The following is a 72,089-nucleotide window of genomic DNA, read 5'->3' as shown; positions in this document are numbered from 1 at the left end:
AATAATCAAAATGATCTATAGTACATGGATAAGTTTGGGTACCTTATTCTGGTAACACTATTGGATACGACTTGCTCTGTAGTTGTTACAAGGAGTTGTAAAATGCTACAAACAAAGTGATCCTAATTCGTTCATGTTGGACATCAGGAGTGGGGGTATTCTTGCGCAAAAGAGTTTGTACAAGAACGGACCACGAAATGAGTCACTATTACGTTATAACGTTGTTTAATGTTTAAGACTCTCTATTTCAAAGCGATGACCTAGGTAACTTTACCTTAATCCTGAGCTAACTATGAACTCCTGTTTATCTGGGATTGCCCTTAGATTTTCATAGATGGGGGTTGGCTCAACAGCGCCGGCTCAATATGACTGTCATTTTAGGGGTAAGACTGGATAGATAGCTGGGGACATAGGGTGTAAGAGGGAATTCACTCCTACCCGCTTTAGGGATAGTAGAGAGGCTGTTTTCTTAAGTGCTGATTCTAGGGCTTGAAAAAGGCATCCCACCCTCTCATTTGGCATGAGAGGGACTCGGCTTTGTGATTGGATCACAAAAAAATTGTTCATTAGGGGATCAGAGAGACTTAAGGAACAAGAGGTAATTTCGGGGGTAAAATAGAGATTTGACCCAGTCGTTATTGCGAACAACCTGTGAAGGGTTAACTTATTAATCATGGTCATGGTTATATTGAGTCGACATAATATATCTACAGTGAGGGGAGTTCAACTATGGGCTTTAGTGGAGTGACCCATTAGTTAACGAATAAGGGCTAGATCGGTCTAATGAGTCTAGCCGATTAATCTCGGATCGTTGGAGCCCATGATCTGTAGGTTCATGAGGTCCCCTTACTAGCTCGAAAATGGATTAGCTCTAGAGTAGTGTGATAAGTTAATTTGAAACGTTCAAATTAGAATCAAACGGAATTGGAGAAAATATATTTAAATATGATTTAAATATATGAAGATGAATTTGTTTAAAAATTAATTTAATATTAGATATTAAATTAATTAGAATTATTTAAATTGTTTAATTATTTATTAAGTTTATGAGAAAATTAATTTTTGAAATTAATTTGTAAAATTAATAAATTTGGATTTTAGAAATAAAATATTATTTTAAAATCAATTTTGGATTTTTGAAAAATGGAAAAATTACACAAAACTTGAAAAATGGGTTTTTCAAGTCATCTTCAACTTGCTCACAAGGAACCCACCACCTAATTCTTTGGTTTACTCCAAGCATGAGCTGCATCCCATGCAACACATCTCTTTGCATGATAGTCTACAATATATTGAAGAGATTGGAGTGAAGAAAGGGATGAGAACAGAATGAATTTTTGTTGAAAAATTCAGATGAAGAAGGTGTTCTTCAATGGGTTTTGTTTAGTGAGCTTTCTCCATATTTCCTTTTATTCCAGCTTATTTTGAGTTCCACAACTCAATCTAGAGCACCAAGAGGATAGTAGAGAAGATCTTGTGGTGGTCTACACAAGAATTTGGAGGTTTTTGTAGCTGAAAATGGAGATTTCGTTGGTCCGGCCAAGGTATGTTCATGAAACCCATTATACTCTGTTTTTTAGTATATTTCTTTTCAACCAAAATTAATGAATTAGAATTCTTATGGATCTTGATTTCTTCCGTTGCGTCATGGTGTCCATCCAACAGATTTTGCGTCTATGTGTACCAATGACTGCTCACCAACGCATATTATCCCAATGCCATGACTCATCATATGGTGGACATTTTGGAGGCCAACGCACAGCAACAAAGGTGTTACAAAGTGGATATTTTTGGCCAACTTTATTCAAGGACGCGAGAGACTATTCAATGAAATGTGACAGGTGTCAACGCACAGGAAACATTTCATGGAAGAATGCGATGCCAGTGAATATTATCTTAGAGTTTGAACTATTCGGCATATGGGGCATAGACTTTATGGGACCATTCCCACCATCAAATGGTCACAACTACATTCTGTTGGTCGTCGATTATGTTTCCAAATGGGTTGAAGTGATATCGTGCGCCACAAGCGATGCGACGATAGTCTCTAAATTCTTGCGAAGAAATATTTTCACTCGTTTTGGCACCCTACGTGTCATAATAAGTGACGAAGGCTCCCACTTTGTCAATGGCGTCATCAACAAACTACTGCTCAGGTATAATATCCTTCATAAGGTCACCACTGCATACCATACATAGAAAAACGGCCAAGCCGATGTGTCCAATACGAAAATCAAATTGATCCTAGAGAAAGTGGTGAATCCTTCATGCAAAGATTGGGCCATGAAAATGGACGATGCCTTGTGGGCATACAGGACCGCCTATAAATCACCTATAGGCATGTCCCCATATGCACTGGTGTTTGGAAAGGCATGCCACTTACCGCTTGAATTGGAGCACAAAGCAATGTGGGCAGTGAAGAAGCTCAATTTTGATTTGAAGACCGCAGGGGAGGCAAGGAAATTTCAGTTGATCGAGCTAGACGAATGGAGAACTCAAGCATATGAAAATGCCAAGATCTACAAAGAGCGCACAAAACGTTGGCATGACAAACGACTATGCGAGAAGAATCTCCAAGTTGGACAAAAGGTCTTGTCATACAATTTTTGGTTACGACTTTTTCCCAGAAAATTAAAGTCACGATGGTCTGGTCCATTTATAATCAAAGAGGTATTCCCACATAGGGCGGTCGAGTTATCCAATGAGGACGGGACCAACGCATTCAAAGTCAACGGGCAAAGAGTTAAGATCTATCACGGAGGAGACTTGCATCGCGAGAAAACCTCCGTGGACCTGAGGAATTCCTGACTAAAGAAGAAATGGGCAATCCCTACGATAGCATGCGATACAAACTCATCAGGGATGCAATTCTTTTCTTTTGAAGCATCCTTTTTATATCTTTATTTCATGAACTCAATCTACCCTGTCATATCCTTTTAACACCACCTATTCAAAAATAAATAAATAAATTCAACTTTGTCTTTTATATTTTTTACCCTCTTGATATTTTTAGCAACGATCGTGGTAAACGATTGCGGTGGAGCTACGCAATAAACAACAAAACACAACCAGTTCGTTCAACCCATCGTAATCGAAGAAATCAGCCTGCCGCAAAGAAGGATGCGATCACAGATGATGCAGGCAACAGAACAAATTTGGGGGTTGTATCTTTCTTTGACTTTGTTTATTCCAAATTTTTCATTCTCGCATCTCATTTTTAACTTTGATAATTTTATCATCGCATCCTCTTTAATTGGCGCAATCATTAAATGTAGATTACTTTAGTTACTCACCGCATTTTTTTCCCTACCAATTATGATTTCAATGAAGAAACACATGCCTCTATTTCTCATCGCATGTACTATAATCAACTTAATTTTAGGACAGTCAATTCATGAAATATTTCTAGAAGTTAATGGTCCACCAACTTTCTTTCAAACTGATTTTTACGAAACTTCCTAAGAACATCGCATGAATCATTTCAGTCTATCAGCAATGAGGACATTGCTGCGTTTAAATTTGGGGGTGCCGATATTTATTTTCAACCTTGCTACCTTTAGACATTTAAAAAAAAAAAAGAAAATCATAACGTTGAAATCGGATCCTACTCGTAGTTGGATGTCCGCATGACACTCGTGGGGGCAATCCAAAACAAAGGTAGTAATCGTGATCAACGCATAAATAAAGTGATCGCAACTCCGCTGCCAAATGGGCATGAGTTTAGACTGAGAAAGAGTGCCTTGCTCATAGTTGGATGCTCGCATGACAGCCGTGAGGCAAGCCAAAATGAAGGTTAGGCACTTGGATCAGCACAAGGTCAAGAAAAAGAATATCTAAACTATGCAAGGATAAAAATCATTTGGAAACACCTCGGGTGGAAAATTTTTTTGAAATAAATCATGTGATGTCCTGGAAACAAGTAAAGTCTTTTTGAAGGTTAAACTTGCAGTCCCTAAATTTTAGAAATATCTTAAAAAGAGACCAGGATATAAATTAAGAAGATTTTGGTTCATAAAATTTGATTAAGGCACCTCGACAAAATCTAGGTAAGGAAAAGGCGGCTAACTCTCTAAAGAAAATCTATAGTTTATGCTTGAGGAAAAGCATTGTTTTAAATTTGGGGGAGTGATAACGGGCAGAAATGCACGTTATTACAACGCAAATAAGTAAAACAATGAGAGAATGTGACGGTAAAAATATACAAAATCATGTCCAAAAGCGTTAAACTAAGAATATTGCAATCGCAAGCGCCCATCGCATAAAAGTAGCTAATTTACTTGTTTTATGCAGGAAAAATGCATTGGCACAAAGCAAATTGTGATCCAAGGAATTCGGCGCCCGAGGGCATTAGAAGATTACGACCGCAAAGTCATGTGATCATATGCGCTCGCAAAAATTTGCTCAAGAAGGTGGCTGCATAAAGACGGTGCATCAAGGTGAAAGCATAATAAATCAAGATGGGACGGAAATTTGACGATGGTCGAATCTATATTTAGTTGACAAGCCATTAACGATACACTGTAGCCGTTAACGCACCAGTCCCCTTGGTAGCTCAATGGATTCAGTTGAGGATCAATTCTTGGTGTTGATTTGAAATGTTCAAATTGATAAGAGGTAATTCGATTATATATGATATGATCAGTATGATGTATGAGATACATCTAGTGGAGGATTAACGTAAATGAGATTTACATTAAGTACCATGGAATATAAATAGAGCTATAGTTTATATGTTTAATGAGATGAAATATTAAAACTATAGGTTATAAATATACATGGATATTACAACTTAGTGAGCCCCATCAAGAATACTAGTCACTAGACAGACACATGCATACTAACTAATATAGGTCTTCAAATAAGCTTCCTTCAACCTGTTCCTTTGAGTGGCAGAGCAGCAGTAGAAAAGTCTTTTGGGAACTGATCGCTACCTAAAAAGAAAAAATTTGAAAACATGAGCTAGAAGCTCAGTGAGTGACTTAATAAAAAATAAATCTCATGCTTAACCTAAAAGCTCGAAAACATAATACTGGAACTAAAATATACCAAACAAACGTGTACATAAAACCTTTAAAACCATTGTATCTGAAACCTAAATCTTAGCTAAGAATGAACATTTATTGCTCTATTTCCCAGTGCCAAACCATGGCCAAATGAGACCTCTACCTTGATCTCTTCATACTAAACTATGGCTAGGAGAGATCCCTACGTCGATTTCTTTAACATACCGATGGGCATCTCAAGCAACTTCCTCTAAACATTAACATTGGTAACTACTCTTAAACACCATTAAACATCATTATTCCTTAGTTGAGAACGAGCATACATCGCTCTAGCTCCCCACGTCTGTTATCAGCCACGAGACCCATGCTTCGGCCTCTCTTTGTTGGTTTATGGCCTAGGAGACCTATACTTCAGCCTCTCTTTCAGAACTACCTACGTGTACATGGAGGTTTCTATGTACCGTCAACACCTTAGGTACATTTATTCAGATACCTTTCTTACCTTCAGTACTCCTCTTCATTGTGTTTATAAATATCAACGCATGTACTTTGGCAATCTTAGGTATATAAACATAGTACATCAAACTTCACTCAACCTTAGTTTTAACCCTAACGCATGCTTCATACTTTATAAAATAAGTTGGCTTAAATCATGTTGAACTAGGTTGTAAAAACTATTAGCATGCGTTGGATGTGGAAAACATACTTGGAAAACTCATACATTAGTAACATCATGCGTTGATAAACATTCATAAGCATTAGCAATTCCAAACTATCCTTCTAGCCTAGGAGAAGATATGACTGCCTTTATCCTTAGTAGAGAGTGAACTATTAGATCTAACCCTCAACGTCAACCTTAGTCGAGGAGAACCCTTTTGCTCAATCCTTCGACGTCGTATTACCTTCGTGCACGTGGTTATAACTGAGTACCGTCGTACCTTAGGTAATTAACTAGGATACTTTCTCATTGTCCTTCAGTATCCTTAGGTACTTATCTAGGATACTTTCTCATTATCCTTCAGTATCCTTAGGATACCTTTCCATTGTCTTTCAGTGTCTGTCACATAACTAGTCACAAACATTTAGTTGAACACTAAGGCTTAGCGCTCAAATCATCATACTAGTTCATCCATCATACTAGTTCTTCATAAAAATGGAGTTACTAAAACATGATGAAGGTATTTGGAAAAGATAACATATTTAAATCATGTCAATTTCCATGGAAAACATGCTTTAATTAGCATGAGAAATAGCTTCAACATATGTTGCTTGGAACTTCATTTAAACACTTAGCATGAGGAATAACATTAAAGAAATCATAGTTTCTAGATCATTAAAACATTAAATCATCACATAGTCACTCACAACTCGTCGGGGCTCTTAATGGGTTATACGCCTCTCCTAGCTCTTCTTGGCCTGAAAGGACATAATTCCCAGTTAAATTCCTTAGAATGCTTGACAGAATACCTCAAATAGTTCATTTACTAATGGAACTTTCATCAACAAAGACAGCATTATTAGCGAGATAACCATTATGAGTGAACTCATCCTCATGAGCGAGATCCTCATGAACGAGATCCTCATGAGCGAGATCAAGCATTTCTTTAACAAACTTCAACCTAGTGATACTCACCATACCAATGAGATTCAACCTAATTTCTAGCGAGATTCCATTCTTGAGCGAGATCCTCAACATAAAATCAGCGAAATTATCATCCTGAGCGTGATCCTCATGCCCTTTATCTCGCTCTCACTCTTCACGGTGAGCTGTTTGCTTGTTCTTCCCAAGCAGCTGTTTGCTTCTGCACAGATTCTCTGTTTCAATTTCAAAAAATCATAACTCAAAATCCAGAATTCTTTTCAAGAAACTTCCTTCTACAAACTTATTTAGAATTGTGTTAGATTTCTTACCTTAAAATTTCAGCCAAAACTCCTTATGGTTTGGCTTGGAGCTTCCAATCTTCACCTCGAGCCCTGATTAATCCGAGATTCTGCCTCTTCTACAAATTCCTTACTTTTTGTTCTTCTTCTCCTGCAATCTTTCTCCGGAAAGACAATCTTAAAAACCAGATTCTCCCAGCTTTTAAATGGCACCGATTTCACTAAATTTGCTTATTTATATTGCCGAAACCAAACTTTCAAAGTTCCTTTGCCTTTTAATCTTCCTACCACCTCCTGAATTCAAGGATTAACCGCCACGTCACCCCATATTTAGTGCCTCCAGCCAAACCAATAAGTGAGCTTTCCTATTTAATATGTTTTTCTTTTCCTTACTCCATAATTCCTATAAATAACATGGATTTTCACTTATTAGATATTTAATATATCATTCCTTTGGCTAAACATACTTGTCTAGTAAATTTAGAATTCGGGGCTTATATTCACCTCCCCTTTAAAAGAAATTTTGTCCCCGAAATTTGCTCAAACTTATTTATAACTAGAGTTTCATAATATTCTTTGGTCGTAAACTTTACAACCTTCTTCTTTTCTTTCTTCTTTTCTCTTTTTTTTTTTTTTTTTACTACACTTTCGCTGCACTACTCTGATATTAACTTTGTTCATGGTAGATAATACTAGTACGTATGAACAACTTGGTCCTCATAATTCACTGTATTTATCACATCCTCTGGTGACTCTTCCATTCTCACTGAGTCATAGTACTTATTTATTACTAGGGTGGTCCTTATCCATTTCTCGGAAATACCACTGGAACATTCTTTTCCAGCTGTCACACCTTTGAATTAATTGCTAGCTGTAAAATCAATATTTAGGTCAACTAGACTTCTCGACCTAGCCGAAGGCACTCTTCTTAGAATGTTCCTTCTATCAATACTTGGGAGAAAACATTCTATCTACTATAACATTTCCCAATTTTGGCTTACCATACTGTATTCATAAGGTTTTCTTAACTGTACTAGTTCCTAGCTTAGTGACAATTCGAACTTCGAGCTATTACCTGGAACATCAGCAGATCTAGACCTTTTCTTTTTTGTCTTTTGCTGACCATTTTGTTCCTTATTTTATACTCAACGTACCTCTGGTACATTTCGAGCTCACTATTGCTCATCTTTTCCCTCCTCTTAGGATTAATCTGACTAGGACTTTTTCTATATTACACCCTTTCCTCTGAATTCAGTAGAATAGACTTCACGTTTGCCACTAACCTCTGAGCAAACCTGCTATACATTCTATTTCTAGTGAAAAAGTCTATGTTTACTTGTGTGGCTCCCGACTTCCCTTCAGGTACAAGTAATGGATTGAGTAATCCTGTCGGCCTCTGCCCTTCAGGTTTCACTTGTTGACAAATCAAACATCACATAGTACTTTTCTTATCTTGCTAGACTATGCCTTAGTCTATTAGTATAGAGTGGCCGTTTTGCTCACTCCTTAACATTCTTTACTGCATTACTACTTAACCGGGAAGGAACCCTTTTGTTCACTTCCTAAAACATAATTTGCATCCTTAGTTGAGAGAGAAATTTTACTCAATTCCTCAACGTCAATCCATAGTTAGTGCGCAGTGATCTTGGCACTACCAATAACAACTTTTCTTTCATCATATGATTCTAGTTTAAGTACCGTCATGCCTTAGATACTACTACTCAGATACCTTCTCTATGTTCTTTAGTATCGAGCTATTCAATTTCTAAAACTGAGCTTCAGTACCTTCTCTGTGTACTTCAGTACTGAGCCACTCATACTCAACTTGCATATTCTTATCTTTCAATGACTTAGTTGCCCAAAAGCATTATATACTAACGCATCCTCATGGTCATTGAAAAGCATGGCATAAATATAACATTAATGTGAGATGCATTGCTTGATAACTATTTGAGAATAGTTGTCATAAATAGCTTTTAGTAAACATGCATTACTAAACATTCATAAGCTTTAGAAATTTACTTAAAACATTTAAAGCATCTAGAGTCACTCACTTCTGCTGCTGGAACCATATGACTAGGAAATACAACCTGGTTTAACCAGAAATCACATTTGTTGAACGTGGCATACAACTGCTTCTCTCGCAACGTCTGCAAAACTATCCTCAAATGGTTCCCGTGATCTTTCCTACTGCTTGAATACACCAATATGCCATCAATGAAGATTATCATGAACTGATCCGAGTAGGGATTAAATATCCTATTCATCAAGTCCATAAATACTGCAGGGCATTCGTTAGTCCAAATGGCATTACTAGAAACTCGTAATGTCCATACCTCATCTTGAATGCAGTTTTTGGAACATTCGCCTCTACCTTCATTTGGTGGTAACATGATCTCAAATCTATTTTAGAGAAAATTGTGGCTCCCTTTAACTGATCAAAGAGATCACCTATACCAGGCAATGGGTACTTGTTCCTGATCGTCACCTTGTCCAACTACCTATAATCTATACATAACTGAGAGTACCGTCTTTCTTCTTGATAGAAGATCGGCGTTTCCCAAGGTGACACACTGAATCTAATGTAGCGCTTATTTATTAATTCCTATAACTGAACTTCCAACTTATTAAGTTCTTCTGGCACCATCCTTAATGGTAACTAAAAAATAGATGTTGTACCTAGAATTAAATCGATAGTAAACTCAACTTCCCTGTCAGGTTTTAAATCTGATAACTTTTTAGGGAAAACATCCAGGAACTCTTGTACAACTGGTACACCCTCAGGTTTCAGTTTCTCATCCTACGATATCGTCGCATGGGCTAAATAGGCTTCACATCTTTACTTAGCAGCTTCCTAGCCTTCACTAATGTATTTAAGCTTTCTGAAACATTCCTTTGCTTCGTACAAATACTGTCTCTTGCCTACCAAATCTCTCGAACATTATCTATTCTTAAAACAATTCATACGGTTGTAATATTTATTCGAGAAATCCATGCTCTAGAGTGACATCAATTCCAGGAAACCTAATGGAATCACTTCATAACTATAATTATCAACAACTACCCCAGAGCCTGTAAAACTCTTATACTATTATAACCTCTCCACAACATAATAATAACTACTTAGGGACATGCTCTTTACAATCTTCTTTACAAGCAGTGCAACATGTTAAATAACAATGAAGGTGCAATACCATGAGCAACTAGTTCATAAATATACTGATACATAAAGTTACTTTACCATTCACAACATTAGGTGACTCCTCTACCTCCTGGTAGGACACTGCGTAAAACCTGCCCTGATGCTGAGGTCGTCCTGCTTCCTTTCTTGTTTTTCTTCTCTTGAATCCTTTCCTCGGCTTCTGAGTCACTAGGATTATCTATCATCTGTAAAGTCATTCCGTGTTCTAACTGAACTTCTCGACCTAGCTGGGCATTCCTTCTTGAAATGTCCTGCCTGTCTGCACTGGAGACATACGTTTTTCCTTCTATAACATGTCCCTTAAAAATGCTTACCACAATTCGTACATAAGGGTTTCTTACCCATACCATCTACCAGCTTGGTAGGATGCCAAAACCTTGATCTATCACCCATACTAACCACAAGTCTTGGCTTATTCCTTCCTACACTATGCTGACTTGTAGCTCTCTGTCCTTTATCAATACCTATTAGGTCATTCTCAATACCGTACTTCCTTTCCTAATCCGCCAGAATTGATTTGGCACTTTCTGTCAACCCCTTGGCGAACTTGTTAAATATTTTATCCTCTGACTGAGGATCTGTTCCTGTCTGCGGAATCCTCGACTCCCCATCTAAAGTTGTTTCTAGATTTACCGGGTCTTTACCTTTATGTTCACTAAAATCTGGATTCCCTCGAATATAGGAACTTTTAAAGTAGGGTCAGGGTTCCCGTTGTCTATCTGCCTACTCTGCTTGCCACTTTTACTTAACATGTTCCTTTTACTTAGGTAATACACATGCTAAGGACTCAGAACTCAAACTTATATATATAAACTTTTCCTCTCTCTTCCAAAAATCTTTTGCTCTGATACCAACTTGTCACTCCCCGCACCAGATTACCCTCCTAACTTGGATGGAATGGTGACTGCAGCAGTTATCAACCCTTTTGTTGGCACTTACTGCCTATCTTACCCGTTAAATTTTGCTCAAACCCTGAATACATACATATTAACTCAGAACTTAACACATTTACATTACAGGGTTTCACATCATTGTTTATACATGGATATTACAACTTAGTGAGCCCCATCAAGAATACTAGTCACTAGACAGACACATGCGTACTAACTAATACAAGTCTTCAAATACGCTTCCTTCAACCTGTTCCTTTGAGTGGCAGAGTAGCAGCAAAAAAGTCTTTTGGGAACTGACCGCTAACTGAAAGGAAAACATTTGAAAACATGAGCTAGAAGCCCAGTGAGTGACTTAATAAAATATAAATCTCATGCTTAAACTGAAAGCTCGAAAATATAATACTGGAACTAAAATATACCAAGGAAACGTGTACATAAAACCTTTAAAACCATTGTATCTAAAACCTGAATCTTAGCTGAGAATGAACATCTATCGCTCTAATTCCCAGGAGACCTCTACCTCGATCTCTTCATATTGAACTATGGCTATGAGAGTTCCCTAAGTCGATTTCTTTAAATATACCGATGGGCATCTCAAGCAACTTCCTCTAAACATTAACATTGGTAACTACTCTTAAACACCATTAAACATCATTATTTCATAGTTGAGAACGAGCATACATCACTCTAGCTCCCCACGTCTGTTATCAGCCATGAGACCCATGCTTCAGCCTCTCTTTGCTGGTCTATGGCCTAGAAGACCCATACTTCGGCCTCTCCTTCAGAACTACCTACGTGTACATGGAGGTTTCTATGTACCGTCAACACCTTAGGTACATTTATTCAGATACCTTTCTTACCTTCAGTACTCCTCTTCATTGTGTTTAAAAATATCAACGCATGTACTTTGACAATCTTAGGTATATAAACATAGTACATCAAGCTTCACTCAACCTTAGTTTTAACCCTAACGCATGCTTCATACTTTATAAAATAAGTTGGCTTAAATCATGTTGAACTAGGTTGTAAAAACTATTAGCATGCGTTAGATGTGGAAAACATACTTGGAAAACTCATACATTAATAACATCATGCGTTGATAAACATTCATAAGCATTAGCAATTCCAAACTATCCTTCTAGCCTAGGAGAAGATATGACTATCTTTATCCTTAGTTGAAAGTGAACTACTAGATCTAACCCTCAACGTCAACCTTAGTCGGAGAGAACCCTTTTGCTCAATCCTTCGACGTCGTATTACCTACGTGCACGTGGTTATAACTGAGTACCGTCATACCTTAGGTACTTAACTAGGATACTTTCTCATTGTCCTTCAGTATCCTTAGGTACTTATCTAGGATACTTTAGCATTGTCCTTCAGTATCCTTAGGATACCTTCCCATTGTCTTTCAGTTTCCGTCACATAACTAGCCACAAACATTTAGTTGAATACTAAGGCTTAGTGCTCAAATCATCATACTAGTTCATCCATCATACTAGTTCTTCATAAAAATGGAGTTACTAAAACATGCTGAAGGTATTTGGACAAGATAACATATTTAAATCATGTCAATTTCCATGGAAAACATGCTTTAATTAGCATGAGAAATAGCTTCAACATATGTTGCTTGGCACTTCATTTAAACACTTAGCATGAGGAATAACTTTAAAGAAATCATTGTTTCTAGATCATTAAAACATTAAATCATCACATAGTCACTCACAGCTCGTCGGGGCTCTTAACGGGTTATACGCCTCTCCTAGCTCTTCTTGGCCTGAAAGGACATAATTCCCAGTTAAATTCCTTAGAATTCTTGACAGAATACCTCAAATAGTTCATTTACTAATGGAACTTTCATGAACAAAGACAGCATTACTAGCGAGATAACCATTATGAGTGAACTCATCCTCATGAGCGAGATCTTCATGAGCGAGATCCTCATGAACGACATCCTCATGAGCGAGATCAAGCATTGCTTTAACAAACTTTAACCTAGCGATACTCACCATACCAACAAGATTCAGCTTAATTTCTAGCGAGATTCCCTTCTTGAGCGAGATCCTCATCACAAAATCAGCGAGATTATCATCCTGAGCGAGATCCTCATGCCCTTTATCTTGCTCTCGCTCTTCACGGTGAGCTGTTTTCTTGTTCTTCCCAAACAGCCGTGTGAACCCTGAATTCCAATTTTACACTTAAGTGTGTTTTCTTATTTAAATTATCTTAATTTTCCACTTAATTATGTGTCCCTATTTAAATTTGTATAAATAAGTTGAGTAGGTTGATGAGAAAGTTAGTGTGAAATGGTGAAAAAGGAATGGGGATTTGAAAAGAAAAATATGGACATTGAGTTTGGGAAATTTGGAAAAAGTTGGCTAAGTATGGAAAATTTATGTGAAATGCGTGTTGTACACAAAGCACTGGAAGGCAAGTGACTAATGGCACAGTCGTGTAGAAATTGCACAGAGACAAACAATGTTCGCAGTAGCTAAGAGCGAGATCGTTGAGAGTGAGATCAGCGAGATCGTTGAGAGCGAGATCATTGAGATCAAGACCAGCGAGAAAGAGCGAGAGAGCGAGATTTTGAGCTAGAAAGTTGGAAAGAGCGAGATTTTGAGCGAGAAAGTGGGAGAGAGTGAGAGTGGAGAGAAAAGTTGGAGAGAAAGCTGGAGAGAGCGAGATTGAAGAGAGCAAGACCAGCGAGAAAGATGGAGAGAGCGAGAGTGGAGAGAAAAGTAGGAGAGAGACTGGGAGAGAGCGAGATTGGAGAGAAAATGGGAGAGAAAGTTGGAGAGAGCGACACTACCGATAGCGGAAAGAGCGAGAGTGCCTATGTGTTAGTCTTGCTTTGTCCAATTCAAACGTCACGCCCACGCCTCGCCTATGCATTGAACGGCCGAGCAAGCTTCTAGGCGATGTTTTTGGACGCGTTGGGGTGGATTATGCATTTAAAAACCCTAATTTGAATACAAACAAAGCTTGAAGACGTAAGGGCAAACGTCAATTAAAATTTAGGTGTCTGATTAAGAGAAATTCTTAAACCCTAAAAAATTGTGTTGGATGCGTTTGGGAAGAACATATTGAACCAAGGTGAAGTCAGCTTACGTTGATAAAGGGAGGATTAAACATTTGGCCATGCAGCCAAGTAGGTGCTGTCAATCTCACGAGCAATTTGAACGCCTATAAATAGGGAGTTGAGATTTCATTTTCAAATCCTTTGAAGACAGCTCAGTATCTGCTCTGCCACTAAAGGATGAAAAGACTTGTAACCGTTTGCTAGGTGGTTACTATTAATATTGTACACATGTTACTATTGTTTACATAGGGACTAGGGTTTGTGGGTTTTAGGACTTATAAATCTAGTGTTGTAATGACTCTAATCATAATATGTTTCTAAGTTAATAAATTATGGGCCTAAAGACATCCCGTTGCATATGAATTGTATTTGGTATCAGAGTTATTCCGCAAGAGTTTTTAGGCAGTAAGTGTCAGCCTAAGGATTGATAACTACTGCAGTCATGCCCTTCTCTAGGCTAAGAGGGTGGTCTGGGCCGGGGTGTGACAGCTTGGTATCAGAGCATAAGTTTTTGGGACAATTTAGGAATTAGTTTATACCAGCTTGGTATCCAATATAAGTTTCTGGGAAGGTTAAAGAGTTAGTTGGCACCAGTTTGGTATCAGAACAAAGCTTTACGTAAAACCTGGGAAAAGGTTGAATGTAAAGTCTAAATTGATACCAGCTTGGTATTGAAGGATGGGTTATACGTAAGCTTGGGAAAAGTTTGAGCTAGTTTAGTATTAAAGCATAGGACTTTGGGTGAAAGAGAGAGTTCATGCATTAGATTAAAGTCCCATAGATAAGTCCCTAACATGTGTACTTAATAACTAGGCAAAGATGCTGAGGAAAAGAGGCAGACCAAGAAAGCAGACTGAGAAGAGGAATATTGACCTTACCAATGGAGGTCCTGAGGTCTCGTCAGACCCAGATCCAAAGGGGAAAAGAGTTAGAGACTCAGTAGAACAAGAGGCAACTTCTGAAAATGAGTTTAGTACACCAAAAGTAGATGTAGAACCCCAGATGGAGGATCGAGTATTCGATAGAATCACTTAAAGATTAGCGGCGAGTGTAGGATCGATTCAAAATGATCCAGAAAAGAAGTTCGGCGTCGAGAGGCTGAAAGCTTTAGAAGCCATGACGTTCGATGGAACCACAGATCCATTAGATGCTGAAATCTGGTTGGATTTGATTGAGAAGTGTTTTAAAGTTATGAGATGCCCTGAGGACCGTAAGGTCGAGTTAGCGGCATTCTTGCTGCAAAAAGGGGCTGAGAAGTGGTGGAAAGTAATAGAGGCTAGATGAGGTAGTTTAGAAACTATGACTTGGTCTGAGTTTAGACGAGTATTTGAGGATAAATACTACCCTAGTTCTTTTAAAGAAGCGAAGAGGGAGGAATTCCTTAGGCTAACTCAGAGAGTAATGACGGCTACTGAGTATGAACAAAAATTTACTGAGTTATCTCAGTATGCCCTTTTGATCATCGTGGAAGAGAATGAGAGGTGTTGGAGATTTGAGAATGGCCTAAGAAGAAAAATACATACACCCGTTACCTCTACATCCAATTGGGTGAATTTCACTCAGTTAATTGAGATCGCTATTCAAGTAGAGCAGAGTGTAGCGAGGGAAGATATACTCTAGTCAGGTGAAGGACAGTTTAGAATGCCTGAAGAAACGAGAAGTAAGAGATTTAGACCCCCGTTCTCTGGACAGTTGAGTATAAGGAGCTTTGGAGGCATGAGCCAACAAAGTTTGAGTCAAAAGAAGTTCAGACCTGTAGCTAAACAAAGTTGTAGATCAGTATCAGGTCGTGCTAGTGAGTCGGTGGCTAGTACGGGGAGGAAACCACTTTGTGTAAACTGTGGTAGGCCTCATACAGGAGTATGTTATGGTAATAGGAATGTTTGTTTCCAGTGCGGACAAGCTGGGCATTTCAAAAGAGATTGTCCTCAGCTAGGTCATGGAGCACAGAATGAGCAAAGAGGAGTTACCCAGACAGTAAACCAACCTAGAACGACCGAAACTAGAGGTGAGGGATCCGGTGTAGCTAAGAAGAAAGGGGTAGCTGGACGACCCCAACAGCAACCGCAGCAGCAGCAGGGTAGAATGTACGCTATGACACAACAGGAAGCGGAAGAAGCTCCAGATGTCGTAACTGGTACGATAACTTTATGTAATCAATCTGCTTATGCATTATTTGATCCTGGTGCTACACACTCATTCATATCTAGTATGTGTGCATTACATATAGATAAAATATCTGAACGTATGGATGAGGAATTATTTATCTCTACTCCTGCAAGAGATACTCTAGTGGTACATGAGTATTATAGGAATTGTGAAGTAATTCTTGGAGACCAAAGTTTCTGGGTCGACTTGATTCGATTAGAATTACTAGAATTTGATGTTATCTTATGTATGGATTTCCTAAGTAAACACTATTCCACTATGGATTTCTTTAGAAAAGAAATAGTGTTTAGGAAACCCGGTGAAAAAGAAATAACTCTGGTAGGAAGTAAAAGAATATTCCCAAGAAGTTTAATATCAGCGGTAAAAGCTAGAAAACTGTTGAGTAAAGGATATGAAGCCTATTTAGCATCTGTAGTAGTTTCCCAAGATAAGAAACTAAAACCTGAGGATGTACTTGTAGTACAAGAATTCTTAGATGTGTTCCCTGAAGAATTACTAGGCTTACCGCCTGATAGGGAAGTGGAATTTACTATTGAGTTAATTCCTGGTACTGCACCTATATCCCAAGCACCATATAGGATGGCCCCAACGGAGTTGAAAGAGTTAAAAGTTCAATTACAGGAACTTGTGGATAAGGGGTACATTCGACCCAGTGTATCACTGTGGGGAGCACTAGTCTTGTTTGTTAAGAAGAAAGACGGTACTCTTAAATTATGCATAGACTATAGATAGCTGAATAAGGTGACCATTAAGAATAAGTACCCATTGCCTCGTATAGATGACCTCTTTGATCAGTTAAAGGGAGCAACGGTGTTCTTTAAGATAGATTTGAGGTCAGGCTATCATCAGTTGAAGGTGAAAGACACAGATGTTCCTAAAACTGCATTCAGAACTAGGTATGGACATTTTGAGTACCTAGTAATGCCGTTTAGATTAACAAATGCTCCTGCGGTATTTATGGAGTTGATGAATAGGATATTCCATTCTTATCTGGATCAGTTTGTGAGAGTATTCATAGATGACATACTAGTGTTTTTCAGTAGTGCGGAAAAACACAAAGAACATCTAAGGATGGTATTACAAACTTTAACAGAAAAGAAGTTATATGCCAAATTTAGTAAGTGTGATTTTTGGTTAAATCAAGTCATATTTCTTAGGCATATAGTTTTAGCTAACGAAGTTAGTGTTGATTCCCAAAAGATAGAAGCAGTAGTTAATTAGGAACGACCCCTGAATGTAACCGAAGTACGCAGTTTTCGGGGTTTAGCAGGTTATTCTAGGAGATTCGTGGAGGGTTTCTCTAAGATAGCCCATTCATTGACAAACCTAACCATAAAAGATGTGATGTTTGAATGGTCGCCAGAATGCGAGCATAGTTTCCAAGTGCTGAAACAAAGGTTAGTATCAGCACCAGTATTAACTCTACCTACACTAGGTAAGGGGTTTGAAGTTTATTATGATGCATCCCGACAAGGATTAGGATGTGTGCTGATGCAGGAGGGAAAAGTAGTAGCCTATGCTTCGCGACAGTTAAAGAAGCATGAATGTAATTACCCTACAGACGACTTAGAGTTAGCAGCAGTTATGTTAGCTCTAAAATTGTGGAGACATTACCTATTTGGTAAGCAATGTCATATATTTACAGATCATAAGAGTCTAAAGCATATCTTTGATCAAAAGAAACTAAACCTAATACAGAGAAGATGACTTCAATTGATTAAAGATTATGACTATACAATTGACTATCACCCATCCTCATGAGTGAGATCTTCATGAACGAGGTCCTCATGAGCGAGATCCTCATAAGCGAGATCCTCATGAGCGAGATCAAGCATTTCTTTAATAAACTTTAACCTAGCGATACTCACCATACCAATGAGATTCAGCATCATTTCTAGCGAGATTCCCTTCTTGAGCGAGATTCTCATCACAAAATCAGCGAGATTATCATCCTGAGAGTGATCATCATGCCTTTTCTCTCGCTCTTGCTCTTCACAGTGAGTTGTTTGCTTGTTCTTCCCAAGCAACTGTCTGCTTCTGCAAAGATTCTTTGTTTCAACTTAAAAAATCCATAACTCAAAATCCATAACTCTTTTCAAGAAACTTTCTTCTATAAACTTGTTTAGAATTTAGTTAATTTCTTACCTTAAAATTTCAGCCGAAAAATCCTTATGGTTTGGCCCGGAGCTTCCAATCTTCACCTCGGGCCCTGATTAATCTGAGATTCTGCCTCTTCTGCAAATTCCTCACTTTTTGTTCTTCTTCTCCTGCAATCTTTCTTCGGCAAGACAACCTCGAAAACTAAATTCTCCCAGCTTTCAAATGGAACCAATTTTACTAAATTTGCTCATGTAAATTTCCAAAACCAAACTTTCGAAGTTCCTCTGCTTTTTAATCTTCCTGCCGCCTCCCAAGTTCAAGGATTAACCGCCACGTCACCCCATATTTAGTGCCTCCAGCCAAACCAATAAGTGAGCTTTCCTATTTAATATGTTTTTCTTTTCCTTTCTCCAAAATTCCTATAAATAACATGGATTTTCACTTATTAGATATTTAATATATCATTCCTTTGGTTAAACATACTAGTCTAGGAAATGTAGAATTCGGGGCTTACATGCTGTGTTTGAGTGTTCGTGATCAAGGTGCTTGGCGACGAGTCTACAAATGTGTGTAGAATTTCTCTTTGATCATTTGTAGTTTCATGTTGTAATTTCTGTAATGAAGGCATAGCCGTTTGTTTCTGTTTATGACTGTAATTTGTAAAGTTCATATATGATTGTAATTTGGAATGATCTTTCCCCTGCATACATGTCTCCACATGAAGGATCAGGATTGGATCATTTGTAGTACTTTACAACTATCGTACCATCTACAAAGCAGGTCGTACTTATAGTGTCACCAGGATAAGGTATCTAGTGTTATACATCTACTATAGACCATTTAAGTTATCACTTAAACATGATCCACCTATATGTCTCTACATACATGTTTAAGTTACATATGATAACCTTGGATGTTAGTTTATTGGTTTGTGGGTTTAATGCTACTAAATGTCAAATAAAATATCTCATATTTTATTAAATAAACAAAATCTTTGTACAATACAATTACAAACTACAGGATCCTACGAGCTTTAAGGCATGAACCCCAACATCACATTCTTTCTTAGGTCTACTATTGAATTTGTTGGTAAAAATGAGGGAGGGAGTTTGTTTGTAATCAAGTAAGAATGTAAAAACGCATAATAAATTGCAAGAAATTAAACAAGATCAATTGCTTTTATGAAATTCAATAAGAGAAATACAACTTGTGGATAGAAACGTGTTCGATTAGATTTTCACCATAGGACACTAAAGATTAGGACATTCTTTAATAAACACATGACCATTTACCAATTTTATTAATAAATGTCCCTAAACATTAATTAAAAGAAACTCCTAATTTGACTAAACTCTTCAAGATTACATCGGAGCAAAAGTACCCTAGGTGACTATTCGAGCTTGCATGAAGTGTCGTGGGAGACTGTCATGACGTTTGTTAGATTAGATAGGAAAATCTAATAGGCAATTTCCTTTCGATAACAAATTAGATCATGAATATACAATCAAAAGATTAAGTGTACAATAATAGATTCAATCCCTAATCATGTCTCTAAGTTCATTGTTAAAAAGTAAATAGCCAAACAAACAAGGCAAACAAGAATCATCTAGCAAAATGTGTTGAATTCATTTAGACAATTCCATGAAGATAAGGTCAAAAACAAAAAGAGAGATCTAACCTAAATCTTATCCCCAATTTGAGATGATACCTTAGCTACTCATATTCTTCCAATCTTCAATACTATATGATGAAATAACTAAGTGAGAAATGGGAGAAAATTGGAGGAGGAAACTAAGGTGTGAAGAACAATAGAAAACTATATGGAGATTAAAAGATTGAGCTTAGAATTTCCCTAAAAAACATGATACCTTTTATAAAATTTACATTTACACTGTGGAGCTAGGAAGTACCAACTCGACATTGAAGGGCCTTGTCAAAGTGTAAGGGGTGCTTCGTTGCTCTCCTCAAATACTCATCTGCACGCATGCATGATGGTTGTCGTCGTAGTTTGGAGCACCACGTCATTGCACAAAAGATGGTGCTCTCAAGAAAAAGTATTGAATGAAGGGTCGTGCAAGATACCATGACGCTCCAACGAAAAGAAACGTCCTGGAAAAAGCGCCGAACTAGGCACCGGGCATAGGGCCGTTATGCTCACCTGAAGGACATTTTCATATTTTGTCTCTTCTTCTTGGTTGATACTTTCAGAGCTCCATTTGGACACATTTTATCCCTGAATCTACTCCAATAGTCTGTTGTGCCTTCTTAATGCTCAAGACCTATAAAAATCAAGAAATCAACTAATAAAAATATGGAACGAGTATGAATTAAGCGGAGTAAGATAACACCTTTTAGAAGCTATCATTTGGACTCTAATAAATTTTTCTAGGCTTAAACAAGAGATTTGATCTAGAGTCCAATGATCAATTAAACTAATTGTGGAAACATCAAATTAAACCCGAGCTAGACCTTTTCATTATTAATTTCAAAAATTTATCTCTTACTCTTGTTTATTTTCATACAAATTTATCTTTCATTGTAATTAACTCCAATCACAGACACTTAGTTACCTCGAAATCATAGGCATTCTAACTGAGTAACATGAAGGTTCCTTGTAGATTTTACGCGTACTTCCACTACTGCATAATTAAGAAAGGACCAAACTTTATTTTATTTGATCGAAAGGATTTGAACCCTTTTGATTTGATCATACATTCACTTACTTTGAACATTCTCATAGACACTTTGGAGCAACCTCTTGCTACTACTTTTTTGTGTCTTCGAATCAAGCATAACAAATGGACGTTTCAGAATATTGAAAAGCCCTAAAAAATTATTGTGATGAAATCGTTACTATGATAGCCCTCAAGAGTACTACATCTTCATTCTTTTGTAATTATGATTCATCTTCTATCGCTTTAAACTGGAAGGCTTCTTCTCTTGCCTAGATTATCGTTTTTATCATGGAGATCTCCTCTAGCTCTTCATGTATATAACTCTTGTATTTATTTTATTGGATAAGTTCATCGTGACTAGATCCGGGGTATGATGAGGGTGCTAAAGATGTACAACCTAGTTGAGATGTTGTCACACCTACTCCCAGATTACCTACATAATCTAGAAGGAGAAGTGAAGATGCTAAACATCACCTCTCCTGATGACTTTTAGAATCCAACTAACCAACTCAACCTATAATGAACATGAACAGTTACACAATGATCATTTAATATAGTTAATTCCAATTCAACATAACCTATAACATGACATTCACAAACACACTTCATAGCTTTCCATCTCCTGTTATATACAAACATCAACAAAGTCTATGTACTACAAAAATACCTTTTATATGGTACAACCATAACTACTTTTGTCCCACAGTCCCAAAACTCAAATACATATGGTTCGTGATATGCAACCTATTTACAACAAGACTTTAAAATATATAAACCTACGATGTAGCAGAAGACCCTCGTTATGTGGCAGTAGATAGCTCAGTTTGGACTCGGAACTTTATCGCTACCTGGGGGGAACATAGGGGGAGAGGGGACATAAAACATTGAAAAGCATGAGCTAATGCTCAGTGATTGGTAAATTTAATATAAACATAAATTTTCTCTTTCAAAACCATCAATAAAGTAGGTCAAATTATTCAGTAAATTATTGGCAAAGTATAAAAGATTCAATAACATCTCAACACGTGTTAGTAAACTAGCAGCATGATCAGATCTCATAGAAAGCGCATTATAAAGCATATAGGTGTTATCAAAAACCCATACTAACTATGTACCCAAATACTCGTTTACAATGGTGGGTTACTCTGCAAGGAATGTCCCTCGTGGTGTAAACCAATTAACAAGATCATACGTGCACGCAGAGCAGCCTCTAAGGTTAAACATAAATCCTCACCACAGGCCTAGGTTACTTTGGACTCTGCAGTATACTCTGGCCACATCTTACCCCAGTAGCCCCCTAATAGTCTGGGTGGTGCTACAGGCACAGGTTCCTCTAGACTATACTCTGGCCACATCTGACCTCGATAGCCCCCTAATCGCCTAAGCGATGCTACTGAAACACATTCAAGTTGCATGGAAAAATAACCATTTGTCGTTTACAAGAATCAGTAGTTTGAAACCACTTTCACAAACCATTCAACATTCTTAGATCCATCATTAAGAGGTTTTCGTATAAAACCATACAAATTACAATAAAGTAAAATAAGATTTTTTGAACTATATTTTCATAAATCCAACTCATATAAAACCAATGAGATTTCAGAAATCATGATTCGAGCATTTTTCAAATAATAGTTAAGTAAAACAGATCATGTCATCCTATTTTATAAATCATAGTAAACTATCATAAATATATACTTTTCATATCAAAACATTCAAAAATAAACAACACATAGTCATGGGCACGAGTTCCTTGGCTTATAAGCCCTCCCGATCTCAATTTGACCTCAAACAAAGTCCCAAGGTTACTAGACACTCACAAAAGTTCAGATCACCCTAAACAACCCTTAATGATTCAATGTGACCAATTGAACTCAATTTAGTAGCTAAACACTCACATTTTGCTTCTTAAGTCCATTTTTCTCAAATTATCCAAAATGATCCAAAAAACACTTTTAATAAAGAATTATTCATTTTAGGGTAAAAATCTCAAGAAAATCCTAGAGCCCAAAAATGCACACCAACCTCAAAATGCTAAAAAAAAAAAAAAGCAAATGGACACTAAAAATGGGCGTGGGCGTGGGAACGCACTGGGGGTGCTGAGGACGGCAACGAGCACGTGAACATGAGGCTGAGTAGGCATGAGGCGCGTGGGGCACGCACGTAGGTGAGCGGTGCTGAGTGTCAAGCACGTGTGGCTGGGGCGCCTGGGGGGGAGGTGTGGCTGGCAGCTGCCTCTCCTAGTAAATTTCTTGCTGCAACCCGAATTTTCAAAGCTTAAAAACATCATTTCCAATCAAATAAACTTCATATAAATTTCATGGAATTCAAGAAGGACCTCTTACTAGCTTACCAAAAATTTTAGGCGCCAAAATCTTCCTCAAGTGCCTTGAAAATGCGTTCAAAGCAGCAAGCTCAGATTCACCCAATTTTCAGACAACCTCTGTTTCTTTCAAATTTTCTCAATCTTCTTAATCTCAAATCATTCCAGCAATCCTACTACATGGATTCTTCTCATTTTTCCGTATCATTTTCATCCCTAATTAATTTTATCAAGTTAATTTATTTATAACTTCAAAATTTTAATTTAAAAATATTTTCCAACCCTAGCACTCCTCCTCCTCGACATAGACCTACTTATTTCTCCTACTATGTTTTATTCTTTCTTTATTTTTAACACTTAGCCAATGACAACTCATATTCAACTTCTCTAACAATCAATAATGTTACTAAGTTACTGAATAAGTAAAAATGAACTTGCACTTGTAAAGTAATTTCCAACCACTAACATCAACACTTAGCAACAAAGCATGTTTACGTCATATAATCAAAATGATTTATTTAGGTAAATTTTCAACTCACTTATTTAAGTTAACCCTAAGCATAAACAAAAGCAAAAAGAACAAGGCCTTACAAATGTCTCGATGCACCTTTTGATCCTTCTCTTCAGTAACTTGCTAAGAAAAAATTAACTTTTGAGAGATAAATTATTTTGAATTTTTAAACTCATTTTAATAGCTTGTGAAATATTATTAATTGATTACCAACTGTGCATTGGTATGCTGTATTTGATATGCATGTATGTTCTACTATTTCTACTTTGTTCATAATGTATTTTTCTTGAAATTAATGCGGTGCGATAACAAATCTTTTTACTGGTCTTTTTTTTTTTTTTTTTTTGCAAGTTGTACCCATTACTTGTCTATGTGATATAAATTTGTATGATTGAAATCGATAGAGTGTGATGAAAAATCTTTATAGGCACACACACGCAATTATACTATGATTTGTTGTGAATCATGCACATTTTTTGTCTGTGTGTGATAGCTTTAAAAAACAGCTAGTTTTTTTATTCTTAATTTCATCTATTTTATACAATTCTTATGCATAAAATGCTTGTTTTATAGGAAAATTCATCCTAAAGGTCAATAAAGTCACATAGAAGAAAATAAATTGGTGTCAAAATGAAACCTAAAATCATCAAAATTGAAGAAGTCACGAAAACTACAAAAATGCCACTCAATTGGAGCATCTGGCAGCAGGATCAACATCACAACCCTAGTCCAACGCTCTAGTGTAATGCTTGAAGGCAGTAGCTTCAAAACAGGGTAGCGTCGCAACACTACCCTGAGGCGTTGCAATGCTACGGATATTCATGGAAAAATCAAACTTCTGAACGTGCGCCTTGTCGCAACCAAGCGTCACACCACGGCTACAACACTACCCCAACGCTTGAGATCTGAAATCGACGAGGGAGTTGCAATGCTCTCCTCAGCGTTGCAATGCTATGACCTAAATATAGAAGCTAATTTTCAGTTTTTGCATGGGAGAGATACCAAATTTGGGAGAAATTTCAGAATCACCTAGATAATTGCTACCCAAATTTCATCATTCTTTCTATTTTTTTGTATTCTTTGATTCCTTACTTGTAATTTCATTGGATTGATTGAAGAATTCAACATTATGCAAGGCTAGGTAAGTCCTATTTCTTGGAAATTTGTCAATTTGGTTAGTTCTTGAGAATTTTTGTATTTTTTCTATGAATTTTTGCAATTCTTGGTTGATTTTTGCATGAAACCTTCAATAGAAACTAATTGTGATGAATTTACAAATCGGACCTCTTCATTTCTTGTTAGCAATTTCTACTAGGCTACTTTGCATAATAGTAGATTAGGTTGCAAAATTAGATTTTCTTGCATTGAATAAAGACGTTTTCTGAGTTCTTGCATGATTAATCTAGTTTAGAATCATCCAATTAATCAGTCTTTAAGAATAAGCTTTCCATCTTAAAGAACTTCACAACAAAGAACCCTAAAATGTAATGCAAATTAGGACAAAATTATTATAATTGCTATCAGGGAAGTGTTTTTGACTAGTTTAGGGTTAATTGAAATTCAATTTCTTGATTAACTACTTGGGGTATTGGACATTGTTTGATAGGTTGTGGTATTGTGTAAGATTCATAACAATTTTGAATTTGATGATAGAACTATACCTATTGACTAAATTTTCAAGATTCTTTCCATAAAATTTACAAGTATATTTTTGTGCTCAATTTTTTTTGTCTCCAAAACAATAAAGATTTTCAAATTACTTTCTTTTGATTACTTTTACAAACCGACCCCCCCCCCCTTCTGAGAATTCATTATTTGATTTAATTGTTCAAACGGTTCCTTGACGTAAATGTGCATGACTAAAATCAATGTGGTACAATTACTAATCTTTTATTGGTGCAGACATGCGATTATATTATATTTTATGTACATGTGTATGTTCTACTATTTTTTCTTTGTTCATACAACTGTATGTTTGTGGGACGTGAGCGTGCATGATTGACCCATTGTACTGGTTACTTATTGAGTATTTTAAATACTCACCCATTCCATTTTTTTTTTCCAGATAATGGCAAAGGCATACAAGATAGGAGATGAGTCATTGTTAGTTGTCCGATGACACTGTGTCGTATTGAGCATCCACTTTACATATTTTTTGAGAACTCTCTTGGTTATTTTACTTTTGTTTTCGACAGCTCGCCATGACAACCTTTTCTTGATTTAAAACATTTATGTTTTTTACTAAAGTTACAATCATACTTATATTTGGTTTTTGAAATAAAAATTTCGTTCCTGTTATTATTCGAAGTTGTTTTAATGTCTTTCTCTTAAATATTTGATTTTGCCATTTAAACAAATATTGGTTTTAGCATGCATGAGTTACACTTATAGTCTTTTCTTGACCAGCAAATTCAAATGCACGGCAGGAGAAGGTTTCCTGATGAACCACGTCTTCGCAGATTGGTATAATATTATGTCAAGAAAATTGTTTCCTTGATTTCTCATTTGGCCTAAAATTATAATATATACAAGATATTATTGAGATTTTTTTATAACCATTTTTTTTTTTCATTTGAATTTCTGATTAGCTCACAACCCTAGTCTAACCATGGTATTCATAGTTTTTTCGTAGCCTGCATCTATAGATTGAATTTCCTTGTTTTTAGTGATTAATATCATAGTCTATCAATAATAGACTTCGATCAGTGATATACTTTTATTTACATGTGATATAAGTGTATTGTTGATAGACCTTAGGCAGATATTAAAATCTATCACGTAAACTATGATATATGTAAAATTGGAATTATGGAAAATTTAAATATGAAAGAAAACTAATTTGTTATATCTGCAATAGTTTTTAAATATTTACCATATTTACAAATATTTTTGCCCCGTTTTTCCATTTACTAAAAATACTCTTCCTAATAATTGCCGATTTTAGTGATCTATATCATCTTTGGCAAGTTTGTTTTTCCACTCTTCCGTCATATACACACCCAAGGAAAAAAATTGGGAAATTGTTAGAAAAATAGCATGTTTAAATTTTTAGCTTACAAAATTAATATCATTTTTTAATATTTGTAAAAATAATTTTTCTCGATCCATCTTGGACGAGATCGACCTCAGGATTTTAGTTAAAAATCAACTTTTTCCAACTTATCAATTATTTGGGCTTTCTCGATATATCTCGCCAGATTATATACCGAGATTATGTGCTTCTTAGTATTAATCCCGAGGAAAATAACACCACGATTCAACATATTTGGGCTTTCTCGGTAAATCTCGAGCAGGATTAACACCAAGATTCTATATAATCTGATCTTTTCAAAAATTTAAAATTGTTGAATCAATTAGAAAAATCTATTTGATAATTGGAAAACCTATTTGGCATTTTGAAAAGTCATATAATTGTGAAAACATAAATTATGCTAAGGATTTAAAAATTACATAATAGTTTGATATAATATTTAGTAAACATAACCGAATTTGGAGAAATTTTGAAAGTAATATAAGATTTGGGAAACATGAAAAAAATTAGCATATCTCGGCATGTAATTAGGCAAGATGTACCAAGAAGGCTCAACAATCGATAAGTTAGAAAAAATTGATTTTTTTAAGTAATTCTCGATGGTTGATCTCATTCGAGATGGACCGAGAAAAACTATTTTTATGAGTTTTCAAAAAGTATGCTAGTTTTGTAAGTGAAAACTTAAACGTGCTATTTTTTATAATTTTCGAAAAAGAATTAGAGGACCATATTCAACTACCAAATATCAATAAGGTTATTTTTAAATATAGTAAAATGGGCCAACTTATTTACAAATATAGCACAATGTCATTAACTATCCATGATTATCTATCAGTGTCTAAATCACTTATAAACAATGACATTTTGTTATATTTAAAAATGATTTTAGTAATTTTACCATAAAACAATTACCCTATCAAATAATATCATGTTTACTTCTCCTTATTAAATATCTTTAAAAATTTTAAGTGAATTAAAGACTATAAAGTAATGAAATGAAAATTTATCAAAATGATATTTTTCAAAAATTAAAAGTTCATGATATTTTGTGAGTTCATTCTCTATAACATATCCAAAATGAGTTAATAAATTCTAAGTTTCAATATTATTTTGAGTATTTCCTGCATATTAAGTAATAATAAAAAAGAATACTTGACAAATATTTTAATATCACACACCATCATTCATTAATAAGTTTTGAATTTACAAAAAAACTTTTCAAAAAAGATAAAATTCAACATTGAAATTAAAACCCTAATGCAAATGAACATATACTATAAGAAGCCTATCTGTGTCAAAAATTCTTGTTTTGGAGAAGACTTGTTGCAGTAAACTATACCAAACACACTAACACTTCTCTAACAACCTGAAAAATTCTCCTAAAATGTCCAAAAACTCCTCACTAAAAGCTTCCAACCAAACCAAAAACTGAGCCCCACATGGTAATTTCACACAGCCAGGCTCTTGCTCAGCATTTAAACTCATTTACTTCTCTCAACTGTCCCTCAACGCTCTCTGCCCTTTAAAAACCCTAAGCTCAAAGCTCCATTGGCCAACAACACACACAAAGACAAGTGTAAGTGTTAGGGAAGTAAGAAGAAGAAGAAGAAGAAGAAGAAGAAGAAGAAGAAAATGGCCAAATTGTTCATGGCTTTGCTCTTGGCTCTCGTGGCCACTACAACCCTAGCTAGACCTACGCCAAATGAGGCCACCTTCAATGACCAAAAGAACTTCCTCACCTACGGCGGTGTCGGTGGCTACTCCGGCATTGGCGGCAATGGGCTCCCATTCGGTGGTGTAGGGGGTGCCATAGGAGGAACTGGCCTCGGTGGTGGTCTTGGTGGCGGTCTCGGTGGTGGTCTTGGTGGCGCTACAGGAATTGGTGGACTAGGTGGACTCGGAGGCGTTGGAGGTGGCTTGGGTGGAGGTGGCCTCGGTGGAACCATTGGCGGAACTACTGGCGGTCTCGGTGGTGGTCTCGGTGGTGGTCTTGGTGGCGGTGTTGGTGGAGCATCTGGTGTTACTTATCCTTGAAAAATTATTTAGTTATGTTTGATTTTTACTTAAAAAGTTCTTGCAGTTTGATGTTTGTTTAATTAATATTGTGTCAAGAGATGTAGCTTTCGAGTTGTTTAGTGACCTTATAACATTTGTTTGTGTTTGGTTTTTGTTTAAATTTGTTTGTGATTATCTTTTGTTTGTTCAGTTTCTCAGTATAAATCAAACATCTGTTTGCTAATCTTCTCTGTATCACTCCAAATTTATCGGACATCCCCTAAGAGACAGTTTATATATTTATATTATATTTATTGAAAAATGAATGGGTTGTATGCATACTTTTATCCATATATATTTATATAAAATACAAAAAAATAATAATAATAATAATAGAAGTTTGTTCTTTGTGAGAAAGTTTGTGAATAACATAACATGAAATTACATTACCATTGAAGATTCTACCTTTGAAAAAATAATAATAGAAGTACATCAACTAATTTTAAGATAGAACTCGTGTTATCTAATATCATAACTTCATGCAAAATTTGTTAAATATATATATATATATAATCCAGTTTTGTAGAAAACAAAGATTTAAATATAATAATATATACAAGTTGGACAAAGATGATTCACGGTCATAAGGCTTTTTTTCTCCTATTTATAGAAATTAAACAGGGAATGTACGGTGAGAAATAATATATATTTAATTAAATCATAATACGAAAATATTTTGGAGGGAGGAAGTTATTAAATAATTCTTAAGAATTTTAAAATTTGAGGGAAAGCGTCCTAGTGCTTAAAACAATTATTTATTATTACTTTTTTAGAATGCGTATTAAGTGTTATTACAAACAATTTAAATGTAACACAAAATTAGTTAACATGACAATTAATGCCTAATTAATTGAAAGTATCTAACACTTGTTTAAAACATTTTAATGAGAAAAATTTATTTTAATGGCTAGTATGTTTTAAAATTCAATTAATAATATAATTTGATGTACTAGGTTAAATTATTTTTTTTCAACATTTGCATCAATTTTATTTTTAACTGCAAAAACAATACGAAGAACAGAAATAAGACTTAAACAAGTACTAAATATAAGAATCCAAAATATAATTTAATTAATTCTGTCAATCTTTGCCTAGTTCAATAGATAAAAAGCTCCAAATGATTCTCCATCTTACATTTTTTTTAAATGAAAATAATAAATATTTTTAAATAAAAAATTATACTTTTGGATTAACTTATTTACAAATATAACAAAACATCATTGTCTATTACATTTTTCTATATTTAAAAATATAAGTTTTACCATTTAAAATAATTAGCCTATTTTTTATAATTAATATATATTGTGATGTAAGAAAATGATAAAGATAATTACACCAAAATATATATATTTTAGTTATGAGAGATTTTCTTTTTTCCTTGAATATAATCCAATTTGTTATAAAATATATTGTTTTTCTCTATGGAAAAGCTTCTCTAGTTTCTTTCCAACTAAATATATTTTATATGCATGAGTTTGAGTCACAGATTAATTATATGCATATACTTTATAATGTCCCCTACCTACAAATATTCTGCTCATTAACCAAATATATTTTGTACCTAATTCAGAAGCAAAAGCTAAAGAGGCAGATTTTTTTCAAGCCCTAAAGTATGGTCATTGGATTCTTTTATTTGATGAGCCTAATTAAAGAGGTGTCCATAAATGTTAGGTAGCTCATTAAATAAAAAGACTGCCATTGTGATAAGATTTGCCCTAAGTTTTAGGACACAATGGCTAACCAATTCCCATGGCTTATCCTTTAAACAAATTAAACCATGGAAAGTGTTTGGTGAGAAAATAGCCCAGCTACAAGACACATGGCAATTGAATATATTTTTAGGGGTCTTGAAGGAATAATGAATATGTGTTATCCTTGATCAATTTTTAACTAAATATTGTCTTAGTTAGCCTTCAATGAAAACGTTTGTTATTGGTTGATAGGTACCATTACCAAGAATCAATCAAGAGGATCACTCTAGCTATGACAATGATAGTATAATTGATGTTGGAAATTCTTTGAAAGGTCACGTATATTTTTCATTCGTATTATATCTACAGAGAAGTCGATTACTGTTTAATTTTGTTTAGATTCAACGACATTATGGAGGGGAGAGATTTGAACGTGTGATATCTCATAATTGAAAACATACGTCTTTTTCACTGTTGAGATATACTCATTGAATTAAGCTCTTAACGATCAAGTTTGGTAATAAATTTAAACAATATAGCTACTATATAATATAAAAGGAATTGGGGTATAAATCCAAATGGACATAGTATATGGCTAGTATATAAAGACCCATGTGCAATAAATTTTGGTCCATATCAAATCTTTTCTGTTATTTGACATAAACCCTGATAAGGAAATACTACTTTTTTGGATAAATAATTACCGAATAGGAAGAACTTCGCGCATCGGATTGATATTAATCACGTTTATCTAATGTGAAAGGTAATCTATCAATGGTAATGTAAAAAGTTGGCCCCAAATGATTGTTTTTATTGTTGTTTACTTGTGTTCCATAATTGTAATGAGTTGTGGGGTTCGTCTCAAAATTTGTAATCAAATCGTGCAATCTAATTGAGAAATGGATGGTGCTCAATCTTATTCTAGTTGAAAGTTTCATGAGATCCACTACCTTTAACTTTATCGTTACCGTTATAGATAATATTATTGTAATAGTATAAAAATTATGAATCTATCACATTTATTGTTACCTTTACTTTTACCGCTAAGGTCAAATAGTAATGGTAACAATAATACTAAAAGTAAAATGTAACAGATTCATGGTTCTATGTAAACGCGATCAAAAGCAATCACATTATGTTTGCTACTCAGACTTATTAAGATTCATCAATCAATAAAATCTCATTTCAATTACATCAATTTTTATTATGGTTTGGTAAATGTGGCCTAATTATCTTATTTTCTAAGCTATGTTTCAATTGATAATTTATAAAGACACCAACTTAAAAGAAAAAAAAAATTCGGTGCACGTGCACCCATCTTTTGTGCAACTCAAGTAAAACCCAACATGAGTGTAGCTCAATTGGCAGAGTGCTCGTGCACCCATCTTTTGTGCAACTCAAGTAAAACCCAACATGAGTGTAGCTCAATTGGCAGAGTGCTCATACTATCGATTTCGAGGTCAAAGGTTTGATTCCTCCATTCCACATTTTAACTACAATACCTTTGAAAAAAAAATTAATTAAATTGATATATTTTTTTAATCTTATTTTTAGTATGTAAGAAAAAGAAATATGAAACTAAGTGCAACTTATTGCTCAATTTAAAATAGCTTGAAAAGGATAGTAAATTACTTTTTTTGTTCAAGGCGAATTCTTCCTCACTAATTAGAAAGAAAGATTTCTTTTTGCTCATCAGTAACTACATTTCACGTTGAGCACTAAGAAATTCCTGCCTAGTTATGATGGAATTATAATATTCTTTTTTTTTTTTCATTGTATACATGGCTTGATTAAAGATTTGTTAAAAAAAAAAAAAAGAAAGTCAAGCAGCTTCTTTTCAATTTAACCATAACTCTTAAGAAAAAAAATGTAGTTTTATTCTATAAAATAGAAATGTAACTAAGAATTGAGACTTGACATTGAAAAATTATATATATATTTGGTTCAATTACATATAATGATGATTATTCGAATCTTTGGACTTTTGATAGATGATATCTTCTTTATTAACGGTTGAATTATATTAAGATTTGGGAAGGCCTCGTTTGATACATATAACTATTTGATTTTTTGTTTTTGTTTTTATAATTAAGTCTATTGCATCCACATTCCTTACAAAAATTTACATCTTTCTTGGTTAAATTCTTAGTCAAATTCCAAAAACAAAAATAACTTTTTGAAAACTACTTTTTTTAGTTCTCAAAATTTGGATTAATTTTTTAAACCATTGATGAAAAGTAGATAACAAAAGAAGAAATTTGGAGATGGAAGTTGTGTTCATAAATTTAATTTTCTATAAAAAAAAAAAAATAGTTATCAAACGGAGCACAAACTTTTAACCTTTTGAAATGATTAAGTTAGTAATTGTTTATAGTCCTTACACTTTCAAGCTTTTGTTTAAAAAGTATTTAAACTTTAAAATTGTTCAAAGTTCTTCAACTTTCAATTTTACATATGATAGGTATCATAGAAGCTCAAAATTTTTAAAAAGTAACTATTTAAATAAATATAAAATGATATTTTATGTCTAATATGTCTCTAAATTTTCCGCTTTGCGTATAGTAGGTGCGATTTTAAAAAACATTGAATAAGTCCAAGACTTTTTACGCATAAAATTAAAGTTTAAGGATTTGTTAAATATAAAATTGAAAATTTTAAGGATTTATTAAATCCTTTCTAAAATCTGAGGACTAAATATGTTGGAAAAACTCTACTACTTCCACAGGAATAAGTAGAAAAATAACAGAAAAATTAAAAGAAAGCAATAAAACTGAAAATACAAGAATTTACATGGAAAAAACTCCAAACCAAATTAAAAAACCATGGATCAGAAAAAATATCACGACGTGAAAAATTATTACAATCATACAGAATAATTCTCCCTCATTAATTACAAAATCACTCTCACAAAACTTTTTACTACTCACACTGTTTTTTCCACTCTAAAATTAGAAAATGCAAAGAGGAATTTTACTAAATTAGCACATCTAAGCTTAAAGTATTTATAATAGACAATTTGAAACGACTCCTTTTATAGTGGTTGAAGTCCATGACTTTATTGAAACTTTTCGATGTGAGACAACTGTGCTTTTAATATTTTTCTAAAATCCAGCCAAATAGACACACATCTAAAAGGGTAAGAAATTCTTAATACTTTTTAAAGTCCAAAGATTAAATTATACAGAAAGTATAATTAGAAACTCAAGGTCTTAAAATAAGGTTAGACTAGATGGGTATATGAATTTTTTAGATAATGACCCTTCAATTAAAGGGTACCCTAGGACAGCTGGTGAATGAGTAGGCATTAACATGGCTCTTGAATGCTATGTTGAACAAGTGCTGCATGAGAAATTTTAATTTAAGTAATAATGGTTAAAATAGAGAAGAAAGCAATGCATTAAAGAGATGAACTAACCATTGTACCTATGGTTGGGTAAGGTGGCAAATTGAAAGGCTGTGTTTGGTTGGAAAGTGGCCTTTAAAATTTTGTATGGCACTAAGGATTTTGTCAGAGAGTTGCCTGAAAATATTCAATGACCTAATTGAATATATATCAGTCTTTTGAGACCTCTCTCATCTAATGGACATTAACAACTTCCATCATTCACTGCTTATTTTGCTACCCACCACCCACTTCTTGTTTTACCATGCAAATTATTCAATTATATACATTATTTATATATCATTGGTATGGCAATAAATTTGAGTTATTACTCTATATATATATATATATATAGGTCTATATGAGGATATATCAACAAATCGACACCATATTAAATGAAAGAAAGTGTGGTTAAGAAAGACTCGAAAGAATTCATATTTTATTATCGATGTATCAAGAAAGTATACCTTTCTTTTGGGTAGTTCTTTCGTGTAAACTCTAAAATTAGAGCAGTAATTTTAGTACAAGTAGTTTTCTATAAAAAAAAAATTATGACATAGCTTTCTTCTCTACGTAAGTTTGTTTTATGTCATCAAATTAATTTGTTTTAGACAAAATTTGGTGTTGTTTGGACTACACCTATTTTTTGTGTAGTCCAAACATTTGCTTAGTAAAATTTTGTTGGGCAAATTTATTGTTTTTAAAGTTTAAATTGTTTATATATTTTTTCTATTATGTACTAAGAGACGGATGCATGAGATTAAGTTTAGGTTGTAGCTAATCAATATCTTTCGCTTTGTGAATAGCTTTGTCCACAAAATTCATCAACTAGAGATCCACTCTCCTCTTTAATATATTTATTACAATACTTTGGACTCTATTCTTTGAGGGAAATAATAGTTTTTTTTTTTAATATGTGAGATTGAAGAATTGAATCTTGAACTTTAAAGTTGATAATACAAATATTATGTTCGTTGAAGTATGTTCATTTTGTCCAGAGAAATAATAGTTGTACTTTCAAGAACTCTCGAGCAGAAGTACAAAATCCAGACAGTAAAATAGCATTCACTTTTGAGATCTTTGGTCCACAAGATCAAAGGTATTCAAAAACTATTTTCCATATCTTTCATTGTGTTAAATTTCTCCTCTTTCCTTTTAACTTGTTTTGCTTTTGTATATTTCCATACATATGCTTAATAAAGTATCATTTATCTAAAACAGAGTATAATTAACTCGAATCAATATTACTTTTCGTGAACTCCTATACAAAATTTTTGTAGGAAGAAAATGGTATGCGGTGATACTAAATTTTGACCAAAAGAAAATGCACCTTACCTCTACGTGATAATAACGGTAAATTTATAATTTAAGGAAGAGATAACGTGTAAAATAAATAAAAAAGACTCTCATGCCTAAGTTAATAAGAGAATTATAAAACTGAGGATAAGTCAGAATTTTTAATTACTTTATATGCAGTTATAATGATGTATTTATAGGCTTCGATCATTCTCTTATTTCTTATCTAATTAGGGTTTATGATTAGATAGGTTGCGTGTGGATCTCTCCCAAGGCCGAGGTCGGCCAATCCAACATCCTTACCAGCCTTTCTAAGGTTTCATCCCTTTAAGGTTTAGCTTATGCTGAGTTTTTTTGCCTTTGGGCTCATACACAGAGCTCGCCCTCGATAGGGACCGAGGCCGACCAGGCGCAACTTTTTTTCTTCTCACTCTTTCATTCTTCTCCTATTCTCCTTTGACTATTTATCCTGATTCCAGAATCTACTCATGAGAATATGTATGTTGATTGGAATGAATAAAAGTTCACTCTTAAACAGCACAAAATAAAGCTGGTGACGTGCAAGTCGTTAAGAAATGTCGTAGACGGTGCGTTCTAAATGCAAATTTCAAACAAATTAAGAAAGAAGAAGATTACTCGATGGAAATCAGAATAACATATAATTAAGACACAGGAAAAATAAACCATGAGGAAATTTTTTTTTGTTAAAATAAATTTAATATTCAATTTATGTTCCTTTAACAAATAAAACCATAAAAATACTTGAACTACATGCATATTAGATATTCAAGAGTGTAAGATCTATCCATTTTCTTAATATGAGATATCTTCTATATACTATATCAAGATAATACTTCTTTGTTGGTCTTTTCCGACGTTGTTTCTTGAATCTGCTTATATAGGGCAATGCCATCATTTTCAACTCATTGACTGCTATCTATTGAATTCAATTTATGTGCCTTTAATAAATAAAACCATAATAATACTTGAACTACTTATAGATATTAGATAGTATAAGATTCACAAGAGGAATAATTCAAGTATTCAAGATCGTGAAATCCCTCCATTTTCTTAATATATATCAAGATGATGCTTCTTTATTGGTCTTTCCGAGTGTTGTTGCTTGAATCTGCTTTCATGGAGCGATATCATCATTTTTAAATCATCGATTGTTATTTGTTGGTCTCTTAAATAATTGTGCTTTTTAAAAAATCAAATAAGAGTAAAAATTTGAGAAAATGCTCATAATCTGGCTGGTTGTTGGTCTCATGGGTTGAAGCTCTTTTTAGATAATTACAATCAAGCTACTATAGCCCTTAATTTAGCAACTTTTGTGTAATTCTATATACTTTCCTGCATCTTTTGCTTATCTCTTGGTGACTTTCCTCCAGCCATTCATTTATTGATATCTAACTTTTGAGCTCTCTCCAACTTCACTTTTATTGTTACTTTTTACGTAATGAAACACTTTGGGGTTGGGATATGACAAAGCGCTAAGGATGTGTCAACCTAGTTGAGATATTCAAGTACACCTACTCCCCACATCCTTTAGTATATTTCTCTTAAAAAAAGATGATTTTTCTTTGAGTATCAATTCATAGATCATATCCCCCTTTTTTGGACTTAATGTCCCGTTTAGTCTCCATAGACTATTGTCTACCATATTAGACAATAAATATTAAATTTCATCTAAAAATTAACTGACAATGAAATGACTAACTAATGTACCTTATTATGATTGTAAAGTTGTCTCCCAATTTTTCCAATGTGAGTTTCTGAACACATCCTGAGATTTTTCTGCAGATAACCCTTTCTCAACCCCTTAAATGATTGTTGACCTACCTTCACAAACAAATGAAATCTAATCTTATGCTTATGTCAAATTACACTACTACATTTTATAACTTACCATATTAGGGATGGTCATGTGTATCGTAGCCTTAACGCAATGATCATCTCTATCACTCTTCATTTTTCTCAATTCCACTACAATATTCATGAGGAAAGCATAGCTCTGACATAAGCATAAAGTTAGATTTCCATATGTTTGTGAGGGGGCAGGTCATTAATCATAAAGGTACTCGAGAAAAGGTCGTCCATACAAAAAACTCACACATCCTCCTAAAAAATGTGTCTCTTTGGTCTTGAGATGGAACTCATGTTTTTATCTAATATCGTATCTGAGCCCAAGAAGTTCAAACGGATATCTTGTCCAAAAAAGAAAGTTGAAAAGAAAAGAGATCTAATCCAAGAATGGTGGCCCAAAGAGGTTTCATTTGAAAGGAGTATGTTGAGGAGGATCTGACATTGAAAAAATTGGAATATCTCATTGAATTAGGTTTATAAGATACATATACTCCTCGTATAGTTCATAAAAAATAGCTTTATCGCGTTAAAAAAGATTTTAGTCTTGATTTTTTTTTCTCCATATTTGATTTTGAGATCAAGCATAATCAAAATTTGAATATAAATTTCCTCCATAAATCGTCTAAACTATACTATCAATTTTCTTAGGTGTCTCTCTTTCTTTGTTTTTCTATTCCATTAAGAATTTTCTTTTTCTTTCTATAGCTCCATGCGTTTTCTCCATTTTTTTATTTTTTAGATATCTAAATTGTTTGTTTGGTTTTTTATTTTTTACTTTTTTTTTCTTAATCGGATCAATAAATTATTTATTTATTTATTTTGCTTTTTGCAACTTCATATCTTTCTCTCAATTGTTGTTATGAACTAAGTAGAAGTCGATTAGACGAAGGTGCATGAAATGGAATTTTTTTTATATTTATTTTTCATTTAATTTAAACTTTATTTGTTACTTTATTGTTTATATACAAACAAAATAAAATTTATAATGAGCAAAATTGAATGAAAGAAGTTGAGAATCACACATAAAAGAAAAAAATAAAATCAACCTTTTTTCCTAATTTTCGATTTTACGTTCCCCTAATTTTGAGCATCACTTGTAAAAATAAATATAAAAAAATAAATCATGATACTATTTTTTTTTTTTTTTTTGTTGCGAATCACACCTAAAAGAAAAAAAAGTCAAAATTTCCCCTAATTTTGAGCATCACAGGTAAAAAGAATTAAAAAAAAAAAAAAAACCAAATCATCATACTATTTTTTTTTTAAAAAAAATTGCCCATAAAATTAAAATAAAGAATACAAATTTAAAATTTTCCCTAATTTCGAGCATCGCATTTAAAACGAAAAAAAATTATGACACTTTTTTTTCTTGAGAATCACGAGTAATAGAAAAAACATATTTTTTTTAAATATTTTTTTTAAAAAAACCACATTTTATCTTTAACAAATATCTCATTCACTCTAAATAAAGAGATATTTTTTATAAACTAAAAAAATTTATATCCCAACCACTATCTTCTCCACCTTAAATAAAAAATAATTTTATTAAAAAAAAAAAAAGTGATCACAATTTCTCTTCTAACTATTATCTACTTTACATTTAATACATGATTTTTTTATAAAAAAAAAAAATCTATTAATCTAAATGATTTTAGTAAAATCAGATTACGATTTCAAATTTAAATTTCCACTATAAATTAAATAGTTGAGTTAAACTTTAGTTTAACTTGGTATCTTCTCTTCTTATTTTTTATTATTATTATTTTTTTTTAACTTTTGTTAACCCCCTCCTTAAGTTTTTATGGATTTTTTTGGTGTGGAGTATTGTAAAAAATTTCTTTAAACATCATTGCCACATTTTTATTTTTTTTTATTCATTAACGTTCTGAGTTTTTTTTTTTTTTCAGCTCTTAGACACGCATAATAATTTTTCTACCTCATTATTTTTTTTTAGAGTTAGAAATATCTAGGTATCACACATTCATATTTATTTATTTATTTATTTATGGTATGTTATATTTTTCAATTGTTTCTTTTTTTCTTTATCATTTAAGGTGAATCGTCTTTTTTAAGCTTTTGTATGAGGTTGAGATTTAGATGAAATAGCTTTTATTTTTTATTTTTTAAAAAAGAATAGTCTTTTATTAAGGAAGTTAAGTAGGAGTAACAAATATATTAGAAATAGGTTTTTATTTCTTATAAAAGTGATTAGCTTTTATTATAAAGTTTTCTTATTATAAAGGCAAATAATACCTTTGATTTTTTCTTTTACTATCAACTATTTAAATTAAGATAAAAAAAGACAATTCAATTCATGAAACGCCAGCAAAATTCCAACTAATGGGTCCTAAATTTGAGAAAACTACAAGAGACTTTGTTTCTTTATTTATTTATTCATCTCTCCTCTTTCTTTCTTTTTCATCTTAATTTTTTCTTTCTTTTAATGCCATTATCGTTTTAATTTTTATTATTTAATTTTAAATTTTTGTTATATCTCTCTCATTTCAGTTTTCTCTCATCTTATTTTCTTTTGGATTTTCACCGACAAATCTTTAGTTATTGTTTACTTTTTACATCTCTACTACTTTTCCTTAATTTAGGTAGGTTTTAATTTCTCTTTATTCAAAAAATAAATTAAGAAGATATTTTACGTTTACCATTAATTTCTTTAAAAAAAACATTTCTTCTTTCTATTTCGTAGATTTTATTTGCATGTATGATTGACTAATAAAAAAAATGCATTTTTAAAGAATGTGCAATAAATTAATGATAGTTGAAAACTTAATTTGCAATATTTTTGTCGAACAATTTAGAATCTAGTTTAATTGAAGTGACACATGTAATAGAATGGGTTAGAGTGAGAGAATGCAAATAAATTTGAGCAGAATAAAATTTAGGGTTATGATTTGTATCAAATGGACTCAACTTTAGGATAGGCAGATGAATTAAGACACATTATTATTAAGATTTTCTTTTGAAAATCATCTATGCATCAATTTTAGTAATGCATTTAGTTCATTCAATATTTGACGAATTCTATACAACATATGTGTAAAATATTGAATGCATGGATGATCTTCAAAATCTTAGTAAAAGGGTCTAAAAACAATTCATTTATGTTAATTTACGAGATTAATTGAAACAATTTCATAATGTTTCAACCAATATTTTTCAAAGAAAATATCTGAACAGTGTATAATTGATACACTTATAAAATTTCAAGGGTTTAAAATGATAGAACACCTTTGGATCATAAATAATTATTATTTTTTTTTTTTTTTACATTTAATATTATTGACTCCACTTTAACTTGTTTGTTTCTTGCTTTTGTTATCTTTAGGGAGTGCTTGAATTTATTAGTATTAGATCAAGTTTTGTAAAAAAAAAAAATTTTAAAAAAAATTAAGATAGTTGGTTAAAAATTCAAATGTCTAATCGTAAAAGAAAAAAAACCAATAAAGAAGATGGGTAAGAAAAACAAACACAACCTTCAAAAACTAGAACAAAAAACTTAGGTTCTATTTGGTAACAATTTCGTTATTGGTTTTTTATATTTGCTTTTTAGAATTAAGCCTATTTCATCTCTGTTTCTTACAATAATTTACATATTTTTTAAGTGCAATGATTAAATTTTTAGTTAAATTCTTAAAACAAAACAAAAATTTAAAAGTTACTATTTTTAGTTTTCAAAATTTAGCTTGATTTTCCAAACCATGGATAAAAAGAAAAGAAGAAATGTGGAAGTGAAAGTAGTGTCTATAGACTTAATTTTCAAAAACAAAAAATCTATGGTCTCATTTCGTAACAATTTATATTTTTGGTTTTTGAAAATTAAGTTTACAGACATTACTTCAACCTCCTAAATTATTCATTTGTTATCTACTTTTTACCAATGGTTTAAAAAATCAAGTAAAAATTTGAAAACAAAAAAAAGTAACTTTTAAAAACTTGTTTTTGTTTTTTAAATTTGACTAAGAATCCAACCATTATAATTAAGAAATATGTAAATCAATGTAAGAAATAAGGAGTAACTATGTTTAATTTTCAAAAATAAAAAATAAAAAACGATATATTTATCAAAAAGATGATTTCCGACTTTTTTTTTTTTGAACAATTAATCTCTTTAGTAGAAATTACACTTCTAAACTTTTATAAATAGATCAACTTATATGCTCCTTAGTTTTCAAATTCATATTCAATTATTCTCACACTTGTGTAAAATAATAATGGTATAAAAATTAAGTTCTTAAACATTCTTAAATTATCGAGTTAAATGAATCAATTTACACTTTTTACTAGTTTCGAATTTAAAAACCACCGATGCATTATCCTTTAATTAATATTAGACCTCTTTTAATGATGTAGAATTAACGAAATATTACGGACTTCATTAAGTTGGTGGTGGTAACCTACAACAATATCGACAGTTTTTCGTATTCTTCTTCGGTACTTTTTTAAATGGATAATGCTATTTTAATAATAAAATTTATATTAGTATGCAAAAAAAAAAAAAAAATAATAATAATAATAATAATAATACAAATAGTGAAATTGATATTAAACGAATTCAAGAACAAATACTTGTGGATGTAATATTTCTTCTTTTTTCTCATTAATATTATTTTTAATCTCTATATTTGGAGGTTGGCTCAATTTTAATTCATGTAATTTTAAAATGTATAATTTTTGCTTCTATATTTTCATGTCCATATTTTAGTTTATCAGTGATTATTTTTTATTATATATTAATCTTTTCAATATAAATTTTGAAATTATATATGAAAATAATAATTACTAATTAGTTAATAATAATACAAATGAATTTTAATAGACTAAATTTAAGATTTAAGAATGATTAAAATTGCACCAATTTTTAATAGAAAATGACGCGGCCACAATATACTAAGACAAGCTACGTGGTATCAGAATGTATGCCACGTGGACATAAAAGAACTGCCGCGTGGATAGTTGCATGCATTAAGCAATGCGATTTAATAAAATGAAACATTGGAATGGGAAAAATCATAATTAGACGGAAAATAGTAACAATAATAATAATGTCGAAGCAAGTTGAAATTCCGGGGGAGGCGACTCACACCGGCACCGCCATCCTGGAAACCGCCGCCGCCGCCGTACAAAGCTTCCGCCCTATCAATCAAATCCACCAGCACCTCTGCGCGTAAGTTGCCTCCAACAGTAAACACTTCTACTTGTTTCCATCTCCGTTCTTCACTTTTTTTTTTTTTTTTTTTTTTATAGAAAATTAAATTAAAAAATTTTATTTAAATTACGAATTATTTCTTCTGGTTCCAAGGGTGTTCGGATTTTTTGTTAGGTTAACAAACCATTTTAGTTTCTAAACTTTGATGGAAGTAACAATTTAGTCCATAAATTATAAATTGTTTATAATGATTTAGTCCCGGTTTAATTTTGTGGTAATTTAATCCATAAACTTTACTATATAATAATTTAGTCCTTAAAAATTTAATCCCTAAAAGTTTTGTTTCTCCTTGAATTTTTTTTTTTTTTAAAAAATGGTTATGAAACATCATTTCAAATTTGTAACAATAATTCATGTTTTGCCCATAAATTCAGTGAATTATTTTATTGAAAGGGGTGTTAATTATATAACTTAGTATTTATAATTAATATATGTAGTTCATGGATTTAAAATTACAAAAAATGAATTTTGGTGTTGGCCTAAAATTTTGTTTTTAGGTTAAGAAAATATAACTATATTTATCCAATTTTAGGGGTCAATCCTAAGGTTTAGATGTAAATTACATATTTAGCCTTGTCATATTTTAATTTTTAATTAATAGAACATAATTAAAATCCTATCTTAGAAATATTGTTTAAAAAAAACCGTCTTAAAATTTTTATTTTTCTCTTTGTTTTTGTTACTATCTCGTTAGAAAAGTTTAAATACAATTAGGCTATATTTACCACACGTTAAACGTAATCTATCCATGGTAATCTAAAATGTGGGTTTCTGAACTGTGAGGCCTTCCAAAAAATCTAAGTTATTTGTACATAACTAAAACTAAAAAGTTGAAAGTACATAGCGACTTCAGTTTAACAACTAGAGTCTTATAACATTACTTCCATCTTTAGCTCAAGCTCTCCTCTTTTTTCAAGTTGAATTGAATCTTGGGGTATGGGGGTATGGATATAGTCCAAGTTTGACAATTTTTTTATGGAGTTGTCTCAAAATTAATTTAAAAAATAGTACAATTTTAAATATGTACAATTATTCCTGAACTCGTCGCCATGATATTCTTGTTGTTGGATATGGACATGGTGAATTAGGTTTCATTTCTACTCTCACGACATGACAAGGCAAGTGGAGGCACACCACTACTGCGCACACCTGAACGAAGAGGTCCGACAGTGTCTAATCTTCGACAGCCCAGAGAAGGATGCCAGACTGATAGGGGTCGAGTACATTGTAACAGAGAATCTCTTCTTAACGCTGCCCGACGACGAGAAGCGTCTTTGGCACTCTCATGAGTACGAGGTGAAGAGTGGGACTCTATTCCTTCCTGGTGTCCCGGGCCCAATCGAGCGCCTTGACTTGGACCAGGTCTGCAAGACATATGGCAAAGTCTTTCATTTCTGGCAGGTTATGTTCCTCCCCAACTCCCTAGTTTTTAGTTGAGCTTAATTTTGAATAGGCTAAATTATAAAAATACTCCAAAATTGTATATTTTGTTTCAAAAATATTAAAGTATTAATATTCTAACTTTTATTTTTTTAAAACTAACAATAAGTATTTTTTTAATTCTCTTAAAACTTTTAAAAATTTTAGGAACATTTTACTAAAGAAAGTACAAAGTTTATGAATATTTTTTCTAAGTGTGTTTTTACACGACCCTTGGTCTTTTTCATTTGGTTCGGGTGTGACAAATCATCACATTTTATGGTTGTGTCCCTGATTGAGCTGATGTAGTAGGTAAGCGAAAAATGGGAGAAACAAGTGAATTTTTAGGTTATTTAGCTTAATTACATCTTCAAAATCGAAACAAATTCAAGTGGTAGTAGATCCTGAATTTAGCTTTCTAACCATTGAGACTAGAACAAAACGAAATTTTCTGGCTCAACTATTGGCATGCAGGTGGATCGAGGCGACATTCTACCACTCGGCATCCCGCAGCTAATGATGGCGCTAACTCGAGATGGACAACTCGATGAGAGTCTACAACAGAGTAAGGAGCGCTAGCGAACAAATTGTATTGTTTCAGAGGTCTATGAATTTGAGCTTTTGTAAAATATTGATATGATTTGATTTTCAGAGGTTGAGCAAAAATATGGGGTCTCGTTCGAGGAGGAGAGGAGGAAGAGAGAGTACATGTCGGGACCGGACCACGGGGTCCATCCGATGGCAAACGGTGGTGGGGAAGGCCTGAAGACAGAACTTAGGGAGACGATGAGGCCGTTGGCAGCTTCAATTCCAAGAGTCTTTGTTTGATAAAGGGATGTGGTGGTGTTTATAATAGTTGGATGTATATATATGTCTTCACTTTAAGCATGTGTGTGTATTTTATTTATGTGAAGGTGACTTTCGAACTACGGAGAATTAAATGGTTAAATAAAGTAAGGATTAATAGTTCTCTAGTAATTCTGTTTCTTTTTTTGGAGAATTTAAACTACTTTATGTCGATTGAATTATATCTATTTTATCTATTTTAGTTTGATGGTAAAATGGTTGAGCTTTGATGGTAATATAAATTGAGATGATTAGTAATGACAATATCATTGAGATGATTAGTAAGGTTAATTCTCAATTCAAACCTTCTAGTTTATGCCTAACATAAATAATGGCAATATTTAAATCAAGTGAAACAAAAACGTAACACAACATCAAACAAAATAATTTAATGAAATTCTCATGAAGCAAAGGACGAAAACATGGTAATGTTAGATCGATAGTACTCCACTTAAAAAGCAAAATAACTAAAATTCATACCCTAATAATTAAATAACTTCAGGGATTAGTAAGACCAGAACCACCACCAACACCAATTCCAGTAGCGCCAGCGAGACCGCCACCGAGGCCAGATCCTCCAATGACACCTCCAACCCCACCGAACGGGTGGCCATTGCTGCCGATGCCGGAGTAGCCACCAAGGCCACCGTAGGACAGGAAGTTCTTTTGGTCATTGAAGGTGGTGTCTGGCGCAGGTCGAGCTAGGGCGTGAGTGGCAACAAGAGCCAAGAGCAAAGCCATGAACAATTTGGCCATTTTCTTCTTCTTCTTGATTCCTTCTCCAAGACTTACACTTGTGTTTGTGTGTGTTGTTGGTCAATGGAGCTGTGAGCTTAGGGTTTTAAAGGGCAGAGAACGTTGGGGGACAGTTGAGAGAAGTAAATGTAAGTTTAAATGTTGAGCCAGTGATCAGTGCTTGGCTTGAGTTTGAATGCTGGGTTTGGTTTCTAACTGGTTTCAATTTCATTGGTTCTTAAAATTGTTGCTTGATAATTAAGCTTTCATTTCATTTCCTTGAAAAAAGAAAATCACTTTTTCGTTTAATTATTTTACAAAAAAAATACTAATGATTTGAGGATTCAATAAGTTAACCGATATATTTCCAACTAAGTTGACACAATTAACTCTTTAGTTTTTGATTATTTACTCATTAAATCTATGCTTTTTTTTTTTTTTTCAGTTTTCTTATTATAGTTTTAAAAAATTTAATTTTTAAAAACTACATCTTTTTTTATAACCATTTTATTTTTATTTTTATTTTTCAAAATGACACATGTTCTATCACAATTTTTTTTTTTCTTTTTTGCATAGTTTTCATGTTATTCTTAAGTAAATATTTGAATTAGTTGAGAAAATTCAACAAGAAAAGAAGTTTTCAAATCTACATTTGTAGTTTTCAAACTTGGCTTGTATTCCGAAAACAATTCTTCAAAAGTAAATAACAAATAAAATCAACCAATAGGTAGAAGTACTATTTACAAGTTTAATTTTCAAAAGGAAAATACTTGAATGCATCTTGGATTACACCTATCTTTATACATCCCAATATTATATAAGCATAATGTCACATAGCATCTTACTTCTTTTTTTTTTTTTTGAATATCTTAATTTATTTTCTTATGTGTGATTAAAGTGGCATGCATAAAAGCCAAGTATTGTTGTTTTCAAAAAATAAAAAACAAATTCAAAATAGTTATCAAAAGTGGTCATTTTTTTACTGTTAAAACCAAACAAAGAAGATATTAGATGAAATTAGTGTTTAGTAATTTAAATTTTAGAAATGACTAAAGTTTTAATTTTGAGTTTTGTATTTTCAAAATTTTTACTTGTTTCTTTAGTTACTTTCCTACCTCTAGAATTAAAAACACGACGATACTAAGACCCCAGTTTGGCGTGCGATTTTAAGGATAATAGTCATACAGCGGAGAATAGTCAAAGGCGTGACACGTCGCCATATGACAGCTGACGTGGCGCTGACTGTGCAGAGACTAAATTGATATTCTAGAAAGATTTTGGCTACAATTTCGGTTTCTTGGTATCCAGTAGGATTGCTCCACGTAGCTAGAATTTCTTGTAATATTCCTTTATGTTATCTCCCGTGTGTTAAAAAAAAATCCGATGACCTGAAAAAATTGATTAATTGAGCCCAATCCATATATTTTGGGTTCGGTTATCAACTCATTTGGATTATTCAAATAAATGAATTTTTTTGGGTTGGGTTTGTTCAAGGATTCACCTAAAGTAACTCAAAGCAACACGAACAAACCCGAACTTGTTATTTACTTTAAAATGTAAATACTTTTTTATACTTAGGAATCAATTATATGTACATATATTTATGTTTGTTTTATTTAATTTTATTACGTTTTGGATAATTTATTCTCTAACAACTCATAAAAGAAGTTTTTAGCACATTTGAAAGAAAATTTGCATTATATAAATTGAAATTGAGTTGTTAATGTTAATTCAATATAAAAAAATAATTAAATCAAATTTATACGTATTAACATTTTACTTATTTTAGAATAAAAATTTAAATTAATGAACCAAGTAATCCGAACCAACCCAACCCAACCCAAATATTTTATGATTGGGTTGGGTTGCGTTCATTTTTTAATAAAAAGTATTTGGGTTGAAGAAATTTAACAATTAGATTGGGTTTAAAAAATACTTCTATCCAACCCAACTTACGAACACCCCTACTCTATATTATTCTCATTATTTCTCTGTGTATTTACATAAATGGGTTGAGCCCCTTCTTCTCCTTTTAAGTGAAGGAGACTTCATTGTAATTGTATTGAAGCAATAAAACATTCTTCGAAGAGGAAACATTCCAGAACTTCAATTCATCAACATTTGTTCCGTCTTCCTCTTCATTTTATTAACTTGCAAATCGCTTTAATTTTTATGCTTCTAAAAGAATAAAAGAAAAAAAAAATGAGGAAAACATAATTTTTTACCAATTTGGAATTCTTTTAAAGTACTTAAAAGTGTTTCCAAGTAAGAAAAAAAAAAGTGATTCAAATAGGTTATTCATGTTAGGATTGGTAATGGGTCTTAACTTCACAATTGCAATTCCTTTGTTACCTCAAATTAACTTTTTAGTAGGAAACACCCACTTTTAGCTCATAAACACTCTCAAGCACTATCAACTTAATTGTGTTAATTCTTTTAGTGGGATTCATCATAGTAAAAGTTATAATTATACATTTGGCCTTCAAAATATTTTAAAGAAATACCCGTCCACACCAGACTTTTCACTAAAAAAAAAAAAACGGATGTGACGATGCAAATTTTGACGTGACGTGAGCTATACAAATTAGAACGGTTTTGCGCACAATGGTGGGAGCAACTGAGGTAGGATTAAATATTGTTGCTCCTTTAATGATTAAGAAAAAAGAACAAGAAATAAAAAAAAAATTTAGGCTTTAAGGAGTTTGAAACATTAACCTCTTAATTTGCATTCAAATCTTCTACCACTAAGCTACTGACTATTCTTCTATAACAAATTGTAACTTTTCACCAAATGGAAAATAAACGTGACAATGACAATTTAATACGATAGTGAGGTATAAAAATATAGATGGGTGTTGCGCACATTAAAAACGGTCATTTGGTGGGAATAATTGGGGTAAGAATCAGATAAAATATCGTTGCTCCTTTAACGATTAAAAGGAACTAGAAATTAAAAAGAAAAAATAGATGCATGCTCTACCACTGAGATATAGACCCTTCTTTGATAAAAAGAAAATGTAACTTTGCACCACAACGAAAATGTGTGACAATGAAAATTTACACGATATTTAGCTATAAAAAAATTGTTGGAAACGGCAAGGTCCTAAGAACGACAAATTGTAAACTGTCAAGGCTGTGCCGTCAAGCGAAGAGCAAAAGCTGCAAAACAGAAACTCATTATAGGCTGAGTCGCGGAGCTCGCTCTCTTTAAGACGTTTCACGGCTCTGCCCAAGTGTGCAATTAGGTATGAAAATTGTCATGTCGTCCCCAAGATAAAACAACCAAATGAAATCGATAGGAAATGCATCGTTACCGATTGGAACGTACACCCTTTCTAAACTCACTGCTCGGAAAGCTAAGATAGAGGAGGAGAGGAAAATGAAGAGAGAATTTAGAAAATGAATTTTGTATATGACGAACTACTGAAGGCCTCGCCTTTTATAGACCTTCAGTGTCGAAACGAACCGTTTTAAAAATAATCAAATAAAATAGTATTTTGTATTAAAAATAATCATCACACACACACGCCACACCTGACCGGACGGTGGCATCACGCATGTGAGATGTCCACCGAACCCACATTGGTCTATCTCCTCACTTCCTCCAAAATATGGGTACCCCTTGGGGTGCAAACCCAAAACACAAGGTTGGAGTACATAAAGGAGACTTCCAACACTAAATTTTCTAATGTGGGATTCTCCAATTAAAAAAGTTGGTTCTCTTTAGTTTTGAAAGTTAAATTTGCACCCAACAATCCCCCACTTGGAAATTTAAACAAAACAAGAAGAGAGAAAAGATTTTCATTGAGCAGTTTCAATCTATACAACACTGTGCATAAGCAAAGGTGTCTTATGACTTGAACTTTTACATAGTGTAGATGATTCAAAATATACTAGAGTAACCCTTAATTTTGAACTCTATCTCTAACAGCATCTCACACAGAGTGTCATTAGGGTGTAGTACGAAAGCCCGTGCTTTTAAGGCCTAGCACGTGAATCCCGATTTAGTGAATGCTCTAGAGAGTTTGCCTAAAAACTCCATAGAAAGCGGCCCTCACTTCCACATTCACACAAGTGAGTCTATCAAGGGTACTCATGTAGCTGGGTACCCCACTTGTCATCAAGTATAGATCTCATTAAGAACTAAGTTCAACCTTTCTTACGCTTCAGAATATCATGCTCAGACTTTAAGTCATAGGAATGGAACTCTGTGTTTGGTTTAGCATGATTCACTATATATCACTCATGATCAGTTATTACCTGTTGAACCTGTTTCTTGGGATCTTTAGTCTACAGGTTAGGTTTTCCTCACTATGATTCATTTTTTGATAGACATGAGTCCCATCCTTTCTGAGGTTCTGAAAGCCTTTTTTCTGGCCAGTCCTTTTGTCAAAGGATTTGCCAAATTTTCATCAGTTCGTATGTGATTCACTCTAACTGCACCAGTAGTGAGAAACTCTCTAATGGTGCTGTGCTTACGACATATTTGACGTCTTTTTCCCTTGTAGTAACGGTTTTGAACTTTTGCGATTGCTGCAGTACTATTGTAATGGATCAATATGGATGGTACTGGCTTTTCTCATAAGGGAATCTCTGATAGCAAACTTCTAAGCCAGTCTGCTTCTTCACTAGCAGTCGCTAGTGCTATCATTTCTGACTTCATCGTAGATTGGGTTAAAATAGTCTGTTTCTTGGACTTCTAAGAGATAGCTCCACCAGCCATATTAAACACATAGCCACTGTAGTCTTTGAATCATCCGAAAGAGAGTTTCAATCAACATCATTGAACCCTTCCAGGACATTGGAAAACTTTTGATAATGTAATCCTAGGTTTTGGGTTTTCTTTAAGTATCTCATGACTCTTTCTATAGCATTCCAATGCTTTTTACTAGGTCTTCTTGTAAATCTGCAAGTAGTCCTACAGCATAAGCTATGTCAGACCTAATGCAATCTGCAGTGTATCTAAGACTTCCTATGATGCTCGCATACTCAGATTGATTGGCACTATCACCAGTATTCTTGAACAACTTGACACTAGGGTCATAAGGAGTACAAGCTAGTTTACACTCAAAGTAATTATATTTCTTTAGAATCTTTTCTATATAGTGAGATTGATCCAAAGAAATTCCCTTTTCAGACCTATTTACTTTTATGCCTAAGATTACACTAGCTTCTCCTAAGTCTTTCATGTCAAAGTTCGCACTCAATATTGATTTTACATCATTTATGACGTGCAAGTTTGACCCAAAGATCAATAAATCGTCTACATATAGACACAAGATAGTGTAGAGGTTATTATCAAACTTATGATAGATGTATTTGTCATTTTCATTGACTTTGAAACCTTTAGATAGGATAAAGTTGTCAATTTTTTCATGCTATTGCTTAGGAGCTTGTTTTAGTCCATAGAGAGATTTGTCTAATTTACACACCTTGTTTTCTTGACCATGGACAACAAAATCCTCAGGTTGTTCCATGTTCTTCTTCAAGTTCACCGTTTAGAAAAGCAGTTTTTACATCCATCTGATGTACTATGAAGTTATAAAGGGCAGCGAGAGAGAACATGACATGGATAAAGATAATTCTAGTGACAGAGGAGAAGGTGTCAAAGAAATCTACGTTTTTTCTCTGTCTAAAGCCCATCGCTACTAACCTGGCTTTAAATTTGTTGGCAGTCCCATCAGGTCTAAGTTTCCTCCTTAAGATCCATTCGCACCCTATTGCCTTACATCCTGGGGTAGATCTACTAAATGCCAAGTCCTATTTGACTCAAGTGAGTCCATCTCATGATTTATAGCTTCTTGCCATAGGTTGGCATCTACTGAGGACAGGGCAGCTCTTAGATCTTTAGGGTCTTCTTCTACATTGTAGGGCAGGAAGTCATTTCCAAAATATTTGGCGGTTTTAGCTCTTTTGCTTCTTCTAGGTCTTGGGTCAATTTCCTCTCTAGGCTTAGGATTTCTAACTAGGGTTATACCACTTGAACCAGAGCCCCATTATTCCATGATTTAAAGGGAAACCTATCTTCAAAGAAGTCGCCATCATTTGATTCAATGATCACTTGGTTCACTAGATCATAGAACATGTAGGCTTTACTATTTAAGGCATAACCTATAAAGACACACTCATAAGCTCTACTAACCAATTTTCTTCTTTTTGGGTCAGGAATCTTTACAAAGGCTAGACAACCCAATGTTCTAAAGTAGACAAGTTTGGTTTCTTATTCTTGAGAATTTCGTAAGATGAAGTTTTATTTTTAGATTTTGGGATTCTATTTAGGATATAACACACAGTAAGGATGATTTCACCCCACCAATAAGACGCAACTTCTAAACTAAGTAAAATTGAAACTACTAGCTCAGCTAAAGTATCTCAAAATAATTAAATACCTTCTTTGCTTCCTGAGACATTTTAGAATATGTTTGTAGAAAGAAGTATCTCAAAATAAGATTTATAACTATGAGTAAATTGAGCTGTAAATTGAAACTAGATTCTAGGGGTGAAAAGGGAGCCCGAGGTAGAGAAGGAAGCTACTAGAGTGAAAAGCTCCTAAGAAATCAAGGTGAGTGACTAAAACGTTTTGACTAAAATATTTGCTTAAAATGTTTGATTACAACGTGTTATAGAAAGCGTGTTTTAAAGAAGATTATTCTCATGCCAGCTAGTTTTACAAAGTGAATTCCAAGCAAACCATGAGTTATGTTTTAAACGCATGCATGTGTGAGAAATTATTGAAAAGCAATTTATATGTGTTAAATATACTCAACATGGCGTTAGTACCTTTAAAGCCATGTTTTTATGTGTTATACTTTACATGCTTTAAAGAGAGAAAGTCATTTATGACTAGTTTTACTTAAAACGCGATACCGAAGGATATTTTGAGAAGGTATCTATTTGTACTGAAGGATGTTTGAGAAGGTACCAAACCAACCAGATACTGAAGGGCGTTTGAGAAGGTATCTGAACAGTAGTACCTAAGGTATGACGGTACTTAGTATGGCCACGTGCACGTAGGTAGAGTCAGAGATTGAGGAAAAGGGTTCTCTCTTGACTAGTAGTTGGTGTTGGGATTGTTTTTACCCATAGTAGGGTTATCCTCAACTGAGAAATAGTTTTACTATTTTATGATTAAAACAGCTTTATATGTTCTATGATTGGAAAATGGTTATACTATAGTACAAGTACTGTAGAAGCTTATATTTCAGTTAAACTCTTTATTGAGATTTTGCATGAGAATCAATTATCTTTCTTAAGTCACTCACTGGGCGCAAGCTCACCCTGTTTTCAAATGTTTTCTTTCCCCCCCCACAGGTAGCGGTCAAATCCTCTGAAGATAGCTTTGTATCTGTTCTGCCACTAAAGGATAAAGAGATTTGTAACCCGTCTATTTAGGTGGTTACTGTTAATATTGTACACATGTTACTGTTGTTCATATAGGGAGTAGGATTTTTCGGTTTTGGGACTTGTGAGTCTAGTGTTGTAATGACTTTAAATATGTTATGCTTCTAACTTAATAAATGTTGGCCTAAAGATATTCCACTGTATATGACTTTTATATTGGTATCAGAGTTATTCCGCAACAGTTAGTAGCAGTAAATGTCAGCCACAGGGTTGATAATTGCTACAATCCCGCCCTTTTCTAGACTAAGAGGGTGGTCTTGGGCGGGGTGTGACAGTTCCCCTATCACTACGAAGTCTTTTAACTTTTCTATTAAACTGATTCTCTATTTCAGAAATGAAAAGTTTGAAGGCATCAAAAGCATCACTTTGGTTTTTCAGCAAGTATACAAAAGTAAAATTAGAGCAGTCATTAATAAAAGTAATGAAATATCTTTTACTGTTCCTAGTCAATATGCCATCAAATTCATAGACATCAGAATGAATAAAATCTAGAGGCTCAAAATTCCTAAGTATAGATTTATGTGGAGTTTTAGTAATTTTAGCCTGACTATAATACTCGCATTTATCAAAATCATTCGTGGATAACTTAGGTATCATTTCCAGCCTAATTATGTTACTAATTAAATTCTTATTCACATGATAGAGTCTAGCATGCCAAATATTCATAAAACACAGCATATACACAGAAGATTTCATTTTATTAAGGTTTAGATTTAATTTGAACATTCCCTCAGTTGCATACCCTTTCCCTAGAAATACATTATTTTTTGTAAGGGTATATATGTCTGCCCCTAAAGTTTGAGTAAACCCGGCTTTGTTGAGGAGATAGCCCGAAACCAAATTCTTTCGTATCTCTGGAGTGTGCAGAACGTCCTTCAACGTGAGGGTCTTCCCAGAGGTAAACTTCAGTTCCACCTCGCCAGTTCTAGCAACTTTCGTGGAGTGGTGATCTCCCAACAGAATATTCTTATCCTTAGTTTTAGTATAAGTTTTAAATAGACTAAGGTCTTGATAGACATGACGCGTCGTGCCAGTGTCTATCCACCACCCTTCACAACCACCAATCACATTTACTTCTGTGATCATGGCGACTAACGGTTCTTCTGTCAGGTTCGCCTGACCAGCAGGACGATGCTTGTTCCTACAGTTCCTAGCCATGTGCCCAGGTTTATTACAATTAAAGTAGAGGAACTGTACCGTTTCTCTTGAAAGGGGCTTTTGTTTTTTCTGTTGGTTCTGGTTACTGGAGCCACGGTTCTGACTTTTCCTCTTTGTCCCCTTAGGTTTTTTGTCAGGTTTTACCATGGCAGAGGCAGGTTTCCTAGGTACTGCGTTCACCTCCTCCCTCTGGTCCTGCTTTCGGGCTTCCTCATCGATCCTTAGCCGGGTTATAAGACTCTCCAAGGAGAAATTCTTGATCTTATGCCTCAAAGTGTTCTTAAAGTTCTTCTACAAGAGGGGCAGTTTATCAATAATAACAGCAACTTGTAATTGTTCATCTAAAGGCAAACCTTCAGTAATTATCTCGTGGGCTATCTTTTGGAGTTCATGGGATTGGGCCTCCACGTATTTGTCATCCGTCTTTTGCAAGACATCTCAGACCCCCTTCGCCATCTTCATTGTACTGTAGTAGTCATACAGATCATCAGTCAAACCATTTAAAATGAAATTCTTACATAGAAAGTCTTTCTCCTCCCAGTCAGCAGCTTCATTTTATCTATTGTTCAGTTGGTTCTTCTAAAGGGACGATTGGCTTAGCGCTGGTACAAGCTTCAACAACTTTCTTGACGATGAGGAAGAACAACATCTTTTACTTTCACCGCTTGAAGTTTGCTCCTTTGAACTGGAATGGACGGTTGAGGTCAGATATCTCATTATTGCTACTGAGGGTCATTGATGATGTCGAAACTTCTTAAAATTGTTGGAAATGGCAGGGCCCTCAAAACGCCAAACTGTAAACCGTCAAGGCCCGGTGGTCAAGCAAAGAGCAAAACCTGCAAAATAGAAACTGATTATAGGTTTAGTCGCGGAGCTCACTCTATTTAAGACGTTTCGCGGCTCTGCCCAAGTATGTAAGTAGGTATGAAAATTACCACGTCGTTCCCAAGATAAAACAGTCAAATGAAACCGATCGAAAATGCACCGTTACCGATCAGAACATACACCCTTTCTAAACTCACTACTCAGAAAGCTAAGATGGAGGAAGAAAGGAAAATGAAGAGGGAATTTAGAAAATGAATTCTGTATATGACGAACTGCTGAAGGCCTCGCCTTTTATAGGCCTTCAGCGTCGAAACGAATCGTTTTAAAAATAATCAATGGATCGTTTGCCTATTTTTTGGTTAAAATAAGAATAATTAAAAAAATAAAATAGTATTTTTTATTAAAAATAATCATCATGCCTCGCCTAACTGATTGGATGGCGTGTAGAATGTCCATCTAACTCACATTGGTCTATCTTCTCACTCCCTCCAAATGGGTACCCCTTGGGGCCCAAATCCAAAACACAAGGTTGAAGTATATAAAGGAGACTTCCAACACTAAATTTTCCAATGTGGGATTCTCCAACCAAAAAAGTCGGTTCCCTATAGTTTTGAAAGTTAAATTTGCACCCAACAAAAATAGAAGGGTCTTGTGCACATTAAAAACTTTGTCATTTGGTGGGAACATTTGGGGTAGGATAAAATATTATTGCTCTTTTAACGATTAAAAAAATAATTAAAAATTAAAAAATAGGGCCCAACCGAATTTGAACAGGTGACATCTTTATCTACAATAAAATGTTCTACCACTTAGTTATGGACCCTTCTTTGATTAAAAGAATAACTCATCGACTATTGGTCTCACAGAAATGGACTCTTCAGGACTATGACCCTTTTACTATTGCTATTAATCTTAATGTATTTTGTAACATTTGACTTCTCTACTTTGTTTGGGCTTATCTCTAGTCCTCTTCTGGATTATTAGTTGTTATTCTCTCCTTTCGACTCATTGAATATTAATGAATGGGAGATGATTAGGGAGCTAAGAACATATCCACCTAGTAGATATGTTTTGGTGCACCTATTGGCCCAACTCGTATATTTTTTCAAAAAAAAAAAAAAGTGAATGTGATAATGAAAATTTAACAAGACAATGAGCTATAAAAAATAAATAGAAGGGTTTGTGCACATTAAAATATTTGTCACTTCGTGGGAACAATTGAAGTAGGGTAAAATATTGTTGCTCCTTTAATGATTGAAAAAAGGATTAGAAAGTAGGAAGACCTAGACGTTTGCACACTTACTGGCTATTGGTCTCATAGAAATGGACTCTTCAAGGACTACGACCCTTCTACTATTGCCATTAATCTCAATGTACTTTGTTACATCTAATTTCTTTGCTTTGTTTGGGCTTATCTCTAACCCTCTTCTGGATTGTTAGATGTTATTCTCTCCTTTGGGCTCATTGAATTTTAATCAATGGGAGATGATGAGAGTGCTAAGAATTTGTCCACCTAGTGGAGATATTCAGGTGCTCCTATTGACCAAACTCGTATATTTTTTCGAAAAAGATGAATGCGACAATGAAAATTTAACATGACAATGAACTATAAAAAAAACAAGTAGAAGGGTTTAAGCACACTAAAATCTTTGTCATTTTGTTGGAACAATTGAAGTAGGATAAAATATTGTTGCTCTTTTAATGATTAAAAAAATAATTAGAAAAAAAAAAAAAAGGCCCAACTAGGTTCAAACCGATGACTTCTTAATCTAAAGTCAAATGCTCTATCATTGAGCTATGGACCCTTTTATGATTAAAAAAATATAACTTTGCACTAAAATGAAAATTAATGTGACAATAAAAATTTAACACCACAATGAGCTATAAATAATAACAAAAAAAAAAAAGAGTGCACACTGACAGGCCCGAGACTTACGTCATTAATAAGCCTCAAACTTGATCAAAAAATTTTTTAATAACCTAAACTACTCCTATTACTACTAAAACGTAGCAACAGTGACAAGTATGGGGTCAAACCACAAAAAAACGAAGAATTAATTCCTTTTAAATTAAAGTTGACTTTGAAAAAAAAATAGTAAAAACGGGATTTTGGTTTTCTGGTTGAAATTCGAATAAAATGCAAGAAAGATAAATTGCTAGGGATAAATGAAACAATAATTGGTTCTTCTTATTCTTGGATCAAGTAGCAATTTAATGTAATTTAAATCATTGTTTTCCACCACAAGATCATGTCATCGAAGTATGCATGCATAGCTACCCAATTTATGTGAATTAACTAATCTCTACAAAGGCCGACAATCAATTCGAAACCAATCAAGCATCCTAATTCATAATTAAGGCTGGAAAGACCGCGCCCTGACTAACCTACATGCTCTTAGATGTAATTGGATCCTTAACGGCCATAAAGAACTAGAAACACATGCATTAGGATTTAGGATTCAACTATGTTGATTAAGTGTCAGGAAAAGCCTTTTTCAAATAATCAAATTATTCTTTAAACATGAATTAAACATGCGATGTAAAGATTCAAGGTCAACCTATACACTTAAGCATGCTCATCTAATTGGTGCTACAAGGGTAAACTCAAAGCATCGACGATTACAAAGATACATGCAAGTTTGAATTTAACTAGCGAAGATATGCAATCATGATAGAGGCGCCAATCCAACACATAAAAGAAAATCAAAATTAAGCAAGATTCAAAGAAAACACAATTCTAAATTAAAACACAAAGCTGGACAGAAAATGTAACGACCCGAGTTCAGGAGGGGTACATGAATGAACCGATATCACATCCAAATGAGAGGGATCCTGAGGACATGAAAGTATGGTTAAGAAAGGCTTAAAAAAATTGAAAGTTACTACCTATACTAACAAGGTATACCTTTCTTTTCGGTGGCTCAATCATAGGAACTCTAAAGTTAAGCATGCTTAACTTAGGTCAATCCTATGTTGGATGATCTCCTAGGATTTTTTCTTACTTTTCCTGTTAACATACATGGATAGAAACGGTAGTACGTACCTCGTTTGTCTACACCCCATGGGTCACCTCCCTCTTCCCTTTCTCTCTCTTTCAATCTTTGTGGCCTAACACTTCCTAATTTTTCATATTTTTTTCATCACTTCATCTATTCCCTATAATATTTATGATCCCCTTGTTTCATTTCTCAACCTAGCAGAAATTTTCTCCATTTCTCTTGTTTCATTAAGCATTTGTGTTTATTTTATATATGTGAATGTGACTTTCAAACTATGTACAATTTAATGATTAATATGGACTAATAGTTCTTTTGTTAAATAGGGTATATGTACTTGAATTTTCAACTTACCATTGAGTTAATGTTGGCACATTACTTTACAATACTGTCTCTTCCTTTTAAGGAAACAAATATTTTGAAAATTTGAGTTGATTGATAAATTAGATTTTTTTTTTTTATATATATTTATTTACTTTTCTTTGTGATTGAAGAGGATGTATAGAGATGGGTACTGTTTAAATTGTATGTAAATATTGTTTTTTGTTAAAAAAAGAAGAAGAGTTTAAGATGGGATGGAAAATTCAAACGAAGTCTTGTGGTTTATACTATACATTTTAATTATGTGGATTTAACTATGTCTACTTTGAATGTGAAATAGTTGAACAATATGTATACTTCTAATTATTTTAAGATACTACTTTATATTTGTTGAAAAAAATTGGAGACGTGTGACACATAGAACATCGTCTAGCCTCTGTGATCTTATAGTTTAATTTAGAAAATATATGTGACAATTTATGGTCAAGTGATCTTTAGAATATTTACGCGATAGTTTATGGTCAAACTGATCTCTAGAATATATGTGAGAGTTCGGGGTCAACCATTTGACATTATTTTAAGGATGAAAATATAGTTATTATATTTGATACATGAAAAAAAATTCATATTTGATTTGTTTTTAGGGATGTTTTTAAATATAGAAAAATAAATAAAAATATTTACAAAAATATAATAAAATTTTAGAACTATCAATGATAGACACTGATAGACTATCAATGTCTATCAGTGATATTGTTAGACACTCATAGAAAATTTTAGAAGTAGATATAACAAAATTTTAGAACTATCAGTGTCTATTATTAACATTGTTAGATACTGATAGAAGTTGTCTATCAACATCTATCACTGATAGTTTCGAAATTTTGTTATATTTTATAAATTTTTTCAGCAGTTTTACTATTTGAAATAATTTCTTTTGTTTGTATCTTCAAATCAATTTTATGTTAGTTAATGAGTTAGGTTCATTAGCGTTCTATGAAGTTAATAAGACAAGTTTTGTACATTTATATGGCAATATTATCGAGATGATTGGTACGGTTAATTTTCAATTTAAACCTTCTAGTTTATTCTTAAAAAAAATATTGGCAATTCAAATCAACTGAAACCAACAACGTAATAAAACATCAAACAAAATAATTTAATGAAATTCTCATGAATTAAAGGAAGAAAACATAATAACGCATAGGTTCATAATACTCCACTTGAAAGCTAAATAACTAAACTTCATACCCTAATAACATTTTGGGTGGAAATCAAACAAGACTGAATAACTTTAAGGATTAGTAAGACCAGAACCACCACCAACACCAACTCCGGCACCAGCTCCTCCACCAGCTCCGCCCCCGAGTCCACCGGCAGCTCCACCTCCAGAGCCTCCCAGTCCACCAAGTCCAGTAGCGCCACCGAGACCACCACCAAGACCGCCACCGAGGCCAGTTCCTCCCATGGCACCTCCCACCCCACCGAATGGGAGGCCGTTGCTGCCGATGCCGGAGTAGGCACCGAGGCCACCGTAGGTCAGGAAGTTCTTTTGGTCATTGAAGGTGGTGTCCGGGGTAGGTCGAGCTAGGGCATGAGTGGCTACAAGAGCCAAGAGCAAAGCCATGAACAATTTGGCCATTTTTTTTCCTTCTTCTTCTTACTTCTCTAAGACTTACACTTGTGTTTGTGTGTGTTGTTGGCCAATGGAGCTGTCAGCTTAGGGTTTTAAAGGCAGAGAACGTTGAGGGACAGTTGAAAGAAGTAAATGTGAGTTTAAATGCTGAGCCAGTGTCAGTGTGCTTGGCTTGAGTTTAAATGCCGGGTTCGGTTTTTGGTTGGTTTCAATTTTATTGGCTCTTAAAATTATTGCTTGATAAGACTTCATTTCATTTCTTTGAAAGAAAAAAATTCACTTTCATCACTTTCATAACTCTTTCGTCCTCTTCTCACCAAAATATTTCAATTGAATTGATACATAATTGAGATAACTCTTTTATTTTTCGTTGTTTATTCATTAAATTTATGCTTTTTTTTTTTTTTTCCAATTTTATTGTTTTCAAAAATTTAGTTTTTAAAAACTTCATCCTATATGATAACAATTTTATTGAGACCTTTATTTTTTAAAATTATGCATGTTCTTGCACATTTGTTTTTTCATTTGCATGGTTTTCATGTTATTCCTTAAGTAGATGTTTGAATTAGTAGCTAAAATTTAAAAACAAAAACATGTTTTTAAAATCTACTTTTGTACTTTTCAAAACTTGGTTTGTATTTTGAAAACACTTCTAAAAAGTAAATAACAAATAAAATAAACTAATAGTTGGAAGTAGTATTTAGAAGCTTGGTTTTCAAAAGGAAAATACTTGAGTGCATCTCGGACTGCACCTATCTTTATGTATCCCGAACTTCTTTTTAAAAATATTTTAATTCATTTGTGTGTAATGAAAGTGACATGCATAAAAGTTAAGTATTGCTCATTTCAAAAACTAAAAAATCAAATTCAAACAGCTATCAAGCATGTTCATTTTTTAAAATTTTTTTATAACAAAACTAAGAAAATATTAGGTGAAAATAATGTTTAAAAATTTTAAATTTTAGAAATCAAAAACTAAAAAACAAATGGCTATTAAACCATGTCAAAGGTTTAAACTTTTAGTTTCATATTTTTGAAATTTGAACTTATTTCTTTAGCTTCTTTTCTACATGTAGAATTAAAAATGCGAAAATACTAAGACCCCATTTGACTTGCGATTCATTTTAATTTTTATGCTTCTAAAACTAAGATAAATACAAAAAATAATGAAAGTATATTTAGTACACTTATTTAAAAAAATGTATAAAAACAATTAAAAAAAATCACCTATTTTAAAAAACAAATAAGATGTAGTTCCCTTGAGTTTATAAATAATGAAAAAAAAATAGAAAATATGGGATACAAACCTTTTTTTTTTAAAAAAAATAGAAACTGCCAAAATATTTTTCAAATAAATCACCACATTATTAATTATGTTAGTTTTAAAAGTAGACTTAAATAAAACACATATCAATCTTTTTTTAATAGGTATTATAATTAAAGTGTGAGATGAGAAATCAAATCTCATATCTCGAGGTTGATAGTACAAGCACTAAACCAATTGAGTTACGTTCTTATTGGCACAAATAAATCTTTTCTGCATCTTCAAATTCACAATTAAATATTTTTTTTCCCAAATCTAAAGTTTTTAAATTGGAACCAACAAACATATTTCCAGACAGTGAAAATAATAATTTTGTTTTTCGTATTATATTCTTTTTAAAAAAATCATCATTAACCAAATGGGGCTCAAATATCTATTATTCTGGTAAAAAAAAAAAAACAAAAATCATTCAATATTAATATTCTGTTCAATAATTTATGAAAAATACTAATGACCATAATGACTATATGCATATTTCTCTAAAACCTAACTTTAAAAACTAAGAGAATATATTATAAAACATATATTATGGTGCAGGTATGATCGTAGCTCAATTGATTAAGAAATGTATACTAAGTAAAATGATTAAAAGTATCAATTTCTCATCGACCCATGTTTTCAAATTTAAATTACAAAAATCTCTTTCTAACTTATATTTACAATTTTTTTGGTTGAATCCAATAAATATCTTTAATATGAAATAATGGATGAAAAATCATTTTAGATGTATTAATACTTTTTTTTATTTAGATTGTAATAATGTAATCAATTGAAATATGCTTATTGTATGCTTAAATTTGCCAAAATAGACTCAGCTCAATTGATATAAGTTCACTTCAAAATTTTAATTCAATTAGTGTCCTATGAAACATAAACGAGGAAAATAAAAGAGTTATATGGACACGTTACTATTAAACACTTTGAAAAAATATAACTCCAAATATAATCGATTGAATCAATAGAATACACAATATAATGGATGGTGAATAATTAGAAATAATTCAAATATTTCTAATAATGGTCGACCTGAAGTTATAGATAACAATTCATCTATTGATATAATTTAACTACTGTCAGATCTTATATTAACTCATAAGTCATTTAGCAGTCAATAATTTATGTAGTAATAATGTAAACAAAAATAGTACTATTAAATAATAATGGTATTAATACTACTAACACTAAACATTCGAATTAATTTTTAGTATACTTCACAAGCAAGGATCACATATTAACTAATAATTGAAATTGAGAAAAATGTTTCCTTTTATTAATATAATATATATTTCAATAATGTTTTTTTAGAAAAAGTTACTGTTTTGGTCTCCGGAGGTTTAATTTAAGTTGTATTTGGGATTTTGAGTTTTCAAACACTAATATTTTAACCTTGAATTGGATGATCTTGTTTTCTTCTTCATACCTTTTCGGCACTGAATTTGTTATTATAATTAGTAATGATTAAAGTTGAGTTATAATGTTTGTGTTTAGGGTGTAGATTATTTTAGTTTAGATTATAATTGTATGTGTTTGAAGTGTAAAATATTTTAATTTGAAGAAATACTAAATATGGTAGTAAAGAATAAAATAAATATGAATACAAAATAGTAAAAAAAATGTAACAAATAATAAATACGGTAACAAATGAGGTTTTAAAATAGGGTTAACTATACCTAATTGGAGATTATAAAATAGTATTTATTGTAACAATTGGTGGTTTTAATTGGGAAGACAAATACGATCGGTCGTTTGGTAAAGAGTGGACTTCTAAATGAGTTAGAAGGTGATTCATTACCACCTTGTGAATCTTGTCTTGAAGGAAAAATGTATAAAAGATCTTTTATTGGAAAATGTTATAGGACCAAAGAACCCTTAGAGTTGATACATTTAGATCTCTGTAGTCCAATTAATGTAAAAGCTCAAGGAGGATACAAATACTTCATATCTTTTATAGATGTCTATTTCAGATATGATTACTTATACCTAATGGGTCATAAGTCTGAAGCCCTTGAAAAGTTCAAGGAATTTAAAGTTGAAGTTGAAAACTATTAGGTAAAACAGTCAAAATACTTCGATTTGATCGAGGTGGAGAGTACATGGATCAAAGATTCCAAGACTATATGATAGAACATGGAATCCAATCCCAACCCTCCGCACCTGGTACACCTCAGTAGAACGGTATATCTGTAACGACCCGATTTTTTTGAGTTCTCTGATAAGGGTCGTTACTCATAACTACACATTCACATTCAAAACATTTCGACCATTGAGGAAAATAAATTTCATTAAAATAATAAAGACAATTTTCCTAAATAAATAACAAATAAGTAAAACCTTTGTTCGGGGCCCCTAAAAATAATGAAGAAAAAATAACTTAAACAAATAAAATTTTGACCAACATTGAGTTTCAAATCAAAACTTTTAAATAGCTTGAAAACGTAAACTGAGCGGAAGCGATTTACATATCCCATATGGAACAATCACAGGTCCCTTTCATCACCCGTCGGTCTGTTCCTATCATTACCTGAAAAACATAAATTAAGAAAGGTTGAGTATAAAATACTCAGTAAGTGATCTCATTATCGGGATCGGGCTATCCATCCATGAGCAAAGAAAGATAGCCCATGGCTCATACAGCTACATTGGTTTTTGATGATGAAAGGAAAACCAAAAGACGTATGGTTGCACCCCTCTAGACCCAATTCTATGTCAAGGTTATGCTATGGACTAACAGGGTATGTATGGTTGCACCCCTCTAGTCCAATCTTACGTTTATGTTAATGGTTGATGTTGGATGCGACTCTGGCCCTACTGACTGCATGACCCGCTAATCATCAGATGGGTTAGTTTCCGCCTAAGTCCTTATCTTCCTATTAGGGAAGAGAAATTTACGTTAGAAGCATAACCAACCACCACATGTTATTATATGTTTTCGGTCCCAATCATATGTTTTCAGGACATGTTGCATGTGATTGTGCATTTGGTCACTACCCTATGTGAGAACTACTTATTGGGTATATTATATACTCATCCTATTTTTACAGACTTTGTAGGTAAGGACACAGTGTAGGTGGCAGAACTGGATGTCGCTCAAATGGCCAACCATCAAACTCACTATTATAGGCATATGCATTTTTGTATCACTACACTAGTGTTTTATGGATCCTGGTGTTTTGTAAAATAAACTTTTTATATAGTTTTCTACCTAATTAATAAAATCTTAGATATGTTCTTTTGAAATTTTTACCAAAACTCATCTCATAATAGAAAAGTCTAAGTATGCATGTCGTAGCAGTCGGACCATAATATGTAAGGATCCGGTCGTTACATTAATAGATGTCGTTCAACAATCTCTATCTTTTCCCAAATTGAATTCATACAATTCTTGCATGGACATCTTATTCGTCCGTAATCATTTATATGAAACCTTACCATATCTAAGAACTGTGATACTCCTTCTCTATACTCCATTGATAACTTATTCCTTAGTTTAATCCATTCTTTATTCATCCTTAAAAATAAATATTTTCTGACCAACTTGTAATCCAAAACAATAACCTGGATTAGAGGACAAAGTATAAAGTATTATTAAGCATTGAATTCCATAATTTTCATTTCTTAAGGCAAAATAAACACGTAGGTCCCTAGACTGATTAAATTGTCTTAACAACTTTCAAATGTTTTATTTAATACATCTCCAAGCTTTCAATTTTGTGTCTAATATAGGCCTTTCATCTATTCAACATCTTCTAAAATTTACAAGCCTATTGGACACAAAATTTAAAGTTCAATTTTCTATTAGACACAAAATTTAGTTTTATGTCTAGTAGATTCTTTAAACTTTTTTAAAATATTAAATGCATTAAGTACAATATTGTTTTCTAAATTAAGCAATCCATAACCTTAAGAATTAAAAGAAAAAAAAACTCAATCCACAGTAACATCAACAATCCATAATTCATAATTCACATTAGATTACCAACATGTTAGAAATTAAACATTAGCAACATTAATTACCAACATTAGTAACATGCTAAAAATTAAACATTACCAACATTACCAACATGCTAGAAATTAAAAACAATGGATTAAATTAAGATACAAAATAAGAGAAAATAAATGAAATGGATGTGCACAAACCTTGATGAAAGATTGAAAATAAACAACAAATTTGCAAGCAATGAAGTGGGGCGGCGGCGGACGACGGACGGCGGCGCGAAGGGGGAAGGGCAGGCGGCAGGGCAGACGTGAAGAGGGCTACGACAGGGGGGAGTGGCGAGGGCGTGAAGGGAAGAAGGAAAATGGGCGGCGTGAAGTGCTAAGAAATCGATTAGATTTTTTTGATATAAAAGATTTTCGATGTGCACGAGAAAAAGAAGGGGTCTGGTTTAAACCAGACCACTTTCCTGACGCTGCCCGGGAGACCGTTAGAGAACTACCGACGCTGCTTTAATGCGTCGGGAGTTCCCGTAGAACTCCCAACGAACCTTTACGGCGTCGGGAGTTCCCTCGATGGTCCTTTACTTCATCGGGAGAGATTGTCTCTCCCAACGACCTAACTCCCGACGCCTTAAAACGACGTCGGGAGTTCCCATTTTTCTTGTAGTGTTACCTGAAAAACATAAATTAAGAAAGGTTGAGTATAAAATACTCAGTAAGTGATCCCATTACCGGGATCAGGCTATGCATCCACGAGCAAAGAAAGATAGCCCGTGGCTCATACAGCTACATCGATTTTTTATGATGAAAGGAAAACCAAAAGACGTACTGTCTTGCCTTGATACACATGTCTAGTGGCCCGTAGGCACACCGTCAAACATGATAATAACATGAACGTGAACCCATCGACTCACGCATGTCTAGTGGCCTATAGGCACACCGTCAAACATGATAATAACATGAACATAAACCTGTCGATTCACGCATGTCTAGTGGTTCTTAGGCTCGCCGTCAAAACATGAAACATGGAAATAAAAGTAACATGAACGTAAACTTGTCAGCTCACGCATGTCTAGCGGCTCGTAGGCACACCGTCAAACATGATAATAACATGAACGTAAACCTGTCGGTTCACGCATGTGTAGCGGCTCGTAGGTCTTCTGAAATAAAACATGCATCAAGACGAGACAATAAACCGCTCTACTGGTCTATTCATGCATCACATACATAATATCAGTCCTGATTATAAATTCGAACATGTTCATATACTTATAACTGTCATGCAACAAGTAAAACATAATGACAAAATCATGCTTCGAGAGTCCATCAGTTAACTTTATAATTCTAGATTAGGTTGCCTGGGACAAAAGCACCGGTAATAGTACAACTTACCTCAACTTCGTCACAAAAGTCTATGCAAATAATTCCTTACAACCTTTGGAAAACTTGAATCAACCCAAAGTTGTGGCTTGGTCCAAGAAAAATTCCAAAACTTGATTCAATTAGTCAATCTGATCAAGAATTAAATCCAAAATCAATAACTTAATTTTTCCATTATTACTCTCAATCCAAAAGAATATCCAACCAACAACTTACCCAAAACTTATCGATCTTTACCAATTTTCTGCAAAACGAAAAATGGTATCTAGCTTGATGGTCAATGCTCAAAACTTCCAAATCTTGAATCCCATATTTTTCTCAAGATTCCGGCAAAGATCGGGCAGTGGCGACTGATGGCGCGTCGGCTTGTGGCTACCATAGATAGGCAGCGGGTGTTGCTGTCGGACAACATAAATTGTTTAGGCTCGTGACTAGTAGTGAGGGTATTGCATGAGGAGGGTTTGCGGGAGTGAGAGAGAAGGGGAATTTCTAGTTTTACAGATTTTATTCAACAGCGATTACGAACAAACCAGACCCTTAAACATCGATCCAACCATTCCAAATTAAATTCTATATGTCTCGAACAGACTGACCAAATTTGAGCGCGATCCAACGGTTCAAAATTCAACAATTTTGTGGAAGCCGTCGCTGAAAAATCGAATTGCTTTCTCCCTAATTTTTGACCTCTTTTCACTCTCATTTGATGTCGAAAAAAATATCCATTCTTTTATTTTTTTTTCAAAATTTGAAAAGATAAATAAAATATTTTATTAAAATATCTCCAAAATCTCAAAAGATTCTATTAAATTTAGAAATCAATTAACTTTTCAATTTATCCTAATTTAGGCTTTAAAAACCAAAATTAAAGTGCATAAGATCCATCAATTTGATACAAATTAAATCCTTCCAAATATTTAAATCAATTAAACCACATGAAATTAATCATCTCTTAAATTTTTTTTTAGTTGACCCTAAAATCCAAAATCAAAGGGAAACAAAATTCAATATTTTCAAGATAATCAGTTCGAATATCTAATCAATTAAATTCAATTTAATCGATAAAAGTTTTTCAATTATTTCAATTTAACCCCAATTTTCCAAATGAAAGAGAAATTTAAACTCAATAATTTTAGATAATTAACTTAAATTTTTCTGAAATTTGGGATGTTACATTCTTCCCTCCTTAAGAAACTTTCGCCCTTGAAAGTTCAAGTCCTTAAAGGCTCATGATACTTAGTTCTTATCTCATCCTCATGTTTCCAAATTGCTTCTTCAGACTGATAATACTGCCAAAGAACTTTTAATTAGCACTAACTCCATGTTTCAAAAAGTCTTCACCTCCTACCATGAATTGTATGATTTATCTGAGACAATATCATGTTACTCTTTAATCTTAAAACAAACACATATCACCATTTAGACCCTCCCATGCACGAGTATGAAAATCTCACTTAAATGAAGCTCTTGAAGTCCCCATATACTGTAGAGCATTTTTCATTCCAAAATATATCACCATAACCTCATAATAGTTATAACCATTACCTGATGCCAGTTTCTAAGATAAAGACCTTCATGATTGCATACATCTATATTGAGAATGTTCACACTCCATAAGGTGGGTCACTTCACTGTCCATGCAACAAAAAACATATCTCTCATGACATCTCAAGTTTAGGATTCAGAATTTGGATTCGACACCTAATTGCCCTAACAATCCCCTGCAACCGAGATACGCTATCATATTCAATCCATAATAGTTGATACAAAGTCGCATGAATCATCTTTCTTTCCTAATAAACAAAGCTGATGTACTCCAAGGCAAAACATTAAGGCACATGTGAAACACTTTGGTAAATGGTTCTTGTATCAGTGACTTAGGCTATGAGAAGCCTTAAGGATAGGAGTTACTCTCAACTCAAGTTCATCTCTAGTGCTAGAGGTTATTCTGGAAGGTCAAATTTACTCAACCTTAATACTCATATAGCTTGTTTCTTACTTGGATCTAGATTACTTTCACCTTCAAATAAAATCGATGGCTTCGTTATTTCCTTGTTCTAGATATTCGTGTCCACAATCAAAACATCTAAACCTTGCTAATACCTTTCAACGTATTTCCCCTCTTTAACGAGGCCTCACCCCTTCCATTTCCACAGTTTCTAGCAACTATTGCTAATAAAGATCCTTTCTCAAAACGTTATTTCCTCCGACTCCACTATAATTTAAAGAAGATTGCTAAGCACTCTTCCAACGTGTGATAGTCTAGCTTAATCAAATTCTCATGCAAAAACTATGTTCCATGACCAATAGCTTAGGCAGGATATCCATTCAACCAATATATTAAGATCCATAGTTCCAAATAGTAACGAGATTGTTCATACCAACTCTAAAGGTTCATAAACACATATTTCCTATCTTGGAAACCAAACCAAACCTTTGTTCTTTATCTCAAAACAACAAAATATTTCTTAAATCCTTTCATCTTCCCTTATCTTCTCCAAGATCAATAAATCCAAGAGGCTCTTTTTCACTTTCCTAGTGAAATATATCTGTACCAAAATATGTGACTGTTCGAATCCCCTTTCACATTCTACAATCCAACAACCTAAGCAAGCTATATCTTGTTTCAAATAATGCCTACTGCAGTTCAAAGTTCTAAATGGTAATAAGAGATTCCTCCTTTACACTAAAATCAATGCCTTGTATCCACCCATATCATGTTTTAAAATCCAAACCTTTCTTAACTATTTGAGAATCTTGAACACATTAATTTTTATTTATTTCCCCAAATGAATAAAACCTTTCCTTAAATACTTTTATTTTTCTTCATATTTATCCTTGTTTAACCCAACAACTTGAAGGTGCATTTTTCACTTTAAGAGTGAAACATAAACCCTAAACCAAGACATATGACCCTTTATAACCTTTTCCATAAATCTAAAATTCTATTCCAAACATGGAACTTTAGTAGGGTATCCCCACAAGATAACATTGCTTTTAAACTTCAAAATTTTTATCCTTCCTCTTGGTATGGTTAATTAAACTTGAACCTTTTCATTGCAACAAACACATAGTTCAAACCCAAGCACCTTAAGAATTTTCAATCCAATAACTCGTTTTCTCCTATCTAAAGGAAACTATAATTTCAACCATCTTGGCATTCCTTGACCAATTCATCTTTATAAAGAGTTCCTCATACTATCACTTTATGCTCCATCTAGTAATTCTTCTTCCTTTTTGGCACGTTACATAAAGAACCAAAACACCATACATTACTCGCTCCACCAACTTAAATACCATGAAAGTGATCATGACCTATTAATCTTTTCAAAATTTTTCTTGGAACATTTTGACTTTAACATCTAGTAATCCTTAATAGAATTTATATTCTCTTCTTCACCTTTTTCTTATCTTATAAAGAAACTTTAATCTCGTAACTAAGAACGTGTGCCTTATGATAATGTTCCTTGTAGCACCACTAGTTTTATTCTCGTAATGCAAAACTTAATATTATTCCTCAGTGAATTTCCAATTCACCTACCTTATTCTATAGCTTAACCAAATACATCCATTTCTTTCTTTCATGTCATAAGTGCATAACACTTCATAGTTCTATCAGGTTTCAATATCCCTGAACAGAAATATATGTCCGTTTCTAACAATCCTTCCATGAATTAAACTAACGCCAAATGGCCTTATTATGATCCTTCTTTCTTTCCATAACACCAAAACAAAATAGCCATCTCATACTAACTTCTTTCAGGTCGTTAAACTAACAATAACAATCAGTCAAAACATAAAGCTTAGACATGAAGGCTTTTAAACACATCTTCCATAAAACATTTAATGAAAGAACATACCTGGCGAGGATGAAGGATCCGTGAATAGCCATAAGGGACACAAAACCAAGACTTACATTGTAAGTCAGTCTACAGAACCTAAAAGTTAGGCTCTGATACCAACAGTAACAACCCGACCTTTTTTAGTACTCTAATAAGGGTCGTTACTCATAACTACACATTCACATTCAAAACATTTCGACCATTGAGGAAAATAAATTTCATTAAAATAATAAAGACAGTTTTCCAAAATAAATAACAAATAAGTAAAACCTTTTTTCGGGGCCCCTAAAATAATGAAAAAAAAAACTTAAACAAATAAAATTTTGATCAACATTGAGTTTCAAATCAAAACTTTTAAATAGCTTGAAAACGTAAACTGAGCGGAAGCGATTTACATGTCCCATATGGCACGATCACAGGTCCCTTTCATCACCCGCCGGTTCGTTTCTATCATTACCTGAAAAACATAAATTAAGAAAGCTTGAGTATAAAATACTCAGTAAGTGATCCCATTACTGGGATCAGACTATGCATCCACGAGCAAAGAAAGATAGCCCATGGCTCATACAGCTACATCGGTTTTTGATGATGAAAGGAAAACCAAAAGACGTACTTCTTACCTTGATACGCATGTCTAGTGACCCGTAGGCACATAGTCAAACATGATAATAATATGAACGTGAACCCATCGACTGACGCATGTCTAGCGGCCCGTAGGCACATCGTCAAACATGATAATAACATGAACATAAACCTGTCGGTTCACGCATGTCTAGCGGCCCGTAGGCTCGTCGTCAAAACATGAAACATGAAAATAAAAGTAACATGAACGTAAACCTGTCAGCTCACACATGTCTAGCGGCCCGTAGGCACACCATCAAACATGATAATAACATGAATGTAAACCATTCGGTTCACGCATGTCCAGCAGTCCGTAGGTCTTCTGAAATAAAACATGCGTCAAGGCGAGACAATAAATCGCTCTACTGGTTCATGCATCTCATACATAATATCAATCCTGATTATAAATTCGAACATGCTCATAATACTTATAATTGTCATGCAACAAGTAAAACATAATGACAAAATCATGCTTCAAGAGTCCATCAGTTAACTTTATAATTCTAGACTAGGTCGCCTGGCACAAAGGCACCGGTAATAGTACCACTTACCTCAACTTGGTCACAAAAGTTCACGCAAATAATTTCTTAAAACCTTTGGAAAACTTGAATCAACCCAAAGTTGTGGCTTGGTCCACGACAAATTCCAAAACTTGATTCAATTAGCCAATCTGATCAAGAATTAAGTCCAAAATCAATAACTTAATTTTCCACTATTACTCTCAATCCAAAAGAATAACCAACCAACAACTTACCCAAAACTTATCGATCTTTATCAATTTCTTGCAAAACGAAAAATGGTCTCTAGCTTGATGGTCAATCCCTCAAAACATCCAAATCTTGAATCCAAGATTTTTCTCAAGATTCCGGCAAAGATTGGGCAGTGGCGGCTGATGGCGCGTTGGCTCGTGGCTACCATAGTTAGGCAGCGGGTGTTGCTATCGAATGACATAAATTGTTTAGGCTCGCGACTAGTACTGAGGGTATTGCATGAGGAGGGTTTGCGAGAGTTAGAGAGAAGGGGAATTTCAGTTTTACAGATTTTATTCAGCAGCGATTACGAACAAACCAAACCCTTAAACATCGATCCAACCGTTCAAAATGAAACTCTATATGTCTCGAACAGACCAAATTTGAGCACGATCCAACGGTTCAAACTTCGGAAATCGTCAATTTTGTGGAAGCTTTCGCTCAAAAACCGAATTGCTTTCTCCCCCATTTTTTTTACCTCTTTTCACTCTCATTTGATTTCGAAAAAAATCTCGATTCTTTTATTTT

At 33.5% G+C, this 72,089-nt stretch overlaps 3 protein-coding genes across 3 annotated transcripts; 2 read left to right on the top strand and 1 right to left on the bottom strand.

Annotated features, from left to right (window-relative positions):
• Positions 1-28,411: 28,411 nt before the first annotated feature.
• On the top strand, positions 28,412-29,103 carry LOC120086278 (uncharacterized). The gene has a single exon (XM_039042837.2). It carries the CDS (start codon positions 28,497-28,499, stop codon positions 28,896-28,898), a length of 402 nt encoding a protein of 133 aa, XP_038898765.1. The 5' UTR covers positions 28,412-28,496; the 3' UTR covers positions 28,899-29,103.
• Positions 29,104-42,030: 12,927 nt separating this feature from the next.
• LOC120086941 (oil body-associated protein 1A-like) lies at positions 42,031-45,127 on the top strand. The gene is made up of 4 exons (XM_039043750.2): positions 42,031-42,333; positions 43,464-43,776; positions 44,269-44,359; positions 44,447-45,127. Exons 1-4 carry the CDS (start codon positions 42,167-42,169, stop codon positions 44,620-44,622), a joined length of 747 nt encoding a protein of 248 aa, XP_038899678.2. The 5' UTR covers positions 42,031-42,166; the 3' UTR covers positions 44,623-45,127.
• Positions 45,128-59,211: 14,084 nt separating this feature from the next.
• Positions 59,212-59,793, bottom strand: LOC120086584 (uncharacterized). The gene has a single exon (XM_039043311.2). It carries the CDS (start codon positions 59,716-59,718, stop codon positions 59,371-59,373), a length of 348 nt encoding a protein of 115 aa, XP_038899239.1. The 5' UTR covers positions 59,719-59,793; the 3' UTR covers positions 59,212-59,370.
• Positions 59,794-72,089: the final 12,296 nt, after the last annotated feature.

The sequence above is a fragment of the Benincasa hispida genome, chromosome 9, assembly GCF_027475165.1.
Source record: "Benincasa hispida cultivar pf3 chromosome 9, pf3_genome.v1.1, whole genome shotgun sequence".
In the NCBI taxonomy this organism is placed as follows: Eukaryota; Viridiplantae; Streptophyta; class Magnoliopsida; order Cucurbitales; family Cucurbitaceae; genus Benincasa; species Benincasa hispida.
Note: the sequence above shows the minus strand (reverse complement) of the source record. Positions and strands in the feature narration are given on the sequence as shown.

What these genes read in the sequence shown, in the direction of transcription:
- LOC120086278 (XM_039042837.2), top strand. Translation starts at nt 28,497, where the DNA reads ATGGCCAAATTGTTCATGGCTTTGCTCTTGGCTCTCGTGGCCACTACA.
- LOC120086941 (XM_039043750.2), top strand. Translation starts at nt 42,167, where the DNA reads ATGGGAAAAATCATAATTAGACGGAAAATAGTAACAATAATAATAATG. An exon ending in ATCCACCAGCACCTCTGCGC is followed by an intron (nt 42,334 to 43,463) that starts GTAAGTTGCCTC and finishes ATGGTGAATTAG; the next exon opens with GTTTCATTTCTACTCTCACG. An exon ending in CGATGAGAGTCTACAACAGA is followed by an intron (nt 44,360 to 44,446) that starts GTAAGGAGCGCT and finishes TTTGATTTTCAG; the next exon opens with AGGTTGAGCAAAAATATGGG.
- LOC120086584 (XM_039043311.2), bottom strand. Translation starts at nt 59,718, where the DNA reads ATGGCCAAATTGTTCATGGCTTTGCTCTTGGCTCTTGTAGCCACTCAT.